The 72,089-nt window shown below is 40.7% G+C and overlaps 1 protein-coding gene across 1 annotated transcript; it reads right to left on the minus strand.

Annotated features, from left to right (window-relative positions):
• Positions 1-4,928: 4,928 nt before the first annotated feature.
• SLC30A8 (solute carrier family 30 member 8) lies at positions 4,929-46,193 on the minus strand. Its single transcript, XM_015474502.3, is given in 10 exon segments — positions 4,929-5,748; positions 5,751-5,843; positions 7,129-7,190; positions 7,192-7,263; positions 12,305-12,408; positions 14,763-14,913; positions 19,240-19,390; positions 22,822-22,968; positions 34,515-34,714; positions 45,502-46,193. Coding segments are annotated over 10 exon segments (1,101 nt in total). The 5' UTR covers positions 45,573-46,193; the 3' UTR covers positions 4,929-5,698.
• Between the last annotated feature and the right edge of the window lie 25,896 nt (positions 46,194-72,089).

Here is a 72,089-nt window from a genome sequence, read left to right on the forward strand (position 1 = left end):
AGAAGTTTTCAGAGCATGTCAGAAAGGGACTTAACTATTTTAATGATTCCAGGACTCCCTTACTAGGTAACGCTCTCTCAGATAAGCCTTTATCTCAGCAAGCCTCAGTCGCTCCCTGTGAGAGAAAGGGCTGTTTAATTCTCACCAATAATTTGACCACTCTCTTGCCGGAGTGTGTTGATGACTCAAAATCTTTTAATAGTTGGCATGATACGAATCTCTGTGACATATACATACAGACTCACTTTGTACACAACAACAGTACCAGTTAAGATACTGAGTGCTAACTACCCGCTATACACAAATCCAACCTCTGAGTCCTTATTTATGAAATTCTCATGCATCCCAATAGGGAGGTTTTACTGATCAGGAAACAAGGCCAGAGCATTTAAATCACTAGCTGGAGGTCACGGAGCTAATGAAGGGAAGGGCTAGGACTCAGACTCAGGCAATTGACAGAACTGCTGTTCAAAGGGTAAGCATTCTTTCCTTCATGTCCTTCAGCATTCCCGTTTTCCATCTGTAACCAAACATACGGAACACATACATTTCTTTTCTGGGCCCTAACCTCACCACGGAGCCCTAGATAAATCTGGACCGGATACTGGATAACAGTGAAGCACAGTAAGGATGGAGGGTGGCAGTGGCGTTGGCTTGATGTTAGTATTCTGCAGAATAAAGCCTGTTGCTTTGAAAGACATGAAAGATCATTAATGTTTCAGTAGCCAGAGAAAATACCATGCCACAAAGTAAGGAATTCTACTGCACTATTGCAGTCAGTTCAATGGCTTGGAGTTCTGACCATGCCAGGGAGGGGGGCAGAGAGAGAGGGGGAGACCTTGGGCACTGATGCCTGGCACATGAAATCCCCTGGTGGTACTGCTCTTTCATCTCAAATCCTTAAAAACCCCACTTCAGGTTGTCTTGACTTTAACACAAAAACATCTACCATCCAGAATTTTCAATCAAGTTGACTAAAGATGGAGAATTTCAGGGAAAGAGCAGAAATGGCTGGGAGCCCGAGGCGCTGCCTTTGGTTAACATACAAGTCCATCTCCCTTGGGGTGACCTGGCATTCGATGTATTTGTGACATAGAATTGAATATTAACACAATTTCAGAGAAAAGCAGAGCAGACAGTGCCCCTAGAACTTGGGTGCTTGCCAGGTCGTCTATCCGTTAGAGCTCCGTCCTGTACAAAGTATGGAAAAGCAAAACCACACGGCAGTCCTTGAGATGGGAGACTGAGTTGGCGTGAACCATTCCTCCTGTTTCGAGAGCCAGCTGAGGCAGAAGCCACTAGGAACCCCAGCACCTCTCGTTCTGGTTGCCTAAGCTTGTTTCCTGAGGTGGGGGGCATGCCTGGCCGTCTTCACGGAGCAGGGCGAGCCCTCAGCAGAATGCTAAGTAGGTCTTTTGGCGGTGTGGATTGATTTGCAGAGATGGCACATGTGTGACCTCCTCAGTCAAAGTCAATGTTTGCTTGGCCCTCAGAATTTCAGAAAAACACAAACGTAAATAAAAAATAATGACAAGGCCCCAGAGTCATTGCCTCAGCAATTATTAATGCCTGCCAGGTTTCCAGCACCCTGCTAGACTCTGACAATGTCAGAAAAATCATCAAAGGCAGAACTCCTGTTCTCCTCAATGTTAATAATGATAAAGTACCAAAAATTACATTTTTAAACATCACAGAGTTGATCGTTTTCTTTGCCACATATATTCTGCTTTTCAAATTAAAAACCAGCAGGAAAACACAAGCATGATTTACACGTAGCTTTCTCTGTCTAGAAGACCTTTTTCTTCATCTGCCTGGAGAAACTTCCTATATCATTCAAACTCCAGTGTGGCTGTCAGCTTAATGACGTGAAGTCTCAGTCGCCAAGCCCACAATCCTCACCACTCGGTGTTCCTTCCTACCCTGTCCACATGGTTGCAACTTTAGATATCATTGTAGGTTCCTGGCTGTGTGTCTGAATCCCCCACTTAGTGACTTCATTTAGCTGAGGCTCTTCTAGACTCTGTTCTTTAGAATCATCTCTGGGTATGTTAAAACATACAGAAGTTCAAGTTCCAAACCAGACCCATTGAGGCCTGCACATCTTTACTTTATGATACTCTCTACAGGTGAAAGACACGCAGAGAATAATAGCAGAATACAAATCAAAGTTCCACATCCTTAAAATCTGAAGCAGGACCCAGTAACCCAGTGAAGTGCCTCCTGGTTTAGAACATACTGCTCCAGCTGGAAGCTGAAGTGAGACTTCCCTTTCCTTTCTACTGTTTGAATCTGAATCTTGAAACCAGCACATTCAGTTCTCCCTGGACAAAGACGGAGTGGGCTGGGGAGGAGAGATGGATGGCCAGATTTGCACAGAAGGCCTTGGCCTGACTCACCTACTCAGCTTTCTGCTCAGAGGGGTTGGAAAAGGAAAAAAAAAGAAAGGAGAGAAGCGTGACTGGCCTGGAACAAGGAGACACTTTTGTCTGGGTTTATCTACCAAAAAAGCAAGGAGAGAAAAAATGAGATTGTGTGTCCATGGCAGTAGACACAGGAACCCTGTCTAGGAGAAAACCATAGCCCAAAAAATGTTCTCGCCTCAGACGAGTCATGTTAAATGCTCCTGTCCCCTTGTTGGAGAGTCTGGAACATGCACAGAAGTGGACCTGGCATGTAAGGAGCAGCTTCAGATTACTTCCTCTTATCCCACTGACTTCTGGTCCAAAGGCACTTTTAGCGGTGCCTAAAGTGCCACTTCTGAGTCATCCTGAGTGCCAAGACCTCCATGCCCCATTTTCCTTTTTAGTCTGTGTGTGTGTATGTGTGTGTGTGTGTGTGTGTGTGTGTGTGTGTGTGCTGGAGAGTGCTTGCAGTAATTAGTGGGTAAAGCCCAGGGTTGCTGCTCAACCTCCTATGATGCACAAGAATAACTTTCTGCCATTGTGTTGTAACAGTCCATCCACAACAAAGAATGATCCAACCCCAAAAGATGATTCCACTACGGTTGAGAAACTCTGGATTGAGAAGAATATCTATGGAGCACTCAATTTTTACCACACAAAGAACCTTGCTCTTTACATTTTTATCCCACATAGTTCTAACAGAAACCCACTGATGAAAATGTGATTCCCATTCTCAGATGAGGAATCTGAAGCTCAGAGAAATGGAATGGCAGTGGAAGGTCACAAATCTGGAAGGCAGCGGAAGGGACTGACCAGATTTCTCATTCCTTCTAACGTTCATTCCTTACCACAGAGTCCCCTGTTTCCACCGCTTCGCTCCTCTGTCCCTTTCATGTCCCACGTCACTGGCATGACTCAGGGTCTCCGGGGTCGATGTTGGCCCACAACCACTTCCAGTCCTTTAGGCTTCCTCTTTCTTTAGCAGACTCCTGCGTGGACACAGTACTAGTGCCTCCTAAGACAGGATGTATTACAGAAGCACCTGTCAGGCCTTTACTGTTAAACACAGCAGTTTGTTCATCTCATTCCTCTGAGGAAGATAGGCTCCTCTTTTGCAGGCACTTCTGAAATAATGGCTGATCAGCAGCAGATGAATGGATAAGAAAGCTGTGGTACATATACACAATGGAGTATTACTCAGCCATTAAAAAGAATACATTTGAATCAGTTCTAATGAGGTGGATGAAACTGGAGCCTATTATACAGAGTGAAGTAAGCCAGAAGGAAAAACACCAGTACAGTATACTAACGCATATATATGGAATTTAGAATGATGATAACAATAACCCTGTGTACGAGACAGCAAAAGTGACGCTGATGTATGGAACAGTCTTATGGACTCTGTGGGAGAGGGAGAGGGTGGGAAGATTTGGGAGAATGGCATTGAAACATGTAAAATATCATGTATGAAACGAGATGCCATTCCAGGTTCAATGCACGATACTGGATGCTTGGGGCTGGTGCACTGGGACGACCCGGAGGGATGGTATGGGGAGGGAGGAGGGAGGAGGGTTCAGGAGGGGGAGCACATGTATACCTGTGATGGATTCATTTTGATGTTTGGCAAAACTAATACAATTACGTAAAGTTTAAAAATAAAATAAAATTAAAAAAAAAAAAAGAAATGAATACTTAATAGGAAGTCAAGAGATTCAGATTCTAGTCTTAGTTCATTCATTGTGTGATCCTGAGAAAGTCACACTGTATCTTCTATGAAATAAAAGGGCTTAACAGATTAAAAAAAAAAAAAAGAAAGAATGGCTGATTGTCAATGCAGATTACTTGATCAAAAAGAAACAGCCCCCTACCCAAAATAAAGCAAAAGTGTTCAAAGAGAGAACATAGATGGGATTTTGGTCAAAATAGATCTGGTTTCAGCTACTTTCTTACTTGTACTTGCTTGTTTGTCCTGTCTTTTTTAAAACTCTTTTAGCCATGCCATGTGGCATGTGGGATCTTAGTTCCCTGGCCAGGGATTGAACCCTTGCCTCCTACATTGGGAGCACAAAGTCTTAACCACTGGAACACCAGGAAAGTCCCTCTCCAGTTTCTGGTCCTTCATATTCTTTAACTCACTCTTTACTTGGTACATTCTAGCCACAAGGACCTTTCCCAGTTCCTCAAATGAACCCTCTTCTTTCTTCAGGGTGTCCCCTCATTCTCTTGCTTCTTCTGGAATGTGCTTCCTTCTACAGTGCATTTGCCTTCCACTTACCTCTTAGATGCCATTTCTTAGAGACACCCTCCATTGACCTCCCCAACCTCAATCAGCCCCTCTTCTTTCATATCCCTTGCTGCTATTAGTAGTATATTCTTGGTGGTGTTTATTAGTATAATGACTATCTCCTCCCAAAGGGGAAAGACTTCTGTGAGGGCAAAGAGCATGTCAGCTTGGTTTACCAATGCTCTGCCCATAGTCTGTGTTGAAAAAGATGTTTAAATGAAAGAATAAATGACATTGGTCGATTCACTTAACCTTTATGGCTTTATCTATACAATGATGGTATTAATTTCAAATTTTTAAAAGTCATTAGAATGAAATATGGAGAAGGAAATGGCAGCCCACTCCAGTGTTCTTGCCTGGAGAATCCCAGGGACGGGGGAACCTGGTGGGCTGCTGTCTATGGGGTCGCACAGAGTTGGACACAACTGAAGAGACTTAGCAGAATGAAATAAGGGGACATATCTAAAGAGCCATGCATGCATACTTGTGTGCTCAGTCATGTTCGGCTCTTGCAATCCCATGGACTATAGCCTGCCAAGCTCTTCTGCCCATGGGATTCTTTAGGCAAGAATACTGGAGCTCCAGATTTGCTTTTACCCCTGACTCGGCTCTCCTTACTTTTGCTTTTCATGTTTTGGGAAAATTTTTGTGACTCTTTGCTTGCCACTGATTCCTGGTAAGACTCCTTCCTGAGTTCAGCTTTGCCCGTTCAGCCTGGGGACGCGTTACTGAAGGGAGGTGAACTTTCTATTACCTGTGGTTACAAATAGCTGTTATTTCAGCCCCAGGCAGGAATAATCTATACATACATTTCTAGAATGAACACAGCTACCGATGAATGGAGAATCCAATTGACTGATGAATCTAAGCACGTTTTCATTTATGGTGGATGGAGCTACAGTGTGCATCGTACTGTATCATGAGTTTCTCAGACTTCTTCTGTTGGTTTCTTAGAAACTGTGGAGCAGCACACAGTGGCCTATCAAACTTGGGGAGCTGGCGGAGCAACTGGCTAGTCCTGAGGGTCTTCGGATAAAAGACAGGCGGGATCCTGGTCGGCGAGCAGCTCATCTGAATGGTGAGTGAGTGCACAGGAAAGCGACTGCTGAGGACTTTCTCAATTTCTCTCCGAACCACCTGGCTCTCCCGGCTGGCTGCTGTTGATAAAGAACTGAGAGAGATTGGCGCTGATTGCACACACACAGGCAACGGCTCATCTCCGGCTTCAAGTACTTTGTCTCTGCTGCTGGGGTAGGGCACAGGCAGTGCACTTGAAAGGAGCCATGATGGGTCTGACAATCAGCTACACTTATACAGACACAGCTGCAAAGCGCCCTGTCACTATGGGAACTTCCTGCCCACAGTCCTCTCTGGGGTCTGGCATCCCTAGGGGCTGAGTGTGACAGAGGAGATAAGCCATGAAAAAGCCAAGTCAGAACTACTGTTTCTTATACAGCCCTGCTCACTGGCTCCCTGGGTTCTCTGAGTTTTCACCCTTATATATAATCACAATTTATCTCAAGGATGGTGACAAGAGCCAGGAAACATTTAGAGCAGCAGCCTTCTCTGCTGTCTTTTTCTCCTTTCCCTAAAGGTATCAGGAGGCTGTGAAGTTCCCTCCATAGTAACCTGAGTGTTTACTCGATCCTTCCATTTGCAGTGAAATATTGGTGTAGGGGAGGCTGTAAATTCCCTGCAGCCAGACCCAAGCCTCTCAGCTGAGATGAGGATGTCTGAGAAAGCACAGTCCTCCAATGACTCTTCCTGTATCCTGCCTCTAAGTAACTTCATGAGTTATTTCTCAGCAGCCTAATATATCATTCTTGGTCTGAGCTGTCTCCCGAGCCATTGCCCATTTTCTCAGCCCTAGGATGTATCATGAGCAAAATCACCTTCTACTTGACAAAGTAGTTTTTTAGGGTAAACCTCACATCCCAAGGGTTATCTCACATGGTTACAGAATTGCTAACCATCCAGTAATGGAACCACCATTAATTCTGACTAGTATATCTTTTACCTTTTTGGAATCTTAAGGATGGGACCTGTGTCTCCTTCACCTTTCTCTCTTTGATGCTAGGGTAAAACATCTCACACACTAAAGATAATCAGTGAAGGTTTCTTGTTAAATTCATCCCACTCCTTTAACCAATAGGACATCGAGTCAAACAGAATTTAAGGCCTTGAAGCTTGGTGGCTTTTTATCCTTTTATTCTACTCTCTAAAGCTCTACCTTCGACCTCCAGGGTGGTCATAAGTAGCACTGTTGCCATGACGACATTGGCATGGGGAAGGGGGTTTCAAAGGCCCTTGGTCACACAAAACACATTACAATTGTTTTGGCATGCAACAGACACTCAGGGCTGCTCCACCAAGAGGAGGGAAATTACAGATGTTATAGGACATGACTGAATTTTTGTCCAGGATGTTTACAAACTCACTGACCTGCAGCAGCGTGAACAGAGAGAATCACTTGGTTCATTGTTAGCGACCAGACATGCAAACTGCACAGACGCCACCCCATCCGCTGCTGAGATGAGCTCTTTCACGCCATTGTAGCTCAGGTGCGTTGGCACACCCGCGAAGAGGAGAGAACTGGAGGCCGGGGTTAGTAGGTTATCTCATGAAATATGGCTCAGTGCAAAGATTAATTGGGGCTGCAAAGTCCTTACTAAAATACTACCTTGCCCTCTCCATCTATGGTTTCTTTTTTTAAATGTTTACAAAAGCAGATTCACCTGTTTCAAAGGATTTGCCATCAGCCACAGGTTCACAAAGAGCATTTGCAGATTTTACTCTGCAACCATCAAGACAGTCATCACCCTTCACTTCCAGAGTGTATTATTTCCCCCAATTACATTTGTAATTATCTGGAAAGCAAAGTGAAATCCCGTGGGATTTGGTATTGAATAATCTTGGGTTGGCATTCTGACTACAACTATTGTGAATTTGACCCAGCACTTGGAACTAATCCTCAGAATATTTGTAGCAAAATAGGTATAATAAAAGCAATATGTAGTTAACAGAGTCCTTTGGGGACTCTGAAAACATCTCAGAAAACATCTGTCCTTTGTAAACTCTAATGCTATACAATTGTTTGTTATCCAACCAGTCCCTTAGCGAACTATGATAATAGGAGATCCTAATGTTATAATACCATCTCATTATTCTGTCTGTAGAATTTCTATGATTTTAAGTACATTAGTAAGGGTTTACTATTCAATGACTCTCATCATTGTTTCTAGAGGAATGGTGTGGGACATGCATGAAGGTGGGGAGTTTGGCAGCCAGTCAGCTATGTTTTGGGGCTGAAGGAACTGGAGTGTCTCTACCTGGATATGGGAAGGTGAAGGGAAGTAGAATTACCATTTTCAAACATTGCAAGGATTGTCACAGAGATGATAGGATTTGAAAATATAAGGGCATTTGCTTTGGCTGGCTACAGAGAGAAAAACCAAGTCAATGGTTGGTTAAAATCATAAAAGGTATCAGGTTGATATAAGAATTTTTTGAAAATCAACTCAATTAGCACCACAGTGGTAAAGCCATTTGATGCTATACGTAAATCTCTGTCAACTAAAGATGATCCAAATAGGATTCTGTAGGAAAGTTTTCTAAGGATGAACATTTTTTAGCTGCCACTTCAATTATATACATACAACACAAACACCTGGTGTGTTGGTTGTAAATAAATATGCCTTGGTTCCATCAAAATTCTCCTAAAGAAAACATCTCTGTATGAGGCTCTGAAATCTATATGCTTTCAGAGTGGCTCTTGACCTTGGATGCACATTAGTGTCACCAGAGATTTAAGAAATCCCAATGACCAGGTTACACCCAAGACCAATTAAATCAGATTTCCTGGGGATAAGACCAGCATCAGCATTTTCTTAACTCATTTGTTGATTCTAACAGAGCCAAAGTAGAGAAGCATTGCACGAGTATTTACAAGCTACTGGGCACCACTGCTTGGAAGTGGTTCTCAAGCTTGCCTACATGTTAAAAAAAAAAAAAAATCAAAGCCAGCTTCTATGAAATCTGTCAAAATCTGTCAAGATCTATCAAGAGATCTATCAAGATCTCTGGGTCTAGGGCCTGGGCATAAGTATTTTTCAAAAGCTTCTTGGATGATTGTAATGAGCTGCCAGTTTAGAACCACTTTCTTAAAGGGAATAGGGAATCCTTAACCCTCCTTTTTCAGGATTTAAGAACCTTGCTCATAGGGATTCCCTCCTTGCAGCTAACTTAAAATTCAGTACAGTTTGAGTTTAGTTTTATCCCATTTTATATCTTTTCATAGAACAAACAGCTGGTCAACATGATTTTTTACTCTATGAGCTCCACAAAGCTCGGGGTACTAGAAACAAAGAAATTCTTGTCTCAGATTAGCCATAGAATGTGCATATAGTCATGGGTGAAAATGTTACACAATAATAAAATAATTAATAATATTAGCACCTTTATTGAGAACCTACTATAGGCCAAGGTTTGCACTAAGCACTTTCTAGTAATGATCTTATTTAATAGTTATAAAACTTTAAGATCTAATCAGTGTTAGAACTGTTTGACTGGAGAAGAAATTGGGAGTCAGAAGGGTTAAGAAGAATTTGTAAGGCCACATGGGTAAGTGGGATGCCAGACTCTAAGATCCCTCCTCTGGGTGTGAAGTGTTATGTAAACATTAGACCCCAGGTATTGTAACCCAAAGGTGACAATTATGCCTAATGTGTCATCCCTGGAGAGTTTCCTTTGACCTTCTGCTGTCATTCATCTGGGACTCTTGAGATTAAGTCAAGATCCCACTCCTCTTTTTCTCTTGCCTCCTTTTATCACTTTGCTTTTATGGAGAATGCAAGTCTACTCCTATTTATTTTCCTCTATGAAATAATACTGACAGGCAAGAGGACAGGTTCCCGTGGACCTCAGTGTTCATCACATCCTAGAAACCTTTTTCTTTCTGATGGAGAGCCTGCAAAAATATTAATGCATCCAGAAAAATACCAAAATTAGTGTTCAAAGAAATAATTACCCAGGCTAATAGGTATATGAAAAATCACTCACTAGGTTTCATAATTAAAGATTCACATATATAATCAATAAGGTATAATATAATCACCTATCAGATTAGAGGAGAATCAACAGTTTGATAATATCCAGTGACGGTGAGGTTGGGAAGAAATGAGCACTCTCATACACTGTTGGTGGGAAAAAAAACTGATATGGTCTCTTTGGTATAAATGACAGTATCTATCAAATTTTAAAAGGTCCATAACTTCTGAAACAGCAATACATGTCTAGCAATTATTCCACAGATATAAGTGCTAAGAATATAATTGAAGCATTATTTGTAATATCCATCAATAAGCAAGTGGATGCTAACAATAGAATACTTTGTACCCATGAAAAAGAAAGAGGTTATCTATGTATTTACTAATATGGAAAGATTTCTAGTTGAAAAAAACAAGGTGCAGAACAAAATACGTGTATAATCTTGTTTGTATGAGAAAAAGATATATACACATACACTACACACACACACACACACACACACACAGTCATGTATATAGACACACATATGTATACACATATTTAGGGTTTCCCTGGTGGCTTAGTGGTAAATAATCTGCCTGTCAAGCAGGAGACATAGGTTCAATCCCTAGGTCGGAAAGATCCCCTGGAGATGGGAATGGTAACCCACTCCTGTACTCTTGCTCGGGATGGGGGTGCAAAAAAGTCAGACACAACTTAGTGACTAAGTAGCAACAGCATACACACGTGTATGTGTGTGTGTGTGTGTGTGTTTTATTACATATACATATATGTGTAAATGCATAGATATTTTTGGAAAGATATATGTCACCTTTTACCATAGTAGTAGATATTAGGCTTGAAGAATAAGATTGAGAATTTAAAGGTGAAAAAATGGGGAGAAGTCTTATCATTTTATGCCTTTCCATTTACACATATATGTGTATGTATGCCTTTCCATATATATGTATATATGGGTTTACCTTGTAGCTCAGCTCATAAAGAATCCACTTGCAATGCAGGAGACCCTAATTCAACTCCTGGGTTAGGAAGATCCCCTGGAGAACAGATAGGCTACCCACTCCAGTATTCTTGGGCTTCCCTGGTGGCTTAGACAGTAAAGAATTGGCCTGCCATGCGGGAGACCTGGGTTTGATGACTGGGTTGGGAAGATCCTCTGGAGGAGGACATGGAAACCCTCTTCAGTGTTCTTGCCTAGAGAATTCCATGGACAGAGGAGCCTGGCAGGCTGCAGTCCATGGGGTTGCAAAGAGTCAGACATGACTGGGCGACTAAGCACACAGCACACACACACACACATATATATTTAAATTTTATCAAGTACAAGTATTATTTTATGCTAACCTAACTTGAAAACCTAATTTAAAAATAAGTATATTCCATGTAGGAGTTACCTGCCTATCTGATAGGACTTTCAATAATTAGCTACACTTTTCCTTACATAAAAAAAGATAATCATGAGAGAAGAGCTGTACTGAGAGAGGACACTGAATATAGTCATCCTAAATTGTGTATGCATTTGTCTCTTTTCGATAGCTTCTGTAAAAGCAGCAACAGCTGTGGCTCGGCACTCAGCCCCCAGGACAGGAGGTGGAATCATCCGGGACCTAAACAAATACACTGTCTCCTGCCAAGCGAGGGCGTTCACTTGTCACACAAGGACTTTCGATCCATTTCCTGTTTCACTGTGGTCAGCACCATCACCTACCAATGATTACAGTGCCGGCCGAGAACAAAAGCCCTCATGTGTCCTCTGCAGTGAAGGCTAAGCTAGGCAAGGAGGAACTGTTGCAAAGGCAGCTGCCCTCTGAGACTGTGTCCACCTTCTATCACAGTGTGCTGGACAGAAGAGAGCAGCTCAGCCAACATCTGGGTGTTTTTGATCATCTGAATGTTTGATAGGGTGCAAACCTCTAGCTGTGATTGGATTTTCCAAGGACCCCTCCCCGTGCCCTCGTGGAGGAACCCCTAAAGTGGTATGAAAACACTTGTCCAGTGGTTCTCAAAGTACAGTCCCCAAGGCAGTAGCATCAACATCTTATTAAAATTTGGATTTCTCAGGCCCCCTGCCATCCAGGTCTACTGTCTCAGGAACTGTCCGGTGGGCCTCACAGTCTGTTTTAACAGATCCTCCAAGTGGTTCTGATGCCACTAATGTCTGAGAACTGCTGGCCTAGTCTAACAAGCATTTTACCTTTTCAGTATCATAGTAGTTATAATGCTGCCCAAGAGACAGAGTTACACAATCTTTCTTAGGTAATTTCCATATATTTAGGAATAAACGTATAATTTTGCTGTTTCTGCCTCACTGTCTCTAGTATCTGTACATATTGCTTTTATACTGTGCCATACGATATGATAGTTGCTAGAGAAGAAATAGAAGCCAATTCTTTTTTGTTTATTCCCGTATGAATAAAACTCATAGTACTTGGATTCATAAAAATTCCTTCTCAGTTTACATTTTCCTTATAATGCAGGCTCACAGTGAGCATGCCTTGAGGTCATTTCCTTTTGTGGTTATAGGGAAGAGAAAACACACATGCTGGAAATAATACGAAAATCACTCCTACCTTCCATGAGTAAGATGGAGAAGTCCTTTAAGAGAGTGACGGTGCTGGCCAAAACCAGGCCAGAGAAGACGAATGTGCAGATCGGGTCTGCCATCTTATACTCTGGCTAGAAAAAAAAAAGGAATTTCAGTTCATTGAATCCAGGCCTCCCCTGCAGAGAGTCTGATTGATAAAATAAGTAAAGCCCCACGCTTCCTTCCTTTCCTGTCACCCATTCACTCTCCTGACACTTACCATCCCAATCAGAGACAAGACTTCCTAAAGACATAATTCTTCTAAGCTTTCAACTCTCGATGACTAAAGAAAGGGACACCATAGCACATGTTCTCCCTACAATTTAAGAGGTAAGGAGAGGGATTTTCCTAGGGGTCCAGTGGTAAAGAAGCTACCTTCCAGTGTTGGGGACTAAGGTTTGATCCCCGGTCAGGTAACTAAGATCCCACATGCCATGGAGCAACTAAGCTCACACAGCGCAACTACAGAAAGCCTGCTCACTGCAATGAAAAGCCAGTGCTGCCAAATTTTTAAAATGAATTTATTTATTTTAAATTGGAGGCTAATTATTTTGCAATATTGTGGTGATTTTTGCCATACATCAACATGAATCAGCCTCAGGTATACATGTGTCCCCCCTTCCTGAACCTTCCTCCCACCTCCTTCCCCACCCATCCCTCTGGGTTGTCCCAGTGCACTGACTTTGAGTGCCCTGCTTCATGCATCGAACTTGCACTCTGTTTTACATGTGGTTATATACATGTTTCAGTGCTATTCTTTCAGATCAGGAAAAGCCAGTGCTGCTAATTTTTTTTTTAAATGAGGATGAAAAAGAAGAGGAGAGATATCCTTGAGTGCTCCCTCAAAAGGCCTTATTTAATGTCTCTCAAATTAATAGAAGTAGAGAGGATGGATGAAAATATGCACACATGGGCACAGCATTCAGTGACTTTTCAGCCTTAATTATGATAAGAAAGGAAATCATCTGCTCAGAGGTTGCATATGACTAAGGTACAGCCAGAGCTTGGTCTTGGCAGATGGGGTCAGTTTATATCTTTCTCTCTTAAGTATGTTGCAGACTCAAGGTAGGCATCTTTGATACAGTCCAAAAAGTATACACTGAGGCCTCATTCTCACGCCCTTTCACCACTGGAGCCCTTGGCCTCAGGGTGAAACATTTGCTATTCTGCCCTTGATGAAGTTCTGTGCCACAGAAAACTCTGTGCCCCATTACTTCTAAGAAACTCGGCCAGGGGTTCTTGATAAGAGTACTCTCAAACTCTACTTACCTGTACAACTTGAAGAATTTTGCCTTAAGCTTAAAGCTTTCAGTGAAGATTTCCTCAGTTGAATTCAGACATGTCTTTGTAATTTTTGTTTACATGTTTTAGTTTTTTAGTAAAACAATAGAGTCCCTGTGAAATGGACAGTCATGATACAAATGGACAGAGATAAATGCCCCTCTCCTCCATTACCCGCCTGCCTGTACCTCTGGCCTCACCCACCTCTTCTAGTTCTTGTTATTACCAAACAGAGAGCTATAGTGAATATTTGTTTAGGGTCAGAGGCTCACCCAGATCTACTCCAGGTTTCCATTAATACAGTTCTTTTGGGAAAGAAGTTCTCTCCCTCCCATTGTGGAAGAGTCAGTCAACGGCTCTACCCTCCCCAGCCAAGCAACAGATACAAGACCCAATCTACGTCAATTGGGTTCCATTTCCCAGAAACATGAATTTTCAGCAGAGTGACAAGAAGAGGAAAAAAAATTAGCTGAATCACATTCATTTCAGGCTTCCCAAGTGGCTCAGTAGTAAAGAATTCACCTGCAAATGCAGGAGATGTGGATTTGATCCCTGGGTTGGAAAGATCCACTGGAGGAGGAAATGGCAACCCACTCTAGAAAATCCTGGAAAATCCTATGGACTGAGGAGCCTGGTGGGCTACAGTTCATAGAGTTGCAAAGAGTTGGACACCACTGAGTGACTGAGCATGCACACACATGTACATTCATTTCAGCATGGTGCCTGGGATAGAAGTTGGATAGTTTCTGACATTTGAATACCAAAAGTTTCCCTTATTTCTACCTTGCTTTCTTAGAGGAGTACCTCTAATAAATTTCAATCAGTGAATCTATGTTTTGCTTAAGTGAGCTAGAGACCTTTTCTGTTGCTTATAACCTAAGAACCCTAAGTTTTTCATGGTCCTGTTGCTGTCCACCTTAACCCCAGGACAAAAGAACTGCTTTCTTAAAAGACTGGCAGCTGTATAGTTAAAGACATAGCTCTTATGAATTTGGAAAATCTAAGGTTTCAAGCTTCGAATGTTTTGTTTGTTTACACCTTGTAAAGTAATTTGTGTAGGCAAATCGGCAGTCCACCCCCATTTAAAGTAATAATGGGGGGCCAGATCATGTACCACCTAATCTATAAAGTCACTGGAACAGTGAGTTGACTCCGATATACTCACCTTAAAGTAGATAATAAGCGCGCTGGTTAACACACCGATGCTCTGAAATAGATCTCCAAGGGTATGTACAAAAGCAGCTCTGACACTGGCATTGGCTTGCACTTCTTTGTGATTGTGGGCAGGGCATTTCTGGTGTAAAATCACACTTAGTCTGAAAGAAAAAACAATATTCTTGGCACACATCAGATTAACCCTTAAAAATCTTTGCAGTATCATGTTGACAACAGCCTGTGTTATCCAAAATGGCAATGGATGAAACATTGCTGCTTTATAATGGACTATTTTGGAGTAATTTTGAACACAGGGGTATCACAGAATTTAAACATTTTCACCCAAGGACAGACATTGAAGATTCACATCAGTTTTCTCTTTCTAATTAATGCTGTGCTTAGTTGCTCAGTCATGTCCGACTCTTTGTGACCCCATGGACTGTAGCCCGCCAGGCTCCCCTGTCCATGGGGATTCTCCAGATAAGAATACTGGAGTGGGTTGCCATGTCCTCCTGGAGATCTTTCCAACCCAAGGATCGAACCCAGGTCTCGCACATTGCAGGCAGATTCTTTACCATTTGAGCCACCAGGGAAGCCCAGGAATACTGGAGTAGGTAGCCTATCCCTTCTCCAGAGATCTTCTGACCCAGGAATCAAACCGGGGTCTACTGCATTGCAGGCAGATTCTTTACCAGCTGAGCTACCAGGGAAGCCCAGTTAATGCTACTGTGTTTCATTTTAAAACTAGAGAGTTACATCTGTTAGGTAAATGCCAAGTATTTAACAATGAGGTAGGGAAATATCATTTATCAAGTCTCTACGGAGCTAGACTTAAAGCTGAGCTTTGGTGGGAGCTTAATTAAATATGCTGGTTTCAAATGCAAAAAGCAGCAGAAAGCAATACAACAAAATAAGCAGTGAATTTCATCAAGGTTGAATTTTTTAAACTTTTATTTTACTAGATTTTATTTATTTCCACTAGAACTTGAAATGTGAATCACTCCCTAATGGCCAATGATGAGAGTAATGTGCTTGTGTAAATATGTAGCTATTTATCAAAACTGCAATATATTCATGTATATAAATGTTTTATGTTTGTATAACATATTGCAAAATTTAACGTCTCTAATCCATTCCAAGAGATTAGTGGTAGGCTCTCTAAATTATGTACCCAATTCTGTTTATCTACAACTTTAGGAGTAATATCTCTTACGTCTTGCCTAGAAACACTTTCTGAGCATTTTGGAACAAAGGTGTAAAAAAATAATTTTTCAGTGCCACATACCCCAGTCTGTTTGCAGGTAAAGTGTCTATTAAATTCAGGCCATCGTCACAAAGCAGAGTGACTTCTATTCATCAAGATTTGACCATTATATAATCTAAAAGGTTTTATATTGTTAGTGTTTGAGCAGAAATTCACCTTCTATTAGAAGCTACCATTTAAAGTTCTTCAGACAGCCGTGTACACCTGGCATTTTCTAGGCCTGCCATGTATGCTCATTCCATTGTCATTCATTCTTTTACTCATTTTATATTAAAAAAAAAAACTTATTTAGGGATTTTATATGCCAGGCACTGTTAAGTACTTGGAGCATAATGGTGTAAACAGACATGGCCCCTCCCCATTATAACTTTAAGTATGATGGAGATGGCGGAGATTCTAAAAAGACACACATAAATGGAAAATTCTAATTATACTAAGCCTATTAAGAACTGGTGCTACAGATAGTACAACAAGGGAGTCTGATTTAGTTAGACAGACAAAGCAATTGAGTTGGGTTTGAAAGGTTATACTAGAGTTAAATGGGCTAGGAGAGGAGGAAATGTTTCAGGCAGAGAAAACTTAGCCTTAAGGTTCTATCAATAACCTTCATCCTAGAATCCCTTAGCAACTTCTGTTAGAACTTTCTGCCCTGATTTTGGGCTCCCAAGGAATAGATGTATTCCCAAATTATGGTTCAGATATCTCTGTAGTCAGACAATACAGCATCCAGCACTTAAAATCTGTAATCCCAGTTCTCTAAGTAAACGTTTTAGTCACTCAGTATGTTTATCCATAAAAATTACCTCCTTGTGCAGGGAAGTCCGTGCTTTTCAATTCCCTGGTCTTTGTAAGGATGAAAATCACCTGCAATGTTAGGCTCAGAGTTTGAAAGCAGTCGCAGTAAAAAGAAGATGTGGATGGTATCTGTTCAGAAAGTCAGCCTCAGTCATAAGGTGCCAGATTTATGTGGTGGTTAACTGGTGCATCTTCATCTTGGGGCAGCATGGACAGCCTATATGACAACGACTCGGGAAATTATTAATATTTTTATTGTTACTGCTGTCCTGGGGACGTATTGTTCTTCTTATGCAAAGATGGTGACAGTCAGCAGGACATGTGGCCTGGCTTATTTGTCTCCTAGGACACGATTGAAGCGACTTAGCAGCAGCAGCAGCAGCAGCAGCAGCAGCAGGAGTGATAGACTTGCATTGATCTCTCATACGTTTTCTCCCACTGCCAGTGTGAAATGCATTTTCAAGTTAACTGGGTGGAATTAGGGATCTCATCAGTGACAGCAGATCAAATACCACTCTTCTGATTGTTAATCTTAAAGATTTTGAGCAATGGGTCCCAAACTAAGAAGTAAGGAACTGAAGCAGGTACAAGGTCAGGATATGAGAGTACCTACAGGAACTTATTCAAAGTATGCATGCTCAGGTTGTCCTCTAATTCCAGGGACTCCTTTAATACCCTCTCTTAAAAAAAAATCTGTTTAAAATGCCACTCTACTCTCACTGTCTTCTTCACTTTTATGCGTGAACCTACCTGATTGCATATATTATGTTACATTGCAAGACAGGTGATACATAGATGGTATCTGGGTTTCCTGTTGCTGCCATAACAAGTTACCACAAAGCCTTTGTGGCTTAGAACAACATAAATGTATTATCTTATAGTTCTGGAGGTCAGAACGTGGGCAGGACTGCATTCCTTCTGGAGGTTCCAGGGGGAATTCATTGTCTTACCTTTTCCAGCCTCTAGAGGTCACTTCTGTTCTTTGACTTCAGGCCTTTTCCTCCATCTTCAGAGTCAGCAATGCATCATCTTCTCTCCCTTCTGACCTTATGCTTCCCTCTTATAAGGATTTTTGTGGTTATGTTGGGCCTGTCTGGATAAACCAGGATAATCTGCCTGTCTCAAGATCCATCCTTAACCACATTTGCAAAGTTTCTCTTACCATGTAAATTGACATATTCAGGAGTTCCAAGGGTTAGAATGTGGAAACCCCTGAGGGGTCGTTATTGTGTCTACCATAGATGGTAGGTAGGTAGGTAGGTAGATAGGTAGATAGATAGATAACAGAGTTTTAAGTAAGGTTACCCCAAATCAGACTATCAAATAGGAAAGATAAAATCAACCAAAAAGGGTTGAAGTCCTGGCCTCAACTCCCCATTGTCATGAGTAATCAAACAGGTCATCTAGGAAGACCACACCAATATGGCGATGATCAGATGTCCTATGAGAATGATTCAAGTCTGCCTGGATAAGAGAATGGACCAATAGATGGAAACTAAAGAGAGAATTTAGCTAACACAGTTTAAGGAAGAATTTTCATGCAGTCATAATGATGCAAAGATAAGATAGGTTACTCTTGAGAGAAATAAATTCCCTGTTATTCTGTTAAAATATATATAAAACTAATGACCATTTGGGCTTCCCTGGTGGCTCAGAGGTTAAAGTGTCTGCCTGCAATGCAGGAGACCTGCGTTCAATCCCTTGGTTGGGAAGATCCCCTGGAGAAGGAAATGGCAATCCACTCCAGTACTCTTGCCTGGAGAATCTCATGGATGGAGGAGCCTGGTGAGCTACAGTCCATGGGGTCTCAAAGAGTCAGACACGACTGAGCAACTTCACTCTTCACTCAATGACCATTTTATGGGGATATTGCAAAAGGGAATTCAAAAGTAGAAAGGGGCTGAAGTAAACAAATTTATGATCCTTTCCAACCCAGGTCTCTGGGAACCCATAATGTGTTCATGTAACAAAAACAGGAGAGGGGTAAGTCACATCCCACGTGGAACTCTCACACTGTTTGTGTGAGAGAGTAGAATGGCTAGAAGCTCAATTCTGGGTTTGGTGGATCTACTTTCAAATCCCCCTCTGCACTACCTCATTGGCAATTTATTTAACCTTACTGAGCTTCAATTTCCTAATCTGTAAAGTATTTGTGTTGTGAACATTGAGCTTGACAATGTAGATCAAAAGATCTTAGCAGTCTCTGGCACACAGGAAGCATTCAAGATGGTAGCTTTAGAAGAGGATATTAAAATGCACGTTAACTAGCACAAGCAGCCTGATCTTCGGTCGTAGAGCCATTTGACCACTCTGTCAGGTCTCTACCATCCTCACTAGTGGAGGGATTAGAAACAAGCAATAACAACAACAAAACCCCCACAAATCTCTGTCCTGACAAGCTTCATGGGCAGAGTGCGGGGCTACTTACATAGTGTTGGCTGCCACTGCACAGCTCGAAACGATGATCATCAGAGTCGCCTGGATCTGGTAATTGGGGTACAGCAGGCATTCACATGCCAGGTACACCAGCACACCTGTCACCACCCAGATGCATAGGATGGATAGCAGGGCCCAAGGATCTCTAGGGATATAAGCACAGAGACACCCATGCACAAAGAATTTGCAAACCACCTTAATTTCCCCAAGACTCAAAGGACATTAATGCTCCACCTCCCCACCAAAGAAAAGAGGCCTCACAGTACTTCACTTAGTCATTTACAAAGCAGAAGTGTGGATGAATTTTAGTACTAAGATGAGACACTTTCTTGTTGCATTCATAAAATACTAGTTCATTATGCTCCATATTACTAAGTAATTTTCAGCAAAATTTTAAAGCATATTAATTGCTGCCTGCCCTTGCTGTTTTCCTGAGGGATTTTAATTTAAACAGGTGCTAAAATGATTGAAAGTTATTAAGAGATGAAATAATGAGACACAAAGGGTAAAATGTGTTTAGAAACTCTTAATTCTGCCATAAAACATTTACAACTTGCCAGCGCTGTAAAATAGTAGAAAGGGAAGGTTTCAGAGGCTTAATGAAAATGAGTTTCATTTGCCAACCCAACATACTATAAATACAGAGGCAAACTCCAAGGTATGTCAACTCTCTAACTGCATTTTATGGGCAAGAGTAAGGAAGAAAAGTATCAGAATAGAGGCATTCGCATGACTATTTAAAGATAAGACAGTGTTCAAGTTTTCCACTGAGCAAAGCATGCTTGCTTACTTAGAAGCTCCTTAAGCCTCACCTTGATCTTTCACTCAACCTTTTCGATCAGTTCTAAAACCCTACAAGGCTCTAGAAAAACTCTGTGAGTCAGTGGTCAGGCACATCCCATAATTTTGACCCTCCCCCCTTCTAAGTAGAGCAATGTAACATTTCATTTCCCAGACTTCAGTTATTTACATACACAATTTATGATTTTTGCTATATCCACATGCCCCCTGTCTCATTGGCCACTTAGCACTCTATTCTTTTATTGAGGTATGGTTGATAGACAAAGTTATATAAATTTCAGGTGTATGAGATAGTGATTCAGAATTTTTTAAAGTTTTATTCCACTTATAGTTATTGCAAAATGTTGGGTAGATTCCCTGTGCTGTATAATATATCCTTGTAGCTTATTTACTTTATGTATAACAGCTTGTACCTCTTAATCTCCTATCCCTATCATGCTCCTCCTCCTTCCCTCTCCCCTACTTTGTTTTATTTTTTAGATTCCACATATAAGTGGTATCATATAGTATTTTTCATTCTCTGTCTGGTTTATTTCACTTAGTAGAATGTCCTCCCTGTCCATCCATGTTGGTGCAAATGGCAAATTTCTGCTTTTGTTATGGCTGAGTAGTATTCCATTGTGTGTGTGTGTGTGTGTGTGTGCGCGCGCCCATCTTATCTTTATCACCTCATCTGTTGATGGACACTTTAGGTTACTTCTATATCGTGGAAATTAAAATATTGTTGCTATGAACATTGGGTGCATGTATTAACATTATCTTTATCTAAACTCACTTTTTATACTTACCTTATTCCTAAACAAAGTTATCCATGAAATTATATGTTTGATGTACTAGTTGATTTTCACCTATATGTCTGTGGCTGCTGCTTCTAAGTCACTTCAGTCGTGTCTGATGCTGTGCGACCCCATAGACGACAGCCCACCAGGCTCCCCCGTCCCTGGGATTCTCCAGGCAAGAACACTGGAGTGGGTCGCCATTTCCTTCTCCAATGCATGAAAGTGAAAAGTGAAAGTGAAGTCGCTGAGTCTTGTCCGACTCTTAGTGACCCCATGGACTGCGGCCCTCCAGGCTTCTCCATCCATGGGATTTTCCAGGCAAGAGTACTGGAGTGGGGTGCCATTAGGTGCTGCCTAATATGGTAGCCATCAATCCAATGTGGCTGTTTAAATTTAAAGTAAAATTAAATATCCAGTTTTTCACTAGCACTAGTCACATTTAAATTGCTCCATGGCCATAGTGTACTATCTATTGTACAACATTTCTCTTGAAACAGAGAGTTCTGTTGAGCAGCCCTGGCCTTCTGGAGTGTCAATTCTCATTGACCTCCATGGCCAGGAGGAGAAAGCTCAAGTAGCAATCTAAATTCTGAGTCCTCCCTGTGTTTACAAAACAGCTTTGACCAACGGTATCAGAAAGGGTAAAATACAGGTAAAAATTTATGAGGATCAATGATGGGTACTCAGTCAAAGGTACATGTTTGCCAAATGTAGCCCTATTAGGGGCTGAAAAGCATCTTTAACTCACAATGTCACCAAGTCCTTTTATTGATGTTTATTTCCTCAATTCTCCCTCTCCCTCTCTTTCTCTGAATGTTAAAGGAAAGACAGTGCTAAACACCTCTGATGATAAATTGTTTGGCATGAAATTGTTGTTATTGTTCAGTCAAGCCAAATCATGTCCAACTCTTCGCAACCCCGTGGACTGCAGCATGCCAGGCTTTTCTGTCCCTCACCATCTCCCTGAGTTTGCTCAACTTCATGTCCATTGCTCAGAAATGGCACTCAACCATCTCATGAAATTAGAACTTTCTATCGTTCTAAGCGTGAAAAACCACAGTTCATAATCGTCAGGCTACAACCTGTGATCTGCGTCTAGTGGCACCTTTTAGTGAAGGCTGTCTGTGTTAGCATGTTGGCCAAAGCTCTGCCCTCAGGTCTCTTTCACGTTGATCTTCTCAACTGGTGTGAAAATATGGAGTTGTAACTCTTAGTATAAATGATTTTTACATTCATCCAGAAGCTCCTCTTATTCCTCTGACATAAGAAATAATACAAAGGAGGAGAAGTAGAGAGGCAGTATGTGTTGAAGAGATGGGTAGACTGTAAAAATGAGCCACAGTAAAAATTTCCCAGACTGTAAAGCCTCATCATGCCTGGTCCCCTTCCTAGACAAGAGCAAGCCATCACCCATCAAAGACCCAGCTCTAAGAAGAGACGAAGAGTAAACTTTCCTCCCCTCTTCCCCCTCTTCCTTCTCCTTTTCTTGTGGTTGTTGATGGTTGTTTAAACAAGATATCCAGCTGAGCCATCCACTGAATGGCTAAATGCCATGTGAACTGGAAAGTCCATATTCTATTCCCAACCCCTCTATGGGAAGTTCTTCAGTCTTTCCAACTCTCTGGGCTCTCTGTGCTTGATTTTGCAAAATGTCAGAAGCTTCACCCCGCCCTCTCTCCCAGATGCCAAGTCTTTTAATGAATAACATCATGGCTGTTACCACACACTGAGATTCTTGGGCTGAGGTGGCTGCTAAAATGACGCACATGTTCCTGTTGCCCCATCGGAATAGAGGTAGCCGCCATGAATCTGGCTATTAGTGGTGTTAGCACTGAGAGTACACATCCCCATATGCATGTCTATTTCACTCTGTGCACCAGAAGGTGTGCCTCTAAGGGATTTTCAAACAAAGCTTTGCTTCACCCCTTCCATTTTTGTCCTTGATTGGACTCTGCAGCATTACTCTGCCTCGATGCTCAGTTGATGAACTATACCTGCTCGGCGCCATCCAAAGGTTAGCCGCTTGGAGGGGGGCTTTGATGACAAGCACAAGGAGAAGAGACTGAGCAGGAAACTGGTCAGGTCAATTAAGAGATGGGCAGCATCCGTGATGACAGCAAGACTCCCAGCAACGTGCCCACCTAGGGGGATACAGAATAGGAAATGGGTTAGGGCCCCACGGTGCCACCAGATCGTATGTGTACTAACCACAGTTTGGTGCAAACGCCTCAGACTCACAGAACTGAAGACGAGAAAGGGTCTTAACTTGGATATAATCTACATTGTTTTGACAAGTAAGGAAACTGAGACTGAGAGGGTGAGTAGAATTTGAACACGTAGAAATGAATTGCACACGAGAGGCCATTCCTGGAAGAGCTAAAGTACAGAGATTAGAAAGTGGGGCACATTTGAAGAACATTCCAGTTAGATTGGGGCAAAAGGATTCAAAAAGGAAAGTATAATAGGATGAGACTGGAGAGGTGCAGGCTGGATTGATAGGGTCTCCAGACTGAGGGCCTGGACTTTGTCTGTAAACCGGATGACACAGTCCGGCCCACTGATGTGTTATTGTTTGATGTGTAATTTTACCGTAGTCTTCACGACTTCCTTCCACTCCATTAGTTTATCTTAACCACCTGGGCTTGAAATGAATATTGGGGAGGAGTAAGAAGAAAAGGCAGGCACCTTCCAATGAGATCCTTTTAAAAAATGTTTATTCTATATTGGAACATAGTTGATTTACAATATTGTGTTAGTTTCAAGTGTGCAGCAAAATGACTTAGTTGTTCATATACATATACCTATTCTTTTTCAGATTCTTTTCCCATATAGATTATTATGGAATACTGAGTAGAGTTCCCTGTGCCATACAGTAGGTCCTTATTGATCATCTATCCTATATATAGTAGTGTGTTTATGTTGATCCCAAACTCCTAATTTATCTCCCCCCTACCTTCCCCTGGCTTCCCTGGTGGCTCAGACAGTAAAGCGTCTGCCTGCAACACAAGAGACCCAGGTTCAATCCCTGGGTCAGGAACATCTCCTGGAGAAGGAAATGGCAACCCACTCCAGTATTCTTGCCTGGAAAATCCCATGGACAGAGGAGTTTGGCAGGCTACAGCCCATGGTGTCTCAAGGAGTCAGACACGGCTGAGCAACTAACACACACACCTTCCCCCTTGGTAGCCATAAGTTTATCTTCTGTGTCTGCAAGACTGTTTCTGTTTTGTAAATAAGTTCATTTGTATCATGTTTTTAGATTCCATGTGTAAATAATATCGTATGATATTTCACTTTCTCTGACTTATTTCACTTGGTATGATCATCTTGAATGCAGCAGCAATCCAGTAAAGCATAGGAAGGGAACCCAGACCATAGGAGACCTGCCTTGTTGTCTGTTTGGTTTGTTCCCTGCACTCCCGTTCAGTTCTCCGTTGAGAAAAGACCTCCAACCTCTAAAACAGAAGTCAAAGAGCAGCTTTGTCTTTTCTCAAACAGGGCTTGTTGCTTGAGTGCAATAACCTTTATTGCTCTTGTTCCATCTTCCCAGCAAAGCGCTTCTGCTGATGGATTAGTCCTCCCAGAAGCTGTTTATCGCCTTGTGTATTGCAAAGTGATGGAGTCTGTCAGTCATCAGCCCCTCCATCATCAGACTCACCTTGTCTCAACTAATGATTTTGAAAAATTACATATAAGGTTCATAATTGCAGTAATCCCCACAGATTGCTGGCTCTAGCTGTAGTTAATAACTGGTTTGTCAAAGTTTAATGGTCTGAAGCAAAATCGTCTTCAAGCTTGTTACTGAGCTGTCAGGGCAAAAATCGGAATGATTCATTAGCCAAAAAGCAACATTTTGCTAACAAATCAGTTGTCCTTCCAATTATCCTCTAATGTTGCTCTGTCTGCCAAACTTGGGCCTGATAATAAAGCTGTGTTAATAATGCATTATTTCTTCCCAGAGGAATGACTACATGCAGATAAGCAGCATGCTACAATCTTAGCAATGAATGATGGTGATGATTCTGTATGCTGGGCTAAAATCGTAGCTTCAGTCAAGGAAATGACATCTTATAGGAGTTCTTCCACAGACTCAGCCAAGTCAGGAGGCACCCAGGAAAGAAAAAGGACTTACTTTGGAAGAAGCATGTTTGTATGGAGACCCAGGAACTGAGAACCATTTTAAAACCATCTGAGCTTCTTATAATAACAGTCCAGAAAACTGTGGGCCCTCATTCTGAGTCTTATGGAGTAAATTGTTTTTAAGAGGTCAACTTGGCTGAACTGCCATTTGCTTCTGAAAGCATGGGGATATTATCGACAATTAATTGAATCATCCCACCTGGATGTATGGAGCCCTTATGGTGCACAGTGTAGGGGCAGGGTGTACAAAGATAAACAAAGTGAAACGAAGCACAGGCCCTCTCTGCAGTGATCTCATCGTTTGATGCTCACTGTCCAGAAGACAGGCAACATGAGCAAAGGGATCAGAAAGCCACTGTCACTGGGAGCCCTGAAGAACTTTCCACAGAAGGGATGAGTAAGAAATAACTAGAAAGGAAGTGTTTTTCAGGAAGCGATAAGAGCATGAACAAAAACAGAGAATTGAAAGAACAGGGCACCTTCGTTGAAAAGTAAAAGGGGTGAAACTTTGCCGACAAAGGTCCGTGTAGTCAAAGCTATGGTTTTCCCAGTAGTCATGTACAGATGCGAGAATTGGACCATGAAGAAGGCTAAGTGCTGAAGAATTGATGCTTTCCAATTGTTGTCCTGGAGAAGACTCTTGAGTGGTCCCTTGAGAGACTGCAAGGAGATCAAACCAGTCAATCTTAAAGGAAATCAACCCTGAATATTCATTAGAAGGACTGGTGCTGAAACTGAAGCTCCAGTACTTTGGCCACCTGATGCGAAGAGTTGACTCATTGGAAAAGACCCTGATGGTGGGAAAGATTGAAGGCAAAGGGAGAAGTGGGTGGCAGAGGATAAGATGGTTGGATAGCTTTACTGACTCAATGGACATGAATTTGAGCACACTCCAGGAGATAGTGGAGGACAGAGGAGCCAGGCATGCTGCAGTCTATGTGGTCACAAAGAGTCAGACACGACCTAGCAGCTGAACAACAACACCAGGAGGGGTGGAGTGTTGGAGGAATAATGGGCAACGAGACAGGAAGGGTGGCTTCGGCCCATTGTAAGGTGTCACACATCACACTAAAGGACTTGAATGTTATCCCGTGGGGGAGAGGAATCTTTCTATGATTTTGAGGCAAGGTTATGCCATGCTCAGGTCTGTATTTAAGCAGGAGATCTTTGCCGGTAATAGGGAGGATGACTCGGAGCCGAGAGAAGCTGAAGGTTAAGACACAGCAGGAATAGCCAAAGGGAATTGCAATACAGGCATGAAGCGAGGCAGCAACAGTCATATTCCCGGAGTACTTGACACAGTGTAGAGAGCGAGGCACTGAGAGCAATGTAGGAGAGGCGCTAAGGACTGCGTCCTGGAAACAGACTCTTCTAGGCCTGGTGGGTGGAGACGACCTTAGACAAGCAGGGGAGATGTTGGGTCTGGGTCTCATATTCACCTCAGATCTGGAGAGTTCGTGTCACACACTCGTGATGTTCTTCATGAAGAGCAGAGGCATGCTGACAGGAAGGAGAGAACTGAGTGTTCATCTGACAGTTGCAGTCTTGTGTCCTAGAACTAGACTACTCCCAGTATATGTTGTTAAGTCATATTTTAAAAATTGTTTATGAGTAGCATTATTACGCTATATATAATGTTATGTCAGAAATTCATGATGTCATTGTTTTAAAAGTATGTCACACACATCACAGTTTGCTTTGGCACATTTTCTTAAATTTTTAGTACCAGGAACCTCAAAAAATATAAGTAACCTAAGCCACTAAGACACTCTGGCTCTAGTACAAAACAGGTACCCTTATTAATCAAGCTTGTGGTTGTCACACCACCCAGCTTTGGCCTTCTCATATTAAAAGAGAATTTTTTCTGCCTCTGAGATACTTACCATCTTCCCCAGCCTGCTGCCAGCTCTGTATTCCTGTCCAGCAAGCTAGTGCTTCCTCCATCCTTGCGTGACTCTTAACAGTCCTACCTCAGGATGTCTTTCCCTGGCCACTCTCATTTTCTTCCAGAAATGGCCATACTTGAGCTTACTTCTGTGGGTTCTCTGTGTCTGTATATCTGTCTTCTTAAGTACAGATGCATATTTACATATGCAGTATAACTCTGCTTAATGGCCTTTCTACAGTTAGGACCTTTCACCAGCAATCAGAAAGTATTCCAATTCCGTAGGTTCAGAGGCCCATTCGCAGTGGACACGCTGATGCTTATGGTCTCCTTTAATTCCTTCTTCCTATCTGCCCTGTACCCTGTGGCCAGTTCTTTCTCTAAACACAGCTCTATGACCTTGTTCTCTCCTGTTGTAAATGTCAGTTACTCCCCAAGGCCTCCAGAATAAATCCAGATTCCTCAGCCAGGCTACTCAGCCTTCTGGAACCCTCAACCACCATTCTAGTTTCATTCTCCACTAACCATGTTGTACCACGTACCACTGCCTCTAGTTCTCTCAGTTGTTAAGTCATAAACACCCAACGCAAACCACTTTAAACAGCAAAGTGATCATTTATTGGCTCAAATAACAGAATAAATCTGGGTGGGATTGGATCAGGTACAGCCTAACCGTAAGATTCAAAAAATCTTATTGGGGCTCTGCTCTGGCTCCGATTTATTGCTTTTTATTTTTCTGCTGAAGACAAACTTTCTCCTCTTCAGCAAAAAAAAAAAAAAAAAAAAAGTGGGTCTCTGAGTTTATATCATTTCAGCGTAGTGTTTTAAAGGAAAACGAGAGAGCTTTTTCCCAAATCTCCTTGTATAAAGACCGAGAGACCCTGATTTATCCAGCTTGGCATCTCACATCCCACTGTGCCTGTGAACTTGAAGTGCTGGGGCCAGAAGGACCAGAGCTGCCACCGGGACAATAAGTTTGAGAAAACCTTATTGGACAGGTAATGCCAGCCCAATGCAAACAGGGGCACCCAAATATAGCACATCAGAATCACTTGACTTGCTTTGTAAGAATACAGATTTCTTGTCCTGATGCTGACCTACCCACTCAAAATCTTTCCAGGTGAAGCTGATATTTATGATCTCCTGGGCCACATGCAAGGCCCTGAATGTGAAAGGCCCTTCTCATCTCCCTCTTTGCCACCTTTCAACTCCTACTCATCCTTCAAGGCTTTGTTCAGACCCACATCCTGCAGGAGGACCCTCCAGATTCCCAAAAGTCATCTGGTAACACTACTTGCTTTCTCTGACTTGGTCAAAAATGGTTTTAGAAAGGCAGTGAGCTGTGAGTTGGGGTCTTGAATGATGGTCAGGGTTTTGACGAGTAGAGAGAATGAGAGGGCTTTTTCATATAAATCAAAAGGCATAAGCAAAGGTTACAGAGACCTTAAAGTGCAATGATTATTTTGCATAGAATGAATAAATAGCTGAAACAGAAGAAACATCACATAGGGAAGTAGTAAAAGTAGAAGATTGATAGTTTGGCAGCCAGATGGTGGAATAACTTGAAAGCCAAAGTCGAATTTTTCACTTTGTCCAGGATGCCAGTTTTCCAATGTATTGATTTCTTTTCACTTGGGGCAGCCAAGTAGAGCTTAACACAGAGAAAGCCCCGGAGTCAGCCTCTTTCTGCTGCAAGGATACTTGTCAGTTTATCTCTGTGCTCAGGAAAATTTCCTGTGCTTGCCATGATGGGGAAAAGGTTGTGAAGGACTGAAATGGCAAAGGTGAGCCACTGGAGAATTTTGAAGACAGAATTAACATAAAGAGAGCAGTGTTTTAGGAAAATTAGCTCAATATCAATACAATTTGAATTCCAAATGATTTTCTGTCAGTAGCCATTGAATTCCTTTACTGACAACATCACTTTCTTCTGACTCTAAAGCCAGATTTGAACTTATAGACTATTAGAAATGAGAAGGAAAGGAGGAGATTGATTTGCTTTCTCAAAGTGAGTAGCTTCTCATTTCCCCTCTAAAAATGTGTCGTTTTAGAAACAAAGTGACAGGGCATGGAAAGGTACTAAGAGGAAACTGAGTTTTGTGAATGAGAGACCATCTCATTCCAGAATATTAATTAGACATCACCTGGGGAGATTATGTGTCTGTTCTCAGCATCCACATGATTTCAGGGCAAAGCAATAGAAGAAAATTGTGGAGAAAACAAGCCAGTTTATACATCCTGCGAGGTGTGTTCACATGGGGGTGGTGTGTGTGTGTGTTCAGTTGCCAAGTCATGTCCAGCTCTTTGCAACCCCATGGACTGTGGTACGCCAGGCTGCCCTGGTTGCTTAGATGGTATGGGGTGGGGTGGTACCAGTACTTTATCTGTAAGGCTATGAATTTCCAGTATATCACTTTTTCATATCATGTTTCAAATGGATTCTGTTTTTTAGATTTTCCATGTTGTTGATCTCTTATACAAGCAATTGAAAGTTGTGTACAATCTCATGAAATTTCCTTAATAAAAAAAAATGCCTCTCCAGTATAGATATCAGTGGATTTCCAGAAGGAGCTTTCCAGATTGGAGCTGCTAAAAGTAACTGCTTGGCAGCTCTATCAAGTTATTAAGTCATTCATTCAAAAGACTTACCCTGGCTCTAAAAATTATATGGCATTAATTTTTTAAAATTTGACTAGAAGGTTATTTACCAACTCTGGATTCATCTTGAATTTGATTAAGGGTCTAGGCTCTCTTCCCTGATGCTGGGAAAGATTGAAGGCAGAAGGAGAAGAGGGTGTCAGAGGATGAGATGGCTGGATGGCATCACCAATGCAATGGACATAAACTTGGGCAAACTTCAGGAGATGGCATCCTGCAGTCCATGGAGTTGCAAAGAGTTAGACACGACTGGGTGACTGAACAACAACAACAAGCTCTCCTCAAGTTTTCTAGTTTCCAAAAGCTATGAAAGTCTATGTGTATAGGTCAGAAGACTCAATAGCTTGAAGAAACAAATTAATTCTGATTGCTTGCTATTGTAGTACAAAAAAATAGCTTAGCAAATTCTCCTTTAGCCTTAGATTATTATTAATTTAGCACCCATTTGGGATAATAAAGAGAAAATGAAACCAAAATATCAGTAAGAGAATGTAACAAGTAATAGTGGTAAGAGAGGTATTGAAAAATGAAAATGTTAGTTGCTCAGTCATGTCTGACTCTTTGTGACTACCTGGACTGTAGCCTGCCAGGCTCTTCTGTCCATGGAATTCTCCAGGCAAGAATTCTGGAGTGGGTAGCCATTCCCTTCCCCAGGAGATCTTCCCACCCCAGGGGTCAAATTCAGGGATCAAACCCAGGTCTCCCACATTGCAGGCAGATTCTTTACCATCTGAGCCACCAGAGAAGTCCCAAGAGTACTAGTTGCTGCTGCTAAGTCGCTTCAGTCGTGTCCAACTCTGTGCGACCCCATAGATGGCAGCCCACCAGGCTCCCCCGTCCCTGGGATTCTCCAGGCAAGAACACTGGAGTGGGTTGCATTTCCTTCTCCAATGCGTGAAAGTGAAAAGTGAAAGTGAAGTCGCTCAGTCGTGTCCGACTCTTCACGACCCCATGGACTGCAGCCTACCAGGCTCCTCCGCCCAGGGGATTTTCCAGGCAAGAGGACTGGAGTGGGGTGCCATTGCCTTACTACTATATAGGTGGTTTATAATGTTACTTTAAATTATTTTGGTAAAAAAATTATAAGATAACATAGCATACCAAAACCTCTAGATTGTTCTTGACTATACATAGCTTTGTTATTAATAAAAAAGGATACAAATATATTAAATAAGAATATAACTTAAGATATTAAAAGATCCAGTAAAGACTAAAGCTCTAACAAAGAAACATAGAGGAAGTAAAAATATTTTTAAAGCCAAGGATTGTGAATTAGAAAACAGAAGGAAAATTAAAATAATATATTCAATAAAAAAAATTACCAATAAAATAAATAGACACCTACTATATGCAGATCAGGAAGCAACAGTTAGAACTGGACATGGAACAACAGACTGGTTCCAAATAGGAAAAGGAGTACGTCAAGGCTGTATATTGTCACCCTGCTTATTTAACTTTTATGCAGAGTACATCATGAGAAACGCTGGGCTGGAAGAAGCACAAGCTGGAATCAAGATTGCCAGGAGAAATATCAATAACCTCAGATATGCAGATGACACCACCCTTATGGCAGAAAGTGAAGAGGAACTAAGAAGCCTCTTGATGAAAGTGAAAGAGGAGAATGAAAAAGTTGGCTTAAAGCTCAACATTCAGAAAACGAAGATCATGGCATCTGGTCCCATCACTTCGTGGGAAATAGATGGGGAAACAGTGGAAACAGTGTCAGACTTTATTTTGGGGGGCTCCAAAATCACTGCAGATGGTGACCGCAGCCATGAAATTAAAAGACGCTTACTCCTTGGAAGGAAAGTTATGACCAACCTAGATAGCATATTCAAAAGTAGAGACAATACTTTGCCAACAAAGGTCTGTCTAGTCAAGGCTATGGTTTTTCCAGTGGTCATGTATGGATGTGAGAGTTGGACTTGTGAAGAAAGCTGAGCACCGAAGAATTGATGCTTTTGAACTGTGGTGTTGGAGAAGACTCTTGAGAGTCCCTTGGACTGCAAGGAGATCCAAACAGTCCATTCTAAAGGAGATCATATGAGACTATCATGTTCCATTGTATGATAATATATTTTACAATTTCTGAGATGAATCAATTTAGAGATTTATAAATAACCAAAATTTACTCAAGAAGTAGAAATTTTTGATATGTCCATGAATGAGAAAGAAGCTAAAATATATCAAAAGATTATATCCAAGAATGTCTCTGAAGTCAGAAAATTTATTAGGGAGTTCTTAAAAAGGAAAGGTTCAACACCATATAAACTTTTAGCTTTTTTATATAAAAAGGAAATTATTAAAACTAAATTTTTCATTTCAATATGCATAATTCAGATTCAAAAACCTAGAAAAGTAGTTCCAAATAGAAAGCTATAGTTAAATTTCAATGACGAAAAAAGGTATAAAAATCCCAACAAAAGTATCAGTGACTCAGATTGAGCAAGGCATTGAGAGGATGGTCCACCAAGTCAAGTTCAGAGGCACCACATGGGAGCCTAAGAACATAAGCTCTGGATTCAAACTGCCTGCCACTGATAGGTATGTTACTAGAGTCAATACTTTACTCTTTGTGCTTCAGAGTTATGGTCTATAAACTGCAATTTATAATAGGACCTATCTCTCAGGAATGTCATCAAGGTTAAGTAAGGTACTTCATGGAAAGCACTCATCGCAGCTCCCAGCACATAGTAAGCATAAATAAATATTAGCTGTTGTCATCATAATGTCAGAAATGCATGGTGTCTCTTAATACAATGCACATCGACAATAGGCCAAACGTTTTAAAACAGAATGAACTTAAAAGGTTTTTGATAAAAGGCAATACTCATCCTTGATTATTTGTTAACCATTAAAAAACTAGGAGGAGAAGAAGAATACTTTGTTAACATAATAAAAATACTTAACCCCTCAGAAAATATTTCACTTAACAGTTAAATAGTTGAACGTACGACTTGATTTAACATTATTTAACATGATAAAATTATGAAACATACAGAAGAGAAGTAACTATTGAAAGCAAGGAGAAATAAACATCTTTGAACAAAAGAGGGTTATCTCATGGGATGGGGAGGAGGGATGACAGGAACAAGGAAAATTAACTGAGATACATTTGGAATGGCAATAGTTCAAATACATTATCGAATTCAAAGTGAATATACAAAATGAAAACTTTCCAAAATACAATAAGTAATGATCTACAAAGCAGGACGTGAGAAAAGGGAGACCCCACTCACCTCTGGAAAGAATAAACCAAACACACAAAACTACTATAAACCTTGCAAGAAATAGATTGGCCATGTCTTTAAACAAGCAAGCTAAAACCACAGAACCTTGAAGAGAGATGTAGAGTACTGGGGTAAATGGGGAAACATACCATATTCCCAGAAGGAAAAACTGAGTATTTTAAGAAGATTTGTGTTCCCAAATTAATTCATATACAATGAAATCATAATTAAATTTTGAAGGAAGCTGAACAAAATTATTTTCATGTTCAATTAGAATAATAAACAGGAGTGAACAGCTTTATGCATTTTTTCCTGTTAAAGCATAATGAGGGAAGAACAACAGACATTACAACATGTAAACCTACATTAATATGTTAACTGCTGACAGATCAGCAACACAGGTCAATAAAACACCTCAGAACCGAACTCTATTAAGTTCAAGAGGGAGGTGATGTATGTCTACTTATGGCTGATTCACGTTGTTGTTCAGCAGAAACCAACGCATTGTACAGCAATTATCCTCCAATTAACAATAAATTTAAAGAAAATAAAAAAGTAATATGGCGAAAAATCAATGGAGGAAATAATGAACTATTCCATAAATGATGCCGAAATCTTTGTTAGCTCGTTAGAAAGAGAATTTTCAATCCTGAGAGCATATATAATTTCATATCGATTTAAAATTAAATGTGAAAAATTGAACAACACAGTGATATTTATCTTCTCCATAGATAGGAAAGGCTTACTAAGCACTAAAATAGTGGAAGACTACTATAATAAAATAAATCAGTTCAAAATGAAATGTTTGATAGAATTACCTATATAAAATTGGAAACTTCTCTAAGGCAAACCAAAAATTAAACCAAAATTTTAAAAAAGTAAATGACAAATTAGAATAGTGCTTATAACAAATGTAACAGAAGTTTAAGATCCTAATATATAAAGAGCTCCCAGAGATCAATATAGAGAATTACAAATTATCTGACAAAATACAGATCACTAATACATTAGCAGAGGGAAATAGAGATCACTAATAAACATGCAAATAATATTAACAGTAAAAATAAAAGGAATGCATATTAAAGCATATTCATCTATACATTAGCAAAGATTTTTGAAAGATTGAAATAAATTCTAGTAATGATTTGGAGAGAGTCATTCTGCAAAGGTGGCAGACCCAGGAATTGTTTCAAGCTTTCTAGATAGCAGTTTGACAATGTGCTCAAAGAAGTAATAAAAATATTCATATTCTTCAACTAACAATTTCCACTTTCAGGAATCTCTTTGAAGGGATAAACCAGAAAAGCAGGCAGTTTTATTCAAGATTTTTCACTGCATCATTGTCCATAAACAGGCAAAAAACTCCCTAAATTTCTAACAATGGAGAGATGGTTATGAAAATCACAAGAGCATATTATAGAATATTGTTCAGGCATAGAAATGTTTTTTGAAGATTATTTGATGGCATGGCAAAAAGCATTCAGCATGCTCTCAGTTATATTTTAAAAATGTGTGAGCTATGAATAGAAAATATATTGTACAAAAATACTCCATAATGTTATTGGAGATTATCATTCAATTGTAGGATTTTGATGAATATTATTTTGCTTCCTTCTATTTTCCAACTTATCTACAATGAGCATATTGTTACTTTAAGTGTACAGAAAATACTTAGTCTCTTTTTAAAAGAAACAGTTTAGACAACCCTCCTGTAATGATGCGGGGGTTTCGTTTGTTTGCTTGTTTAATTGGAGACGTTTTGAGAAGTACTCACCCACGACCTCTGCAATCATGAAAACTAAGCATCCTCCTGAAGCAGCGCGGAGCTTCCACTTGGCGCAGGTTTGCTCCTGCGCCCTGTCCTCTGTGGCCTTGAGGTAGTGGTGGCAGTGATGGATGGCTCCTGCCTCCAGCTCCTCTGGCTTTTCTCCACGACACTGATCTTTATTCAAGGGTTTCTGCTGGAGTTCCAGGCTGTGGAGGAGTTTGACAGAAGCAAGAAGCCAACATGGTTGCAAACAAACTTCTCACTGACAGCCCTACGCATTCTCAGAACAGCTACGAGGACATTTGCTGACTAGCTCGGAACTTAGAATTCACAGCTCCTTCCAGGTGAAACATCCAGTGTAAGGAACAAGCAAGACATTCTCTTCTGAATTCTCAGTTTCAAGAAAGTTTTGTTTTTATGTAAGCAAACTCATATTTAGTGACTCTTGAGAGTCCCTTGGACTGCAAGGAGATCCAACCAGTCCATTCTAAAGGAGATCAGTCCTGGGAATTCTTTGGAAGGAATGATGCTAAAGCTGAAACTCCAATACTTTGGCAACCTCATGCGAAGAGTTGACTCATTGGAAAAGACTCTGATGCTGGGAGGGATTAGAGGCAGGAGGAGAAGGGGATGACAGAGGATGAGATGGCTGGATGGCATCACCGACTCGATGGTCGTGAGTTCAAGTGAACTCTGGGAGTTGGTGATGGACAGGGAGGCCTGGCGTCTGCAATTCATGGGGTCGCAAAGAGTCGGACACAACTGAGTGACTGAACTGAACTGAACCCCTGATTAGGGCTTCCAAGGTGACTCAGTGTGTAAAAGAATCTGCTTGCAATGCAGGAGACGCAGGCAGATGCAAGTTTGATCCCCGGCTCAGGAAGATCCCCTGGAGGAGGGCATGGCAACCCACTCCAGTATTCTTGCCTGGAGAATGCTATGGACAGAGGAGCCTGGTGGGCTACAGTCCATAGGGTCATAGGCATGACTGAAGCAACTAAGCACTCACACACACCCACAGCTCTAATTAAGAGGGAGCAAACGAGGGACTTCCCTGGTGGTCCAGTGGTTGAGAATCTGCCTAACAATGCAGGGCACATAGATTTAATCCCTGGTCCAGGAAGATTCCACGTGCAGTGGGGCATCTAAGCTTGCGAGCTACAACTACTGAGCCCAAGCACCCTAAAGCCCATGCTCCACAACAAGAGAACCCACCGCAACAATAGAAGCCACCACAATGAAGAAAAAAAAAAAAAAAAAAGCCTACGTACCTGCAACAAGGAGTAGCCCCCGATCGCTGCAACTAGAGAAAGCTTGCACGCAGCAAGGAATACCCAGTTCAGCCAAAGATAAATTCATTTTTTAAAAGAGATCAAAAAAAAAAAAAAAGGAGAAAGGAAGCAAATACAGTTTGATTCGTTTCCTTCCCAGCTACTTCACTGAAAAGATTTTGGGCACTGCTATAAATTTAGAAAGGGGCAGTGATGACATTATTATTACTATTAATGAGTAATGTGTGTATGAGCCAGCCTGGTGATGGAAATACTCACTGTGGCATGCCATCACTGTCCTTCTTCCCAACAGTCACATTGTTAATAGGTTATAAGCACTTTTTCCTGCTGAATCCATATGGACCCTTAACACAGCTTTGTAGAAATCTCTACCAATCTATCAAAATTGTAATGAGAGTTTGTTGTTGTTGTTCTTTAGCCGCTAAGTCATGTCAGACTCCTTTGAGACCCCTTGGACTGTAGCCCACCAGGCTCCTCTCTCCATGGGATTTCCCAGACAAGAATACTGGAGTGGTTTTCCATTTCCTTCTCCAGGGGATCTTCGCAACCCAGGTATCAAACTCACATCTCCTGCATTTGACAAGCAGATTCTTTACCACTGAGCCACTAGGGAAGCCCCATGAGAGTTAAACCTACTTGTACTTCCCAAAAGAGGTAGTGCATTTTTGTTCTATTCAAGTATAAAGAATTCATAGAAATATGGAACCATTTATAGAAATATAGAATTTCACAGATGCAAAGATTGTAGATGACATTAACCCAGTGCCACAGAGAGGAGCCTGTCGGTTACAGTCTACGGGGTCACAAAAGATCAGACACAACTGAACAACTAAACAACAAACAACACATTTCTTACTGAAGTAACTAGGATTCAGAGACTTTAAGTGATTTCCTGAGGTCAGATAGCTGGGAAATGGCAGAGCTGGGACTCCAAGCTCAGCCTTGTTTGCACTGTGCCCACATTGCCTCTCTATCTAAACATCAGTACGCTTAAAACCAAAGTTTACCTCCACAGTCATCTCGAACTACTCAGGCTTATGGTTTTACTAAACTTATTAGAAGGCATTAATAAGATTCTTAGAAGAACTTGCATTCATGGCTTTGAAAAGCATAAAGATAGAAATAAATTATTTTCCTCTTATCACCATCCAGAAAAAAGATCTGATGGCTTTGGCTTAAATGATATTTATGATTGTAATTCTCAGTTCAGTTCAGTTCAGTCACTCAGTCATGTCCAACTCTTTGCGACCTCATGACCTGCAGCACGGCAGGCCTCCCTGTCCATCACAAACCCCGGAGTTCACCCAAACTCATGTCCATCCAGTCAGTGATGCCATCCAGCCATCTCATCCTCTGTCGTCCCCTTCTCCTCCTGCCCCTAATCCCTCCCAGCATCAGAGTCTTTTCCAATAAGTCAACTCTTCGTGTGAGGTGGCCAAAGTACTGGAGTTTCAGCTTTAGAATCATTCCTTCCAAAGAACACCCAGGACAAATCTCCTTTAGGATGGACTGGTCGGATCTCCTTGCAGTCCAAGGGACTCTCAAGAGTCTTCTCCAACACCACAGTTCAAAAGCGTCAATTCTTCGGCACTCAGCTTTCTTCACAGTCCAACTTTCACATCCATACACGAGCACTGGAAAAACCATAGCCTTGACTAGACAGACCTTTGTTGGCAAAGTAATGTCTCTGCTTTTGAATATGCTATCTAGGTTGGTCATAACTTTCTTTCCAAGGAGTAAGCGTCTTTTAATTTCATGGCTGCAGTCACCATCTGCAGTGATTTTAGAGCCCAAAAAAATAACGTCTGACACTGTTTCCCCATCTATTTCCCACCAAGTGATGGGACCAGATGCCATGATCTTCGTTTTCTGAATGTTGAGCTTTAAGCCAACTATGTCACTCTCCTCTTTCACTTTCAGCAACAGGCTTTTTAGTTCCTCTTCACTTTCTGCCATAAGGGTGGTGTCATCTGTATATCTCAGGTTATTGATATTTCTCCCAGCAATCTTGATTCCAGCTTGTGCTTCTTCCAGCCCAGGATTTCTCATGATGTACTCTGCATAGAAGTTAAATAAGCAGGGTGACAATATACAGCCTTGACGTACTCCTTTTCCTATTTGGAGCCAGTCTGTTGTTCCATGTCCGGTTCTAACTGTTGCTTCCTGACCTGCATATAGGTTTCTCAAGAGGCAGGTCAGGTGGTCTGCTATTCCCATCTCTTTCAGAATTTTCCACAGTTTATTGTGATCCACACAGTCAAAGGCTTTGGCATAGTCAATAAAGCAGAAGTAGATGTTTTTCTGGAACTCTCTTCCTTTTTCCATGATCCAGCGGATGTTGGCAATTCGATCTCTGGTTCCTCTGCCTTTTCTAAAACCAACTTGAACATCAGGAAGTTCATGGTTCACGTATTGCTGAAGCCTGGCTTGGAGAATTTTGAGCATTACTTTACTAGCATGTGAGATGAGTGCAGTTGTGCAGTAGTTTGAGCATTCTTTGGCATTGCCTTTCTTTGGGATTGGAATGAAAACTGACCTTTTCCAGTCCTGTGGCCACTGCTGAGTTTTCCAAATTTGCTGGCATATTGAGTGCAGAACTTTCACAGCATCATCTTTCAGGATTTGGAATAGCTCAACTGGAATTCCATCACCTCCACTAGCTTTGTTCGTAGTGATGCTTTTTAAGGCCCACTTGACTTCGCATTCCAGGATGTCTTAGCTCTAGGTGCATGATCACACCATCATGATTATCTGGGTCATGAAGATCTTTTTTGTACATTCTTCTGTGTATTCTTGCCACCTCTTCTTAATATCTTCTGCTTCTGTTAGGTCCATACCATTTCTGTCCTTTATTGAGCCCATTTTTGCATGAAATGTTCCTTTGGTATCTCTAATTTTCTTGAGTATAATTCTAATTATCATTATATATTTTTCTGAATAAAACAGCATACATATTCATTATAGAAAAACTGGAATTACAAAAAGGTACAAAACAGAGGGAAAAATCACTAATAAACATACTTCCAAGAGACAAATACTATTGATAGTTTTGTTTAGCTTTGTAATACATAAACACACTTTTTTAACTTAGTTGTTGCTGTCATTCACCCACTAAGTCGTGTCCAACACTTTGTGACCCCATGGACTGTAGCACACCAGGCTCCTCTGTCCTCCACCATCTCCTGGAGTTTGCTCAAATTCATGTCCATTGAGTCGGTGATACTATCTAACCATCTCATCCTCTGCCACACCCTTCTCCTTTTGCCTTCAATCTTTCCCAGCATCAGGTTTTTTCCAGTGAGTCAGCTCTTCACATCAGGTGACCAAAGTATTGGAGCTTCAGCTTCAGTATCAGTCCTTCCAATGAATATTCAGGGTTGATTTCCTTTAAGATTGACTGGTTTCATCTTGCAGCCTCTCAAGGGACCTCTCAAGAGTCTTCTCCAGCACCACAATTTGAAAGCATCAGTTCTTCAGCACTCAGCCTGTTTATGGTCCAACTCTCACATCCGTACATGACTATTGGAAAAAGCATAGCATTGACTAAGCTCACTAGGGCTTCCCTGGTGGCTCAGATGGTAAAGAATCTGCCTGCAATGCAGGAGACCCAGATTCGATCCCTAGTTTGGGAAGATCCTCTGGAGAAGGAAATGGCAGCCCATTCCAGTATTCTTGCTTGGATGACTCCATGGAAAGAGGAGCCTGGCAGGCTATAGTCCATGGGATTGCAAAGATTCAGACATGACTGGGAGACTCACACTTTCACTTCTTTGACTATACAGACCTTTGTTGGCGAGTGATGTCTCTGCTTTTTAATATGATGTCTAGATTCCTCATAGCTTTTCTTCCAAAGAGCAAGCACCTTCTAATTTCATGGCTGCAGTCACCATCCACAGTGATTTTGGAGCCCAAGAAAATAAATCTGTCACTGTTTCCACTTTTTCCCCTTCTATTTTCCATGCATTGATGGGACTGGATGCCATAATCTTAGTTTTTTGACTGTTGAGTTTCAAGCCAGCATTTTCACTCTCTTATTTCACCTTCATTAAGAGGCTCTTTAGTTCTTCTTCACTTTCCGCCATTAGAGTGATAATATCTGCATATCTTGAGGTTGTTGATATTTCTCCCAGAACTGTTGATTTCAACTTGTGATTCATCCAGTCTGGCATTTCGTATGATGTACTCTGCATGCAAGTTAAATAAGCAGGATGACAATATACAGCCTTGACATACTCCTTTGCCAATTTTGAACCAGTCAGTTGTTCCATGTCTAGTTCTAACTATAGCAATAGTTAGAAGCATCTTCTAACTATTTAGCTTCCTGTTAAATAGTTAATAGTCTAACTTCCTGTTTCTCAGGAGACAAAGTAGTCTGGTATTCCCATCTCTTTAAGAATTTTTCAGAGTTTGTTGTGATTCACTTTTTTTTTCGAGTCCATATTAATTAGAATGTTTTTCATTGAAAGTACAGAAAACAAAGCTCATGCTAGGTAGATCAGTACATGGGGATTATTGGTTTTGCAGCTGAAAACATCTAGAGGCATCAGGCCTGATTTATCAAAGCTCCAGAGCCATTGCTCTGCAGTTCTCTACTACTCTTACTGCAGGCTTAACTTTTATCATAAAGTGGAACAGTTGCCCACGGTAATCAGGACTGTGTACTCGTATTTTCTTATACAGGGAGAAAGAGTGTTCATTCTCCCAACTGCTAAACAGGAGTCCTGAGTTGCATCCTGATTTGGCCAGCCTGTAAAGCCAGAGGAATATGGATGGGCTAATTGGCTTAGACCTTGTTACAGCCAGAAGACTGGCTAAACCCAACCACACTGACTCCTAGAACTGAGAGTGGGGTAAACTCTAACCAGATCACATGACTGCAACTCAGTAGGGGTGGGCTGGGGATTCCACCAAAGATACAGCTTTGGGACCTAATTTTTAGCTGTATATATTATTAACGTTTTCTCAATTTATTAAATATTCTACATCATTAGTTCAATATAGAGAACATTATATTTAGTATAGATATGTCACAATATTTCCTAAAATTGAATAATTGACTCATAATTATTTGCTTGTATAAGCTCTTCTGTGATTCATATTCTTATATTTAATCTTTACTCAATATATTATTATTTCCTCAAAATGTAATCCTGAAAGGGGAATTACTTGGTTAAAGAATATCTACATTTTTAAGGAATTTCATGTATGTTGACAAATTGGCTTCAGAATGTTTTTGCTGGTAATGTTAATAGCACTCAGGATTTTGAAGAATTCTGAATAATCTAATTGAAATAAGAACCGTTTGGCAAAAGACACATACAGTTCCTATATCTATAGATTTCCACCTTTGTAATGTGATACACACTGGTAATTAGCAACCCTATAGCATAGTAATGTTAGTCACCGATGGTCATTGACTCAGAGGAGCCAGAGAACTAATAGGAGAGCATGGTGGAGGCTTCCTTTTTCCTTGTGCTGAGAAGGCAGTGTGAGACGGACAGGGTCACCGAATGTTCTGGCATTGTTCGTATGAACACTGGTTTACCTCGCTTTATTTTCTGTTTTTCATAACCTTGTAGGCAGAGAAAACCAGGTGGTGAGTGAACTTACCTTGGAGCATTTTTGAAGGCAGAGCATGACAGGACTCCTACCAGAGGCACAGCCTGTGTGCAATGCCACAAGAGGAAAAGTGCACAAAACCTGGCCAGTTTTTACTTTTAATACTGCTACCTTGTCCTAGACAAGGACAGGAGCTGAGATTGTTTCTTGAAGCGCTAGGCCAGAAATCCAAAAGTGGTACTGAAATTGGATGCAGTGTGTTCATACATGTATATGTATGTGTTTTGTGGGGAGAGGCAGGAGCCCACCATCTTCACTGAACTCCCCAAAGGGTCTACAATTCCAAAAGAAGTTAAAGACCGAAGTTAAAATATATTCCTCATCGTCTCATAAGACCGAAGTGATCTAACTATCTCTAGACGTAGGACAGGCCCTCAGTCTGAAAGTGATGCAAATTCTAAGAATTTTAAAACATAGGTTCTAGAAAGCAAATGCTAGAATATATTAAAAATGAAATGTGAATCTGTCAAGGAGTAAATCACCAGAATTCCCACCCATTCAAATATGGCTGAGGCTTTGAAGAGCAGGAGCAATAGAGTAGAGCAAAGAAATTTACTGTAGTATCAAAGAGAAAAAAAAAGGCGGGCGGGGGGGAGGTAGAAACAGAGAAGAAAAATAACAAAATATTAGAAAATTTGGTATCAGTAGTCTAGAACTTTGAGTTCATCCCTTTAAAAAGGAATTAAAGAGTGGAGCTTTATTTTGTGACCTTGGAGAATCATTCTTTTTTAATTTGTGTCTTATTTTCATTTGGTTTTAGAGGTTAACGTTTTTGTCTCTATACCTTTGAAGTGGAACTGGTAATATCGGGCTGGCCAAATAGATTTTTCAACATTTTTGGCCAACTAGATAATTTTTTAACTTCTTATTTATACATTGACTACATAAAATCACTTTGTTTTTGTACTTTAACATTACTTTTCCCAAGAACCTCAAATCACTAGTCCTGTTGGGAGAGGAAATAAAAGCTTAGGTCCCACCATGACATTCCACCACTTCATGTATTCATCCATTCAACAAATGTATTGCATGTCTACCATACAAATGCCCCATCAAAGGTGCTAATGATACCATGTCCTTGATACAAACAAAGCTCTTGATCTAAGAAGCTTTATGTCCTAGCAGAGGGGGGACATGGCAAACCAGCCGACAGTAACAGAGGCCGTGTGGTGTCATGGGCAGTGACTGGGAGAGGAAAGGTTAAGAAGAATGGTATATGGGAAAGTTGAGAGACTATAGATGTAAGTGTATTTTAATTAAGCGCTTCAAGCTATTGAGAGTGACTGGTTTTCAAAGTTTAGTTTTAAATAAGTAATATAGTCACTCAAAACAATTTTCCACCCATCTCACTGAAACCTTATATATATGTATATTCATAACCAAATAGGCTGCTTCCCTGGTGGCTCAGTTAGTAAAGAATCTGCCTGCAATGCAGGAGACTCCAGTTGGATTCCTGGAATGGGAAGATCCCCTAGAAAAAGGATAGACTACCTGCTCCAGTATTCTTGGGCTTCCCTGGTGGCTCAGACAGTAAAGAATCCACCTGCAATATGGGAGACCTGGGTTTGATCCCTGGGTTGAGAAGATCCCCTGGAGAAGGGAATGGCTACCCACTCCGGTATTCTTGCCTGGAGAATCCCCATGGACAGAGAAGCCTGGCAGGCTACGGTCCATGGGGTCACAAAGAGTTGGACATGATATCCAAATAGAGCTTCCCTGGTGGTTCAGATTATGAAAAAAATCTGCCTACAATGCAGGAGATCCCAGTTCCATCCAATACCTGGGTTGGGAAGTTCCCCTGGAGAAGGGAATGGCACCCACCCCAGTATTCTTGTCTGGAGAATCCCATGGACAGAGAAGACTGGCAGTCTACAATCCATGGGGTTGCAAAAGTCAGACTGGACTGAGCAACTAACACACACTCAAACAACCATCACCACAATCTAATTTAGAACATTTTCATCACCCCAAAAAGAAATTCCATACCCAGTAAATCCCCAATCTTCTCACAGACAGTACTACCTCAAGAAACCACTAGTCTACTTTCTGTCTTTATAAAATTGCCTATGTTGGATATTTTCTACAAAGAGACCCGTACATTATGTAGTTTTCTCTCATTTAGCATAATGCTTTCAAGGTTTATTCATGTTATAGCAAATATCAGTACATCAGCACTTTATTGCTTTGTATTTAGTGTGTCTGCAGGAGAGTGGGAGGGGAGGGGAACAGAATTTACAAACAGGAGGTGTGAGTCCACATCCCAACTCTGCTATAATCAGACATCCAGCCTTAAGAATGGTATTTATTCTCTTTGGAATTCCCTTTCCTATGTGGCAAAATGAGGGATTAGGATAAATAATGTTATGTAGGTTCAAGTGTCTTTGGAATTTTTTGTTGTTTTTGGCAGCACCCATGTGGCTTATGGAATCTTAGTTCCCCCACCAGGCTCTAACCTTGGGAGAATCAGGCCATAAGAACAGAGAGCTATGCGTCTTTCCCTTAGAGGACTGATACTACCTCAGCTAAAAGTTTCCTTGGCAGTGAAAACAAGGAGTCCTATAGGTTCTATTGTTTCTATTTGAAAAGAAAGTAAAAATGAGCTTGGCAGTTTTTATCATCACTGTATCCTGAAAACTGTACCCATATATGAGGTGAATGAGACCCTATAACCATAAACAGTTGATTTATTTGCATCACAGAGAGCTAAATGGTCTATTTTAATGAGAAGGGAAATACTATTAATTCCACCATGTAGAAATGCTCTATTAATAGTGTCCATAGTGTTAACAATTTGTTGTTTAAAATTTCTGCTGACCTAACATGAGGCTTTATTGTTTATGATCTCAATAAATCACATCTAATATTATTTTCCAAGAAAAAATAATTCTTACAATATGAGATAATGTGCTAGATTCTTTATTGTATATTTTTTAAGCAAAGTTATAAATATCCTAAGGAAAAGTCCCTTTGCAGTTGCTCGAATATTTGATGCTATCAAACACAATGCCACTACTCTTTGGAATATTAATTTGGCTTCATGAATGCACAAAAACATTAAACATACTATTATGGGTATGTATTCTCTTAAATTCCAGTCCTAACACAGATTCTCATTCATTTATCTATGTATTCTGAGTACGTTTCTCTTGGACTGAATTCCCCAAACGCAACAAAATCTCATTTTATTTGCCTCTATCTTTACCGGGAAATTACCTCAATCAGGCAAACTTTTGTAACCCTACCTTCTATGTAGAGTTTCCCTAACTTCACTCTAACTCCTTTTTCTTTTTCAATTCTCAGTCTATCACTGCTGAAAAGCTTTCTCTGGCTCCCAAAGTCCAGCAAAGACCTAGGTTCCCTTGAGATATTCTTACTGAATGCTCCTAGAATAAACACATGCCATTTTGTAATTGCCTATTTCTCAAACACATTCTACATTAGACTCAAACTTTCAAGAAGACAGAGATCTGTGACTAGGAATGTTTTTGTTTTCATTATATATCCAGATGTGTTCAACCAGTAATTGCTAAATAAGGGGGAAATGAATGAATACATTGCACATGGCACTGTGGAAGATAATAAAAAGAACTAGAGCTAGGTAGAACATTAAACTCAGCTATATTTATTCTAGGTGTGAATATTTGATGATGATATTATGTAATTAAGGAAACAGCAATTAAGATCAGTGTAACCACAATTTGCCACATAGCTGAAAAAAACCTTAATTCTTTCTAAATATAATTTACTAAAATTTATCATCTTAAAAGTGGGAATAATTGAGGGAAAGAAAGGTAAACACATTAGATTGTATATATCAATTTTTTTAGAAAATCTGCAGATAAAAATATATTAATAAGATGTATCCTTCATGCACTCAGGATATGTAAGGAATCAAATCAACTATACAGAGTATGACCTTTTCAGAATATAAGTTATACAAGTCGATCAGGGGTTGATAAAATTTTGTAAAATGCCCCTGGGTGGCAACAGCAGAAGTCTCCAAGTCTGAAGCAGTAGGATCTAGGGACTTTGTGAATATTCAGGACACAGAAAATTGTGAAGCAGAATCAGATGTCTGTTACCTGTCTAGTGTGAAGGCGTACATCTTGGTGGCTTTGTCATTCACAAGGTAAGTTCTTCCAAGAAACTCCATGGTGGCCAGGATAAAAGCTTTGGCTGCTGTTGTTACTGTTGTTGTGTCTGCGGCTGCTGCTCTTTAACTCACTGTCCAGTTTTGGAAGCGAAGCAGCATTACAATTATTCTCACACTTTCCAAAGGAAAAATGAAAAGACTTACCGGGATTACAATAAGAAGCCTCCCACATCAATGTTCTTGATAGATCTGCTAAAATTACACTCTGAAATATCACCTGGCCTCATTCTCTCACCCACAGAAACTTGTTTCCTGCAGGTAGGAACATATGGATTGTGTGTGTGTGTGTGTGTGTACTTCCCATGATACCTGATTCTGTTGTGCTTTCTGGGAGGTAGAGGAGCTCAAGGGTCAACTACTAATCACGATGTAGAGGGTTGGTCTGCAGAGCACACCTGAGTGAGCTGCAAACAGTGACCTTCTGATGCTGCTATTCCCCCCTCTCTTTTCATTTTCTTTTTCTTCAGTGGGGAGTGGGGAGGTCTCTCTCGGAACCTAAAAGCATTTCTCCTGGGATTTAGTTCTAAAATGCCCTCTAAGCAGCTGTCACGATTTACTTCTCTTCTCTTCTGGGACCATTTGGGGATTTCACCACTGAAGCGAGGACACGGGTCGTTAGTCACTGAAATCTGTAATCTGAAACACTTCCTGGTGCCGCAGCTTTGAAACCCTTTTGACAGGCAGGAGGAGGGCAGTCTCAGCTTCTAAATAAATAACAGCCCTCAGTCACACAAGAACTAGAATGATCTGTGTTCTGCCTGGCCAGGGGGCCCTTGGCTGAGGATAAAAGACTGGCCCAAGCCGATCCTACCAGGCAAACCCATCACAGATCTTAGAAATGGAGTCTTCTCACTTGATCTTGAGAGAACTTCAACCCCCAAATTCCTGTGAATTGACCTTTTATTTCATGACAAAGAACTTTCCAAATAAGAGAAAGGACCATGGCCCAAGGACAACAGCCTGGTCACCCAGCAGACCTTTACGTGTGAGCCAAACACCACCCAAGAACTATGGAGATGCAGGCAGGGGCAGGCGAGGGCAGAGTGGAGAAGAGGGCATAGACCCTCCACCTCTGAGTCCTGAGCTCCTTCTCCCTCTGTCAAAACTAATTCCCTAGTGAGAAAACTCAGAGTGGTGTAGCCCTGGAGTAGCCCAATGGCCCAGCACCCTGGAGATTTACCCATGTTACTGAGCAGAGATTTCCCACCACTAAATCAATATTATCTCCTGGAAGGAGAGTAGAATTCAATGGCAATGACTATAGACAATGAGGGGAGAAGTCACCTTTCACTGAGTGGCTGAGGTTTTCTATGACATCTGCTGTAAAGCTGTACCTCTTGTCTCTTTTAAGCTTTCAAACACTCTCCTCTCTAACATGAATTCTAAGGTCTCTTCATGTGGCCCCACTGCCTACCTGATCTTTAACTTTGCTCTGACAGATGGAAACCAGAGAAATGGCTCTGGGAGGCCATTTTTCTTCACAGGAGAAATTCTGGGTCTGGTATTAAAGTATTTCCTTCTCTTACAACCTTATTCTTAACTTTGCAAAATAATGGGTTATTTTATGGAGGCAGAAGTAAGAAACGAGGAAAGAATGACTAATCGATTGTGTGACCCGTTGCCATACTTTACAGCTTGAATATTTGTGATTAGTCTCTAGCATATAATAAAAGAAAGAGAATTCAAGTGAATGACTATCAAAAAAGTGAAGCAACTACTTAAAACCAGGCTAAAATCCCTTAAAGATAAGTGCCAAGAAAAGGAGATAAGTATTATTCAAATGCAGGAATTAGAGTATTTAGCGATAGCCTTCAACAGAGAAAAAAGCAATCTGGAAGTTTGAGGTTTCACATGATGAATTTGGTGGCTGGCATGCATACAGATGCACAGATATATTTGTACCTGTTTGTGATTCCATGGGCCTTCCCTAGTGGCTCAGACAGTAAAGAATCTGCCTGCAATGCAGGAGACCTGAGTTCATGATTCCATGAGTATGGAGATATAAACATACACGGTTATTAATGTGAATTGCCATGAAAAGAGGATAGCGTGGGGATATATATGTGAGAAGGGCAGAGTAGAGCTGATATAGACAGGGTAAGGTGGAAGTGGGAAAAGAGGAAACAGGGATCCAAGCAAAAAAAGTTGAGAGAAAAAATGTATTATATGATTGCTCATGAGTTGAAGTATATAAAATTGCCATTTTTGTAGACCCAGCAGTTTCATATGATTTTACTTAAACATATATGCACATGTCTGTGTGAGTGTGTGTGTGTTTGTGTGTGTTTGTGTGTGTTAGTCACTCAGTCATGTCTGACTCTTTGCGACCCCATGGACCGTAGCCTGCCGAGCTCCTCTGCCTATGGAATTCTCCAGGCAAGATCACCGGAGTGGGTTGCCATTTCCTTCTCCAGGGGATCTTCCCCATCCAGGGATCACATGTGGGTCTCCCGCATTGCAGGCAGACTCCTTACCGTCTGAGCTACCAGGGAACCCCACACACATGTAGCCATACTTCTAAAATGCATTGCGTGCATGTGTGACACATTTAAAAATTAAAAGTTAAGTGTGCATATACTTTAAAAGTACTGGGAAATTAGGTAGTATTTTCATCAAAGATTTGTGAATTCCCAAGTACTACCCTTGATGATAATTACTTGACTGTAAATCAAAGCTTCTGGTATAAGTAGCATAACAGCAGGGAATAGTGGATTACAACAAAAAAAATTTTCATATTAAAGAAAAGTAAGTTTTGCTGCTATAAATTTAGTTGTAAAGTTATGATCAAGAATTGCATGCATGTTATATAAAATATTCATTCACCTATTGATTATCTTATCTTATAAACCCCTTTTAAACTGCACCATAATTCCCCTTCCCCCAATATGTTGTCAGTATATTGTTTATGAAAAATGTCCCACCCTCCCCTACTAACCTTTGGCCCACTTAGGCCTACACTGACCACTAGGGGTTAATGGCCCAAATCAGATGCCATTCCACGTGAGACACAAAATACGTATTTGGAAAGCAACACAGATCAAAAAAGAAAACCCCCTATCTTGTTGACAGTTGGTTTTGGTGGGCATTTTGCTGCTTATCCCAGTTTCCTAGGCAACAGGCTTTCAAACCATCCTGAATTACAGGTTGTCCTCTCCGCCCACTCTCCATCACAAGCTTGTAGCAACTGAAGGGGCAAAATGCAATTTATAACAGTTAACTCTGGGAATAAATATTCTATCAGCCACAAGAACATAACTGACACAACCAAAGATCTGGTTCTGCTCCCCAATGCTAGCTGTTGTCAACAAAAATTTCTTAATAGGATTTTACACGTGGTAGCTAACACATCTGGAAAAATAATTTACATGTGTGTCTTACACATGGTTTGCTATTTTACTTGCAGAAAGGATGTGTGTATGTGAAAGCATTGTAATCATCCCTACACACTAAAGTACTGAGTTCTCACAATCTGCCTTCCCCAAATTTAAATTCTTATTTCAGGAATACTTCATGTTGTTTGCATATGACTGTTCTTTACAAAGACATATGAAAATGTGCTTGTTTTTAAATACAAATGTGGATTTTTGCTCTGTTTGTGTCCTTGTTGTGTGTAGAGGCAGTGGAATGGAGTGATTTTGTTTGTTTTTTAATTTCTCTTGTCCCCTTGTCCAGACAGTGGCCTACCCCACAGAAACAATAGCTTTGGTTTCTGTCACCATTGATTAGTTCCACCTGTTTTGGAACTTCATAAAAATGGAATCATATGGTATTGACAGTGTGCAATATTTTGTATATGGTTTCCTTCTCTCAACATAATGTTTTAGGGATTCATGCATCAGAGTGGTTTAACGTATGGACTTTCAAATGTATGCGTGCTAAGCTGGTTCAGTCGTGTCTGACTCTTTGCGACCCCTTGGACAGTAGCCCTCCAGGCTCCTCTGTCTATTCAAATGTATAGACAGACTTGGTTTTGGTTTCTGGTTTGACCCTTTTCTTCTTTCCTTGAACAAGTTTTCTGACTGCTGTGGTTTTCACTTTCTCATCTGTAAAATGAGGACATTGTTTAGAATCTATCTTACAGAGCTCTTATGAAGAGTAAAAGAGATACTGTGTATAACAGTACTCTATGTAGTATCTGCCATGTAACCAATTTTATCTAGATGTGAGCTGCTATGAAATTGGCCATGTCTGAGCATAATACGTTGGCTGTCCAGTAGAAATTAACCCCGTCTTAGTAGAGGCTAAGAATAACTCAAGAAATGCAAGTAGAGGTTTCTGGGGAAAAGACCTGGGAACTAGAACCTGCCATTAGCTGGATGACTCTGAGTAGATGCCTCAAATTCTCGGGCATGAACTTTCTCAAATAAGAGATTTGTTCCTGCCCTCTCCTTCCCGTGTGGTAGTAGAGTGCCATTCAGATGTGTCCTCAATAAAGAGGACACAACAGGAGAGAAAATGCAGACTCCATCAATATAATCACCTACTAAAGATTCTAGACTTATGCATTCCCATACAGACTGTGAAGGTATTATTTCTAAGTTGGGTAGCATTTGCTTAGCAAGGTGGTTTTATGGTTATTACTACAGTGTGAGTTTTTCAAAAGTTCCATCCAGGAGCTTGTAAACACACTGGAAATTTAATTGGATTGTATTTTAAAGAACATTATGAAAATTTCATTTTACTCTAAAGCGAACGTGTATAAAAAGCATCTGCCAATATTTCGTACTTTACTTGAAAATGTACCGAAAGCCATCTGAGTTTTATTTTTTTTTCCTGATAAATTGGGACTATATAATTCCTTGGGCAGGGGAGGGGGTCGGGCATTTTTAATTTTAAAGAGATGAGCTGTAACAGTGTTCCAGTGCAAATGCAACTTGTATTTGTTGAGAAAAAAAAGGCTTGATAAAATATTGATGCTACAACAATAAAAGAAACATTTTATTAAGTGTGATAGATGCAAATAAATAATACAAAAATAAACAAGCAGTGTTTTAGTGGGGAGAAATATTGAGGCTAGGTGGTTTAAATGTTTACAAAGTGTATATTTTATTGATTAGTCTACATGTCTCATGCTTCCTTTTCCAAGTCTTCTGCAACTTAAAGTAGTTAACTCTTAAACACACCTCCCAAGTTACATATGATTGTGCTTGCAAACTCTGGGGCAGTTTTCTGCTGGCTTCATATTCTCATCACAGTGCATGTCTCTTTTCTTTATTTTATTTGCATTGGCAAGCAAGAGAAGGCCCCAAGGACCTAAGCCAGGATTTTAAGGTGTTGGAATAAGAAAGGCAAACAAAAGCATGCTTCCTAATATTCCAGCTCTTTGATCTATAAATGCACAGAGCATCACTGAAAACCAAAGCACTGAATTCCTGAATCTAAAAAAAAAAGAGAGGGAGAAAGAAAGAGAGCCCTCTTTCATTATCTAGAATGCCTCCATTTAATTTTCATGAGTACAGTTTACTTTGCTTTAGTGAAGTCTTGCGGGGCTGATAATTTGTCCTAGGAGAAGGATTTTCACAGCAAGTCCCCAGATGAATGCCAAGAGAGCAAAGGCATAGCTCATCTTCTCCTCCAAATCGTGAAGCCTGGATTTATTTGACTCGAGGCTGACAAGCCTGCCTCTCAGGAGATAGTCCAGGAGACAAGACAAAAGCCTCCTCAAAGCTTTCCCCTGAAAGACTGAGCCATTGCTTTTTACGTCAAACTCAAAGTGCATCAGGGGACAGCAGCTGGGTTTTCTGCTTGGAAGCGCAACTACAGGGCATCTCAGCTAACTCATCTCTTCTTTTGGCATTACTGAATTTGCATCCAGTGAATCCACATTTTTAAATGCTTCTAATCTAATTGGAGCAAAGCTCACCACCACTGCCAGGGTAGGAGTCCTTTGAAGTCGCATCCAGTACAGCAAGTGAGGCATCGTATTACTTTTTGCACCCCAAGACTCGCTATTCATTCACCCAGATATTGTCAGTGAGAAATGATGGGAATTTCAACTTCCTTCACAGTCAGCTAACTCTGAAAAAGAAGAAAAAATATATAATTATAACAAGCTAACAAATAGCACATCATCGAAAAATATTGTCTTTGGCAGCAGATTTTTATGTGCCTAAGATAATATTCTCCTTTAGCCTTCAGAATCTAAAACTAAGATTTTTCTCTGAGTTTGCACCAAAATTGTGATAATTCATCATTCACTGAATAAGCATTTCATTTTAAACTTCATAAACATTCAGATTAAACTGCTACAGAAATGATACCCAAGGCAAAGACAATGGCAATTAATGTCCTCCTATAGTTTAAGCTTTATTTATGCAACAAACATCAATATGGCAAAACCGTCTGGTGAATTTTTGATACAAGTTGGTTAGAATGGAATTTGTCATAACCTGCATTTCCTAGTCACAAGTTAGTTTCCAAGAGAGCTGGTAAATAGTAAACTCAGATACCCCTTGGCCATTCTCTACTGAAGGAAACAGAAGGAGAAATATATTCTATGATTAATGTAATGTCCCAATGAGTACTAACTCTCCATCACTTCTTAGAATCATCATTGTTATGGATGATGCTGTCCGCAAATGGGGAATAGTTCTTTTTTAATTTATTTTTTATTGAGGTAACATTGGTTTAAGCATTATATAAGTTTCGTGTGTACAATATTGTATTTTTTAACATTATTTAGTTAATACTAATTTTGGCTGTGCTGAGTCTTTGTTGTCACAGGAGCATTTCTCTAGTTGCTGTGAGTGGGGGCTACTCTCTAGCTGTGGTGCATGAGCCTCTCATTGTGGGGGCTTCTCTTGTTGCAGAGCACGAGCTGTCAGGCGCAAGGGCTTCAGTAGCCACAGCACGTGGACTCAGTAGTTGCGGATCCCTGCCTCTGGAGCACTGGCTCCGTCGTTGTGGTGCAGGGGCTCAGTTGCTCCACAGCATGTGGGATCTTCCTGGACAAGGGATCAAACCTGTGTACCCTGCATTATTAGCAGGGAGACTCTTTACCACTGAGCCATCAAGGAAGCCCCTAATATTTTATTTTTATTTCTGTATATCCTATAGCATGCTTATCGCCCCCAAATTTAGCTTTCATTCTGCACTATATAGTTAATTCCACTCTACCCATTCTGTCCTTCCCTGACCCCCTTTTCCTTCTGGTAACCAATACTCTGTTCTCTGTATTTATATGCTTGTTTTCGTTTGGTTTGCCTGGTGTGCTACAGTCCACGGGGTCGCAAAAGAGTCAGATACAACTTAGAGACTAAACAACAACAATATGAAATAGTTATATCTCCTCTTTAATAAGGACCAGGCCCCCCCACTAAGGTGAGGTATACTGGTTAGTTCTAATATTTGAACATAGGAGTCATTGTCTGCCCAAATATACCCTTTCCAATATTGGCTGATCAGATTACAGGCCTCGGGCATCCCACTTGGTTATTTCCTACTAATTCAAACTCTTTGCTTTGAAGATGCAATTTAATTTCTACCTAATGGCTTAGACAGTAAGATATACTCACCTGCATTACCCTCTTCTGAGAAGATACTGCCCGCAGGGCTCGCTTATCTGACACCTGCATCCTGCCCAGCCACCCAGTTTTAACTGATTTCACTGCTGCACTGGCCATACTGCAGTGCTGAATGCACCCCGTTTGTAAATTTGGCTGCTGCAAGTTCTCATTCTGTCCTTTTTACAAATTTTCAATATGTCAGTGAATACATTTGCTCCTTTCTACCCCAATTTCCTAGCCAGAAAATGTTGAATGATAGTACTAAGCCACTTCAGAAGACTCTTCTGAGTAAAAATAATCCCTTTCTTCCTTCAGAGATAACAAAACACTTCCAAAGTTTTAATATTGTTAAATACATTAAATATTGAGAAGTCATTTATGGATAAAAGCAATAAAACATACCAGAAATTAAATACCACCTATATAAAAAAATTTAACATTTTAATTTAAAAATAATATATATACACAGCAAAACATCTTTAAAATTCAAGAAGATTGACAATTGATGGTAAATCCTCCTGCCTAACATCCTAGGCTAAGATAGAGGGAATAAACCAAGTTTAAGAATATTCTGAATATCTTCATGGAATTTTTTGTGCATTTATGGGCACACATACACAAACTTTTTTTGCAGTCCAAATTAATGTGTATTTGAGGGATAACTTATAAGCTTGTCAGTAGTTGATTATTTACATGTCATTTCTTAATTGTTAATAGACTTTCTTTTCTTTGATGGTTCACATGGTAAAGAATCTGCCTGCAGTGCAGACCTGGATTCAATCCTTGGTTCAGGAAGATCCCCTAGAGAAGGGAATGGCTATCTACTCCAGTATTCTTGACTGGAGAATTCCAAGGATAGAGGAGCCTGGCAGGCTACAGTCTTTGGGGTCACAAAGAATCGAACACAACTGAGCAACTAACACTTTCACTTCACTTTTTTTTCTTTTCTACAACAGTTTTAGGTTCACAGAGAAATTGAATGGAAGGTGCAGATTTCTCGTATACCCCTGCCTGACGTATGAGAAGCCTCCCCCATTCTCAACATGCCTCCCAGAGGGGCACATCTGTTGTACACACAAAGTGTTTCCATTAGGGCTTACTCTAGGTGTTGTCCATTCTCTGGGTTTGGACAAATGTATAATGGGATGTGTCCACTATTATAGCAACACACACAGTTTCACTGACCTAAAAGTTCTTTCACACACACTTTTATTTTTAAATTTTTAAGATTAATGTATTTATTTATTTTAGGTGGCACTGGGTCTTCATTGCCTCACCTGGACTTCCTCTAAGATTAGTGTATTTATTTATTTTAGGCTGCACTGGGTCTTCATTGCCTCACCTGGACTTCCTCTAGTTGCAGTGAGTGGGGTCTGCTCTCTAGGAGTGGTGCCCAGCTTCAAATAGCAATGGCTTCTGCTATTGTGGAGCAAGGGCTCTATGGCCCACGGGCTTCAGTAGTTGCAATGCAGGGCTTAGTTGTCCAGCTACATGTGTGATCTTCCTGGGCTAGGGATCAAACCCATGTGTTCTGCATCAGCAGGTGGATTCTTATCTACTAGACCTCCAGGGAAGTCCTACACACACTTTTTAAACCAAATTCACCCAGTTTTTATGAGAGTGCTATCTGGTGAATACTAAGGTTGCAACAATAATAAAGCTATTGTCTTTCCTTTTGCTCTTGCTGGGAGATTCCCAGGCTTGTCCTCTCCCTACTGGACCAAGACAATCTTATAGTTGTGGCTGCTGTCCCACAACCTCCACGAGCCAGCAAGTCCAGTTCCACGTCCCACCTCATGTTCTGTTTACCAACAAACTGAACAGGCTCAAGTTCACAGCCGTTGCTCTTCATTAGGAGAAAAGGAAAAGAAGACAGCCAGAGGCCCCCAGAGACAACTCAGCTCTTTGTTCAATCCAATAGTTGACATTCATCTCATCCTCCTCTCCCTCCCAAGCCTTGATGAAATTTCTGCTGCTAATGGCTAAGCCCCAAGCTCATCCTAAGCTCTAGTGAATTGGACAGACATGGTTCCTGCTTTCTAAGAATTTATAATCTAGGGGAGAACTGCCTTTGAAAAGCAACCCAGAGACTTCCCTGGCAGTCCAGTGGTTAAGACTTCCCTTTCCAATGCAGCAGATGTGTGTTTGATCCCTGATTGGGGAACTAAGATCCCAATGCCTATCAGCCAAAAAAACAAAACGTAAAACCAAAGCAATATTGTAACAAATTCAATAAAGACTTTTAAAACGGTCCACATCAGAAAAATTTTTTTAAAAAGCAATCCATTTGGTCCAGTACTGGGTGACATACCATAGTCATTACAAACCAGCGAACACATCCCAGGACATATTTATATTTGAATAGATATATATATATATATACATACATACATATATAGCATGGGCTTCCCAGGTGGTGCTAGTGGTAAAGAACCTAACTGCCAAAGCAGGAGACGTAAGAGACATGGGTTCGATCCCTGGGCAGGAAGATTCCCTGGAGAAGGGCATGGCGACCCACTCCACTGTTCTTGCCTGGAGAATCCTATGGGCAAAGGAGCCTGGCAGGCTACAGTCCATGGGTTGCAAAAAGTCAGACACAACAGAGAGACTTTTATATATATATATATATATATATATATATATATATATATATATATAGTTGGACTTTACTAACTATGTATATATATATATATATATATATAATACTCTCCCACAAAACCTGAACAGAGTGAATATTAAAGTGAATATCACCATCCCCAGTCATTTTGTACACCAACATTAAAAATTAGCAGCTCTTATCTTAGCCTCTTGGATTATCAGATCTGGCTCTGTCAATCAAAAATAATACCACACATCATGCGTTATCTTACAGTTGCTTACAGCTCTGAAAAGAAAATCTCTCTCTTAGAGCCTGAAATGACAGACACTGATGCTTATAACATTGTTCTGAAAGAGTTAGACAATTTCAAATGAAACATTTATTTTGTCGTATGAATCCAAATACGTTCTTGTCTTTCAGGGGAATGTCACAGGAAGGCGCATCTTGTCTGGCTTCCTCTAATTGTGGGAGTAATGACAGTGCACAAGATGCAGTATCTCTTCCAACACCCTGAGGGCAAAATTACCCTGCCACTCCACACTGCAGATCTCTTTTATGGAGAATTTCAGTCATTACTCTTCAGCACAGTGTTTACAAACATTCAGCAACTTATTATTCAGTAGATGAGAGGAAATGGGAAGGCTACCAAAAAGTAACTAAGACATTAAATAATTTGAAAAAACTAATTAGATGTGTGACTTGCCCATTATTTTCCCCTAAGAACTCCCACATGAGGCTCCTTTCTCCTAGGTCTCAAAAATAAATGTACATACATAAATAGGCTTGAGAGTTATCTAAAGTGAACACCTGAAGATGTAATGGTGGTCTTAATTTAATCAACAAAAACTAGAGGACACATTCAGTAACCTGTCTTCTAGAAAAGAGCATGGTGTAGAATTGATTGTGGATACTTTCCACTGAACAAGTTATCTGGATTTTTAAATGGGCACTCATAAGAATAAACTTCCATTGCCTGGAATTGGCCCTCCTAGACACCTCTCCAACCCTGCCTGCTCTTCTGGAACACTGCTCCTTCTGGCCATGCACGTGGATGCCGCCTTCTCATCTTGAGGGTCTCAGCTCAGTTAGCCCCTCTTCAGAGAGCCCTTCTCAGACCTCCCTGTGAAAAGCAGTGGGGTCTCAGCCACACCTAATCTCTCTTCTTCACAGTGCTCTCTTCATTCCTTTCAGAGCTCTTCTCACCATGCATGTTACCCTCTTTGTTTTCTATTTCAGTTCTCATCTACTGCTACAAGAATGTAAGCTCTTAGGGGATCAGGGACTTTGCTGTTTCACACTGTTGTATCCCCTATTCTTGGTACACAGTATCCGGTTTATGGTGGGAGAGTGGGTGAATAATAAGATTTTTTAGAATTCAGTGAATGGAAAAATAAATGATTGCATGAATGGTTGGATGGATGAATGAAAGATACAAGTAAGAATTACATTCAGAGTACTGTAATTACTTATGATTCAGAGTAAGCCTTTTTTTTTTTTTAAGTGTTGAAAGTAAAGTACTAGGTGCTCATTCGTGTTCAACTCTTTGTGACCCCATGGACTGTAGCCCATCAGGTTCCTCTGTCCATGGAATTCTCCAGGCAAGAATACTGGAGTGGGTAGCCATTCCCTTCTCCAGGGGATCTTCCTGATCCAGGGATCAAAGCTGAGTCTCCTGCATTGCAGGCAGATTCTTTGGCAGGGATCTCTTTATTCACGTGATGATGAAGTTAAAATTAATTTGCATGATACCATCTCTGGGAACTCTGCTTACCTGCTAGTTTTTGTTTTTGTTTTTTTTTAACTTTTCATTTTATATTGGAGTAGAGCTGATTAACAACATTGTAATAGTTTCAGATGGACAGCAAAGGGACTCAGCCATACATATATGTGTATCCATTCTCCCCCAAACTCCCCTCCCATCCAGGCTGCCACATAACATTGAGCAGAGTTCTCTGTGTTATTCAGTAGGACTTTGTCGGTTATCTATTTTAAATATAGTGATGTGTACATGTCGATCCCAGAGTAAGCCTTTTGAACTCATGTAGACTTGTGTATCTCTCTACTCACTAGCCAGGCTACGATAACCTTTATGAACCTGTTTTCTTATCTATAAAATGGGGACAATAAAATTTTTCTCATAGGACTGTGATAAAGATTAAATTCAATTATTTATAATAAATGAATTTCACATTTAAAGCTAATAGTAATTTCTCAGTGAACAAAGGATATCCATATTAATTCTTCATTTGTAAAATCAGCCTGTAATCAGATAGGCAATTGTGCCTTATCAAATATGAAAAAAAATCACAAAGTACTTTCAGATCTAGTTGTCAAGTTTCAACTAGGATGGAAAAAAGCTACAATAGAGTGGACTTTTCTGCCTTAAAAAAAAAAATAACTGGAGCTGCCAAGGGTTTAATTCAGTTCAGCCACGCAGTCGTGTTCAACTGTGTGCGACCCATGGACTGCAGCATGCCAGGCTTCCCTGTCCATCACCAACTCTCGGAGCTGGCTCAAACTCACGTCCATCGAGTCAATGATGCCATCCAACCGTCTTATCCTCTCCCCTTCTCCTCCTGCCTTCAATCTTTCCCAGCATCAGGGTTTTTTTTTCTAATTAGTCAGTTCTTCATCAGGTGACCAAAATATTGGAGTTTCTGCTTGAGCATCAGTCCTGCCAATGATATTCAGGACTTATTTCCTTTAGGATTGACTGGAATGATCTCTTTGCAGTCCAAAGGACTCTCAAGAGTCTTCTCCAACACCACAGTTCAAAATCACCAATTCTTGTATTAAAACTTGAAATTTCACTGCTAGCTGGTAAATCTTAGATATATCTATACTTCCTTTGGATGCAAATGGAGACAGAAAGAGGGAAAAGAAGATCATGAAGAACATATTTATGGAAGCAAAAAAACCCACAACTCTGATATTTACTAAATTACTATACACCTAGATCATATTATAATTTTCTCCTTAAAATTCAGAAACTTTATTGCTTATTTCCTTTACTTTACTAAAACTTACAGAATATTCCAGCGCTATTTAAATTCTAAGTACATTTGGACAGTATATACACATCTTAAAAATATATGCGGAAAGAGCCAATTTTATAAGATGACATGAGGAGCTCTGCATTGTTTCTCATTGGTGCAAAACTAATTGGCTTTTCCCATTCATTGCACAAATACTTGTTTTTCCATTTTACTATCCTTATAATTGTAGCTGAAATTAAAAGAGGGCACAGCTACCTGCCAAAATCTGGTGCAGGATGCTTTGCATTTCCAAGTGTCCTAGCCGGGTTGTTTTCCCAAGTCTTGGGAGCCATTGGTGGTAGAAGCCGTTACTCCGTAACGCCACCCCATTGATGGCACTACTTTTCCAGGTGTGTATCCAGTTACACCAGCATCTGGTGAATTGTTTTGAGCTGAAAAGGAACTCCTAAAATATACCTGTTATCTAAGACTCCAGAAGTAATGATGAAAAAATGGTGGCATAAACTCCTGGTTGCTCCACTGGACAACATTAGAATCATGAAAAATCTAGGGTGGTGTCTCTTCATGTGAAGTGGAGAGGAATAAGGACAAGTAAAAGAGGATGGAAAAAGTAAAAAGGAAAGAACTATAACCCTTAAAACCAAGTTACATTTCTAGATTTGGTGACCAGATCCAAGAATCTCAATAAATGCAACAAAAACTTTCTTAAATACCCACATTTTTTATCCTGATAAAATCCTGAGTTTATGTGGATATAACCAACTGGGAATCTCCTGGCTCCTTGAAAGATTTGGCTTTAACCCCCAATTCCATAGTCAGTGTAAATCTATAATCTTCCCTTTATTTTGGCAACTTTTTGTGGAACAGAAAGGACATGAGGAAGAATGGGAGAATGTCTGCCTTCAGGTTCTGCTTCTGTGTTAAATCAGAAAAGAAACTCCCCTTCATTTTTTCACAGAAGAAATCTGTGCATACAGTGCGTAGATGAAGGTAACAGACTTACTGAAGACAAAGATGAAGGAAGTTAAGTTGCAGCCATGTGAAAAATCTAAACTGGAACTGTCGTCATCCTTGTTCTCATGACTTCAGTTATCTTACTGAAGGGTTTAAGGTTTTCCATGAACTTTTACACATCTCGTCTGTCTCTGCATCTTGCTGACATCTGTCTCTTTATTCTTTTTTTTTTTTTCTCTTCTTCCTCATAGAATCATAGCAAATTCTTAAATGTATCACCCTTGGAGTAATCCAGGGATTATTTTCTGTTGCCTGGTTAGTCAGCTCTCAACCCTCACGCTGAGGTGCTTATTGGGGTATTTTCCAAAATGAGAAGAATTTTCTTACTGAATGTAATTCTGATGCTAGAATTTTAGTATTACAATATTTCCCCTCTCACTTCATTAATAGTGCTATATATGTGGTGCTGTTTACTGCCATTTTCTGATATTTGGTTCTCCTCTCTTTCTGGACACATGGGTAGACTTCTCTGCCCCCTTGGGACTGGATGATAATTCAGTGCAATGGGCTGAGGTTGAACATCATGTGGATTACTTTCTGTTTGAGATATTGAAATGCCAGTGTGAGACCCCCCAGTACTGTTTGCCCTGCTGTGACATCCATAAAAACCTGTGTATAACTTGAATCTGTCTCAGCCTGGGTGCCTGAAAGACAACAGTGAATCAGCAGAGCCTCCCTCCTGACCTGCACTAGATTTATAAAACAAGGAGAAACCAATCTTTGCTGCTGTGAGCATCTGGGATCCGTGGCTTGTTTGTTTTTGCAGCGTTACCTGGCCTCTTCTAACTTATACAGGTAGGTCCCCACTTACAGTGAGTTCTGCATGTTTGTACATCCAACTAAATCAGCTCAACAGTACTGTACTGTAATAGGTTTATAATACTTTTCACCCAGTTCAGTTCAGTTCAGTCTCTCAGTCCTGTCCAACTCTTCACAACTCCATGGACTGCAGCACACCAGGCCTCCCTGTTCATCACCAACTCCTGGAATTTACTCAAACTCATGTCCATCGAGTCAGTGATGTCATCCAACCATCTCCTCCTCTGTCGTCCCCCTTCTCCCAACTTCAATCTTTCCCAGCATCAGGGTCTTTTCCAAAGAGTCAGTTCTTTACATCAGGTGGCCAAAATATTGGAGTTTCAGCTTCAGCATCAGTTTTTCCAATGAATATTCAGGACTTATTTCCTTTAGGATGGACTGGTTGGATCTCCTTGCAGTCCAAGGGACTCTCGAGTCTTCTCCAACACCATAGTTCAAACCCATCAATTCTTCAGTGCTTAGCTTTCTTTATAGTCCAACTCTCACATTCATACATGACTACTGGAAAAACCATAAATTTGACTAGATGGAACTTTGTTGGCAAAGTAATATCTCTGCTTTTTAGTATGCTGTCTAGGTTGGTCATAGTTTTTCTTCCAAGGAGTAAGCATGTTTTAATTTCATGGCTGCAATCACCATCTGCAGTGATTTTGGAGCCCCAAAATTAAAGTCTCTCACTGTTTCCATTGTTTCCCCATCTATTTGCCATGAAATCATGGGACCAGATGCCATGATCTTAGTTTTCTGAATGTTGAGTTTTAAGCCAACTTTTTTCACTCTCCTCTTTCACTTTCATCAAGAGGCTCTTTAGTTTTTCTTCACTGTCTGCTGTAAGTGTGGTGTCATCTGCATATCTGAGATTATTGATATTTCTCCTGGAAATCTTGATTCCAGCTTGTGCTTCATCCAGCCTGGCATTTCACAAGATACACTCTGCATATAAGTTAAATAAGCAGAGTGATAAATATACAACCTTGACATACTCTTTTCCCGATTTGGAACCAGTCTGTTGTTCTGTGTCCAGTTCTAACTGTTGCTTCTTGACCTGCATACAGATTTCTCAGGAGGCAGGTTAGGTGGTCTGGTATTCCCATCTCGTGAAGAATTTTCCACAGTTTGTTGTGATCCACACAGTCAAAGGCTTTGGCATAGTCAATAAAGCAGAAATAGATGTTTTTTCTGGAACTCCCTGATGTTTCGATGATCCAGCAGATGTTGGCAATTTGATCTCTGGTCCTCTGCCTTTTCTAAAACCAGCTTGAACATCTAGAAATTCATGGTTCACGTATTGCTGAAGCCTGGCTTGGAAATTTTTAAGCATCACTTTACTAGCGTGTGAGATGAGTGCAATTGTGTGGTAGTTTGAGCATTCTTTGGCATTGCCTTTCTTAGAGATTGGAATGAAAACTGACCTTTTCCAGTCCTGGAAAAGTGGCCACTGCTGAGTTTTCCAAATTTGCTGGCATATTGAGTGCAGCACGTTCACAACATCATCTTTTAGGATTTAAAATAGCTCAACTGGAATCCCATCGCCTCCACTAACTTTATTTGTAGTGATGCTTCCTAGGCCCATTTGACTTCACATTCCAGGATGTCTGGCTCTAGGTGGGTGATCACACCATTGTGGTTATCTGGGTCATGAAGATCTTTTCACCCAAATAACACATAAAAAACAAACACAAAAAATAAAACATTTTAAAATCTTACAGTGTAGTTCCTTGAAAAGTATAGTAGTATAGCACAACAGCTGGCATACAGGGGCTAGCATCAAGTGAACAAGTGAGAAGAGTTACTGACCGGAAGAGGGAGTGAAGGTGGGAGACAGTGTATAGTCAGCAATAGGAGATGGAGGCCAAGGTGAAATTTCACTCATGCCTGACATCGATGGCACAGGTTCTGGTGCCTTGCTAGAACCAGATGCACATTCACATCTTTGAAAGTTTGCAACTTGAAAGTTCATATGTAGGAGGCTTACTGTACAGTGTTCTTATCACAAAGGCTTGGCACAATCCTTATTTACTTCTCCCTCCAGTAAAAGACTACATCCCCTACCATATTTTACTCTCAGGGGACTGAGCACCAAAAACAGTTTCTACCTTTTGACAATGTTCTCTCTGAGTCTCAAGGCCTGAAAACACATCATTTTGGAGAATTTGTTCATGGGAATTAGTGGATCATTCTGCTCATCCATTGGCTTCCCGAGCTTTGCCTCTGCTTTGCACATTGCCTATCAAGAGCCTATCAATTTGCAACTAACCAAACACTTGATTCTCAAGTGCAAACAGAGGGGAGGTTTCCCCACGGCAGGTCAATATACAGGTTTACTGGCCAACAAGACCCAATGCGGGTTCTTTGTTCATTTTCCTCATTGATAGTTCCCAGTATCTTCAGTGTCCATTCAGTGGTCTGTACTACTACATCTCAAAGTGAATTGAGAAATTAAAATAAGCAACTATCTTGTATGTGAGGTATATTAAGAATGAAACATTAAGTTCTAAATTAGAAAGGGACTATATCCTATATCTGTATAAATGTACTAAAAAGCCTTGAAGTGAACACATAAAACAAGTAATAAATCATACCTCAAAAAATCTGTTAAACATGATGAAGTGAAATATTTCTTTAAGTATAATTTTGAAAACCAAATACTGCTCTATGTTATGACATTTTCATGATGCTTTACACACAAAAAATATCATAAACTTTCATTTCAGTATTTCAAGAAGTATGATCATGTCCCCAAGGTATTAGTGGCTAATAATGAAATTAGTTCAGGTTTCTAATTAATTTACATTTAAAGATTCCATCGTGTTATTTTAATATTGATAGTCTGTTTATATAAATATCATTAGTCTCATTCTGGTGTCTATTTATTCATTGCATAAAATCAAGAAGCCATATTTTTAAAACATGAAGGCTGGTGGTCAGGGGAAGAGACCTTTAGTCTCTGTGTCTTCTGAGTAAATGGGAAAGCTTAAAAGTTGGCACATCATTTCTACTGTCATGTATTAAAACTTGAGCCCAGGAGAGGGTGGTTAATTATTCAGTGGCAAGGAGTAAATAGTGAAGGTGGAGGAGATGGACCCTGACCTGAAACCTGCCCTCTAAGGTGAGACAGAAGATGCCAAAGCTTCTCTTTCATTCATTTGACAAATGTTTGTTGCATGTCAACTCTGTGCCAAGCAACATGCTCACTGCTGATGCTGCAGCGGTGACCAAGTCCACAAGTTCCCTGTGCTGTGCAGTTTGTGTTCTGATGGTAGAGACAAATGCCCAGGACAGTTCAGAAACCCTGGCAATCTCAGTAATGATTTAGGGAGCAACTGATTCAAGGATTCCCATACAGAGGAGCAGAGCTCTGTGGAGGAGAATGGAGACTGAGGTCCTCCCCGGGATAAAGGCAGACTGTGATCATCATTAAGGACACAAGGACCCTGCAAGGCTCTTTGGTCCACAGTTGTCAGAAGGGAGACTTGGGCTTCCATGAGTGATCAGGAGAGCACATAGAGATCAAGTGTTGTGTAGAACCTAATGCCAAGTCCTAATAAATGAGAGCGTGAAAGTCTTCAAATTTTCCTGTCTCAACTATGAGTTCATCTGGGGCCTTCAGTGGGTGTCAGATCTCTGAGGAAGAGTCAGAGATGGTGAGCCAGCTGTTGGAGGCTATGATGATACAGACAAGGAAAGGCTGTATGGCAGTGGTTAAGGGTATGAGTCATACGAGCAGAAAACCTGGCTTGGAATCCCAGTTCTGCCCTGCATGAGCTAAGGAACTTGGGGCAAGTGGTATAATCAAGGTCTTTAGCTGTAAAAGGTCAGTGATTATGACAGAATCTAATTTACTGAATTGTTGTGATTATTAAATGAGATAATGTATGAACAGTACTTAGAATATTGCCTAACTCACCTCAAAATATATTACCTGTTATTAAAGGTGCCAGGGCCCAATCTTTGCAGCTGCAAATAGGTCTCTTGATCTCATTTCCCCCACATTAAGACCCTAGTGTAAACCAAATAGAGTATGTAGGCCACACAAAAGCCAGTCTCATCACTGCTTCTAAGCCTTAATTACTAAAAAGTAACTAACATGAATATAAACACCCAATGAAGCAGCATCAGATGCAAATGGCAATTCTGACACCCAGTTTTCCATTTCAGTAAAAGCCCAAATACCATAGACAATGCTGTAAAAACACCTTGCATTTTATGTTCAGATAGCACCATGCCTTCCTAGTACTGTAGCTTCTACCACCTCTCCAGACACTAGGCCTCCTGAGAGCATCTTAAGAATGGGGTATTAGCCATGCAGAATGAAACTTAGGCTTAATGACCTCACTTAGGACCAGATGATGTGATATTAGAGTGGGGAGCAGGGAAGGTTGCAATACAGAGGAAGGAAGAAGGGCTGAATAGGTGGTCAGGTTAAGATGGTAGAACAATTCCTGAGAGAATGTATTCTTCTCACATTTCCCTTAGCTTCCTCTTTGATTAAACTGAAAGTTGCAAATGCAGAGAGTTACTTCAGCAGCCAGAACGCTGACACTGGCCAGAAGTCTTCTTTCTTGCTTGCAAACTCAGTCTAAATTCTGATGATGAGGGACTTCTGGTGGCCCTGTGGTTAAGAATCTGCCATGCAATACTAAGGACACAGGTCTGATCCCTGGTTATGGAAGTATTAATAAGATCCCACATGCTGCTGAAGAAAAGTTATGACCAACCTAGACAGAATACTAAAAAGCAAAGACATTACTTTGCCAACAAAGGTATGTCTAGTCAAAGTTATGGTTTTTCCAGTAGTCATGTATGGATATGAGAGTTGGACTATAAAGAAAGCTGAGTGCTGAAGAATTGATGGTTTTGAACTGTGGTGTTGGAGAAAACTCATGAGAGTTCCTTGGACTGCAAGGAGATCCAACCAGTCCATCCTTATTCATTGGAAGGACGGATGCTGAAGCTGAAACTCCAATACTTTGGCCACCTGATGTGAAGAACTGACTCTTTGGAAAAGACCCTGATGCTGGGAAAGATTGAAGTTGGGAGAAGGGGGACGACAGAGGAAGAGATGGTTGGATGGCATCACTGACTCGATGGACATGAGTTTAAGTAAACTCTGGGAGTTGGTGATGGACAGGGAGGCCTGGCATGCTGTGGTTCATGGGGTCGCAAAGAGTTGGACAGGACTGAGCGACAGAACTGAACTGAACTGACATGCTGTGGAGCAATTAAGCCTACCGGACACAACTACTGAGCTCGCGCACTCTAGACCCCAAGTGCGTCAATGCAGCCAAAAATAAATCAATAAAAATAAATCATGAAGATGGACAAGAGCAGTGTGAACTGACTCCCAAAGAATTCTAGCTCGGGGTTGGTCTCAAATGTTTAATTAGCATAAAGTGTCTTAGCTTGTAAATAGAGCCTACCTGGAACCTTTTCCAGAACACTCTTATTGATAAAGGTGATCAAAACTGGATCTGTCCTTTTCAAGTTAAGGCTTCATTATTACTTGCCATGGAAGCCAAAGAAAAGGGCCATACTTGTTTTCTACCGTCTCTGACTCCCCATGACACTGGGCCTGTCATGACTTTGGGCCTCAGAGGTACTTGCCAGATTTCCAAACTCTGAGTGAGTTTCAACTTTAACTGAATTGTTTCCACTATTTTCTCTATATAAATTCACCAGAATTTTATCATCACCTAATAGCAGCGAAAAGATGAATGACTTAGATTGTTGTTCAGGTAATAAAAGACCAGGCCGATGAATAGCTTCACACATCAAAAGAAAATGATGATGTCTTTCAAGTGAGAAGGTATGCATAGAGAATGAACAGGATATGTTTGGAGACATTTACACTTTGGTTGACTGATCTCTTTTAATATGTTTGCACAAAAAAGAGAGGGGGGGACGTGTAGTGAAATACTACTCCAAATCTACATTAGTTTGAGGGTTGCTGTAGGCTTTCAAGTTCTGAAAATATGACTTATCCAGTCTGGTAATGCATTGAGAATGCTCTGAGGTTTAAAAAAATGAGCTATTGATCTTAGAAGATTTTAATTTAGATTAGTTCACTTAAAAGTGTAATAAATGGCAGGGCTCACATGTTGAATCACTAAGGCAGCAATTATTTTAAGAGGATCAGTTGTCTGTGCTTTGAATTTAATAAAATCTCTTTATAGAGCTTTTAGACAGTATTTGAAATAACCACATAACCTGTCTGTGAAAAGATGTTTTGAGTTGTATGTCAAAAATTGAAGAGAAATTATAAAGACAACTTATAGTTTTCTAAGACCAATAATAACAGATGGGCAGTTGCTTTTACTCTATTTGTGAGCAACTGTTGTTTTGAAAGGTTTTTTCTTTTTTTGTGTGACAGAAAGAGAAAAAAAGGAGAGGGGGTACAATATCTGGACCCAGAAGGTTTCTGAGTTAAATTTGCAAGAGCTAAAATTCTTCACAAAGGTAGGATAAAAGTAGTGATACAATTTGGTAACCTCTAGCAAATGAATTCTTGCTCATGTTCATAAGGAAAAGGCAAATGTAATAAAAAGAGAAAAATGAGAGATACCTTGCTGGTAGCATTAACTTGCAATTTTACCTTAAAAGCCAAATATTTAGGTCGCAAGGCCTTCTACCTCTGACCGTTTTAGGTTTCAATGAAGATTTCATCATCATGGTTCTTGATATGCTAGTGGCTCCCTGCTGAGATAAAACCAGAGGGGTCTTCATCTCTAAGCTGAGACCTCTGGTTCTCCTTTTCATCTTATAAAATTCATTTAGAGCCATCTTTCCTGACATCTGTACATAAAGCAATATAAAACATTACAATATAAATTACATCTGAGGGATTCATCTGAAATTCTATTTCACTGTTTAATAATTAAAAGTCAAAAACCTCTCTGTGGCTTTATAGCAGTCTCTATCGAGAATAAATTTTCTTGATAAGGCATCCTCCTCCCCAACAATGGAGGCCGTTGGCATATTCTGCAGAAATGAGTTTAGTTATTAATAAATCCTATCCTCTGGAATGTGACTCCATTTCTGAACCTCTTTGGAGGTGGTGTTACATATTCAGAGTTCCCAGATTATCCACCCATTTACAAGTGTTGGAATTTAACATAAGTGCCTCCATGTTTTTCATTCATAAAACGATGTTGGGCAGTTACCTGCTACACATGGTTGTGCAAGGACTGAATGAGTCAGTATGAATGAAGTGCTCAGAATAGAGCCTGGAAAACAGAAAACACTAGGTGCTGGCTGTTATTTTAACTGCTATGTTTTGTGTTATTCAGAAGAACCTTTCTGTTTCACATGAATGAGAAATTCTCCAAAGGAAAACCCTTCTAGGAGGACAAGCATGATGATAGCTAAAAAATTGTTTTTCATTGTTTTATGAAACTATTTGGGGAGGGTGATTCCTTTTTTATTGGACTGTAATTGCTTTACGGGCTTCTCTTGTGGCTCAGCTGGTAAAGAATCTGCCTGCAATGCGGGAGACCTGGGTTCGATCCCTGGATTGGGAAGATCCCCTGGAGGAGGGAAAGGCTACCCACTCCAGTATTCTGGCCTGGAGAATTCCATGGACTGTATAGTCCATAGGGTCACAAAGAGTTGGACAGGACTGAGTGACTTTCACTTTCACTATAATTGCTTTACAATGTTGTATTAGTTTCTGCTGTACAATGAAGTGAATCAGCTATATGTATACATATATCCCCTCCCTCTTTGGCCTCTGTTCCCCTCCCCTTTCTTGCCACTCCCACCTCACCCCCCATCTAGGTCATCACAGAGCACCAAACTGAGTTCCCTGTGCTTTGTAGCAGCTTCCTACCAACTATCCATTTAACACATGGTAATCTATACATGTATCAATCCTAATGTCCCAATTCATCCCACCCTCCTTAAGCATTTCTAAAATGACCCAACATTAATCTTTGAGAGCCTAAAATCTACAAAGTAGTAGGGACAGGGAGCAGTGTCCTAGGCTTTGCACCTGCCATTCCTGTGTGGAAGGATTTTCTCCAAATCGCAGGATGCCTGGCCTCTTCTCATCACTTACTTTTCAGTTCATTTCCCACAGCCTCAATGAGCATTTACCCAACACTCTAGAAACTCACTCCCAACCCTTGTCTCATCTTCAGTCCTGTAGCCATAGAACTGTCCTTCTACTTGTTGCTAATGAAAAGATTTCATCTGTTTATTTATTTAGCATCTGTCTCCCTTACCCAAAAAGAATCTCAGGGAGAGAAAGGACCTTGTCTTCTGCCTAACACATAGAAGGTGCTCAATGCCTACTTGTGGAGCAAAGGAAAGTGACAATCATGAAAGAATGCATATGACATGAACACATACTATTAAAAATAGCACAAGGCTCTTGAAAGACCGGGGGGTGTGAGAAGGATCCAGGGTGAAGGGTGCACAAGGGAATAAGTAAGTTCCCTAAAAGGAACCAAGAGAACCGGAACAGAAGACTGATGGGAGGGCAAAGTAGGGGCGATACTTGGCAAAGATAACCTGTAGCTATTTTACAAGTCTGCCTGCAGTGCTAGGGAAGGCCCTCTTGCTGGTGTTCCACTTAGAGATCACTTACAAATCACCAAAGATGGTGATTATCTTATACAGCCCAGAATGTAATTCAAATGTCCTCATTCTTATTTCTGATGCTTCCTTGGCAGTCATTCTGGAGGACTGGGTCATTTTCATATAGCTATGGGATATTCCATGGCCAGGGAAGCATAACCTACAAAAGGATAGCTTTCTGTCACTCTGTCCCTACTCGTTTTCTTAGTAGCCCCCAGTCTCGGGGGCTCGTGTGGCTGAGAATCTGCTGAAGTCGAAATCATGAGCCTCTGGCTCGGGAAACAGCCAGTTAATTCACTTTTAAAAAAATGAAACACTGTTTAATAGGAGGGCCAGGGATTTAAGGCTGACAGGGGTCAGCTTAATCTTTGATGGGAGAATTCGCTCTAGTGATTACCCCACAGCTTAAGTGTTCAGTCATACTACTTAATTCCTCCAGATTGATTTTCCAGATTCTATCATCACCAGATCGTTGCCTCTCCACCAAGTATACTCCCTTGGGTTCTGGTGCCCTGCTGTGGAATCTGATTAGCAATTCAGAAGAAGGGCCAGTGGAGAGGGTTCAGTTCATTTCAGTCACTCAGTTGTGTCTGACGTTTGCGACCCCATGAACCACAGCACGCCAGGCCTTCTTGTCCATCACCAACTCCCAGGATCTACCCAAACTCATGTCCATTGACTCGGTGATGCCATCCAACCATCTCATCCTGTCATCCCCTTCTCCTCCTGCCCTCGATCTTTCCCAGTATCAGGGTCTTTTCAAATGAGTCAGCTCTTCGCATCAGGTGACCAAAGTATTGGAGTTTCAACTTCAACATCAGTCCTTCCAGTGAACACCCAGGATTGATCTCCTTTAGGATGGACTTGTTGGATCTCCTTGCAGTCCAAGGGACTCTCAAGAGTCTTCTCCAACACCACAGTTCAAAACCATCAATTCTTTGGTGCTCAGCTTTCTTCATAGTCAAACTCTCACATCCATACATGACTACTGGAAAAACCATAGCCTTGACTAGACAGACCTTTATTGACAAAGTAATGTCTCTGCTTTTGAATATGCTGTCTAGGTTGGTCATAACTTTCCTTCCAAGGAGTAAGTGTCTTTTAATTTCATGGCTGCAATCACATTAGGTACCCAGAATACAGGGGTTCCATGATAGTCCTTGTCAGATGAACATTGTTTTTCTCATCCATATTTTAATTTAATTTCCCCTAACAATTATTTCTAGCTGTAGACAGGCAATATGATAGCACTTCCCTGGGAAACTTTATGAAACATAGAGGAAGAAAAGAGCCCCTGTTTTTAAGTGGTATGTATCTGAATTCTCTAATTTGATGATGAATTAGACAAGGTGTGTGTTCCCACCTGGAACTGGGTCATCACTTTTTAGTGATCTAGGGATGGATTACTCTACTGCCTGTGGATGTCCTATGCCCCAGCTGTGCTGAGAGCTTGTTAAGGGAGCAAATGAGAAAAATACAGTCTCTGTAATCCGTCGTGTTCTGGTTTTACAAATCGCTTTGCTTTTATTCTTCTACCAATGTCCTCACCTATTGTCTGACCCTCTCCCGGAGCAACTTCATTATTGTACCATGAATTTTAATGATTTTGTATATTATATCATCATACTAAAATAAACTTTTTGTGGGTGCAGGGGGAACCAAGCCTGCATTACCCAAGAGTTTTTCCCAGTAGTCAAATCCTTAAAAAGTTTTACTAAACTGAGTTGAATACCTAAAATGTCTACCAGGACTATCTCCATAAATGCATAGCTAAAAAGCACCAAAACCTGACAATGTGCTGGCGCCTTAACAAACCCATTATTCACATCTCTGAATCTGAGAGATAAGAATGCCTTAACGGAGAATCATAATGCAGGCAATTGTTAAATCAGAATCAAATCCCAGTTTCTGGCAATGCAGCCAGGCACAATACACAGAAACTTCTCTAACCCTTCGATGTTGTATGCAACAGCAATCCTTTTCTTTTGGGTGCCACTAACACTTTTGAAACTAGTTTCTCATCTGATCTTCACAATAGCTCCAGAGAGAGGAAAGGCAAATATTATTATCTCCATTTTGAAGATAATGCATTGAGTCATAACATAGATAAGTGACTTGCCTTAAGTTCTATAGCCAGCATCAGAGCATAAAGTTGGCAACCACTAGCTCCCAGGGTTCTGGACTACTAGTCCATTCTTTTTCCAATAAACTCCATTATGACATATGCCTTCCTAATGCTGCACTTTTCATATTTTCATGAGCACACAGATTTCCTGCACATCTTGTGAATACACAAATTCTGAGATAATATTGTCTGAGGTTGTACTTGAAATTTTGTATTTCTGACAAACTCCTAGGGGATATTGATACCATCATCCTTCATATCTTTATATCTCCATTGCTTGGCTCATAGCAGGTGCTCAATAAATATTTGTTGCATTAATGAAATAAGGAATGACCAACCTTTCCTGTCCCACTTTGGGTGTCTCTAGTGCTGCCTGAAGGGCTTCACAGGTGACATTAGTGGTAAAGAACCAGCCTATCAATGTAGAAAACATAAGAAATGGATGCTCGATCCCTGGGTTAGGAAGATCCCCTGGAGGAGGGCATGGCAACCCAGTCCAGCATTCTTGCCTGGAGAATCCCCATGGACAGAGGAGCCTGGCAGGTTATAGTGCATAGGGTCACAATGAGTCAGACATGACTAAAGCGACTTAGCATGCACATTGCTACACAAATAGTTAAACACTCAGGAAATAAGCAGTAAATGAATGAATTAATCTAGCAGTGAAGCAAGGTGCTGACTGTGCGGAACTCCATGTGATTAGAGTTGATGAAAAAATAGAGGACTTGCGGAGCAGGAGCATTCCTGGGACACACCCCAGTGTTCAGCCTGTGATAGCTTGTGAGTCCATAATAACACATTTTGCTCACATAATTGCATCCATCAGAATATATCCTTGACCCCCTAAGTAACATGAAGATTTTTTTCCCCAAGTTCTTTGTGTGC

The sequence above is a fragment of the Bos taurus genome, chromosome 14 (assembly GCF_002263795.3).
Source record: "Bos taurus isolate L1 Dominette 01449 registration number 42190680 breed Hereford chromosome 14, ARS-UCD2.0, whole genome shotgun sequence".
Lineage (NCBI taxonomy): Eukaryota > Metazoa > Chordata > Mammalia > Artiodactyla > Bovidae > Bos > Bos taurus.